Source organism: Rattus norvegicus, chromosome 8 (genome assembly GCF_036323735.1).
Source record: "Rattus norvegicus strain BN/NHsdMcwi chromosome 8, GRCr8, whole genome shotgun sequence".
Lineage (NCBI taxonomy): Eukaryota > Metazoa > Chordata > Mammalia > Rodentia > Muridae > Rattus > Rattus norvegicus.
This window is the reverse complement of record NC_086026.1, coordinates 99,139,211-99,211,299: the sequence shown is the minus strand read 5'-3', so window position 1 is coordinate 99,211,299 and position 72,089 is coordinate 99,139,211. Positions and strand designations below refer to the sequence as shown.

The 72,089-nt window shown below is 41.5% G+C and overlaps 1 protein-coding gene across 1 annotated transcript; it reads left to right on the top strand.

Moving 5' to 3' along the window:
* The first annotated feature begins 49,692 nt into the window (after positions 1-49,692).
* On the top strand, positions 49,693-60,188 carry Ankrd34c (ankyrin repeat domain 34C). Its single transcript, NM_001106845.1, has 2 exons — positions 49,693-50,094; positions 58,111-60,188. The coding sequence occupies exon 2, from the start codon at positions 58,153-58,155 to the stop codon at positions 59,755-59,757; it is 1,605 nt and encodes a 534-aa protein (NP_001100315.1). The 5' UTR covers positions 49,693-50,094; positions 58,111-58,152; the 3' UTR covers positions 59,758-60,188.
* Positions 60,189-72,089: the final 11,901 nt, after the last annotated feature.

The window sequence follows — 72,089 nt, the reverse complement described above, 5'->3', positions numbered from 1 at the left end:
ATGGATTCTTCTGAACTAAGGGCAAGTTACCTTTGCAGGTTCTCCTTGCTCATCCCTTCTAATGAAGAGTCTGCCCTTTTATTATGAGATGTTCATTGTCATGGTGATGGAGGAAAGGTCCTGAATTGGAAACATGGTGATGATGATTAACGCCGAAATATTTGGAAGTCTCCTGCTTCTGAGCTGTGTACAAAAATCCTGCTTTGTCTCTGTCCACATGCTGGGGACTTCTTGAGCTCATGGAACTCTGTGGACCCAGACTGTTCTAATTGCTAATATTTCTTGTGGACGTCAAGAAGAGGGCTGTCTTGGTTGTAGTAAGACTCTCTGCCATGCCTGGCCTTTGCTATGAGCCCCTTGTTCCCCATCCCGTCGCTCCTCTGTCATGACAGACAATAGACAGTGTATGCATTTTTAAGAGACAGTGTCTCATGCAGCCCTGGCTAGCCTCAAACTCCCCATGGAACCAAGTATGGGGAGTGGAGAAAGTCCTGGTGAATGTGTGTTGTTGATGTAAGCATAGGCATGTCAAGAACCCAGTACCTCAGACTCATGGGAGTAGCAACGACATCCCTATGACAGGCTTGGGGAATTGGCAAAGCCTTCCTCTGGATGAATGTCTGAAAACACTATCAACCGCCTCTTGCTCTTTCTGGATGACTGCAGCCTGACTGCTGCTTTACAAAGACCTCCTATAGAATTTAGCGAAACCTGCCTCATTGTTCACCTATATACCATAAGGCACATCTTCTCCTCAGGCATAAAAAGTAAACACACTGGACCTTCAGGGTCCTGGCACAGTTGCCACTCTGTCAGAGTGAACACATGCCAGCAATCCCCACTTTCCTATACATGCGTTTGTCTTTTGTTCATTCACCCATCACTTCAATTAGGTAATCCGTGAAGCTTCCCATAGTGCACTAGCTAAGGATGACCTTGAACTTCTGATCCTCTAGAGTCCTGGGATTGCAGGCATGCACCATTATCCATTTTATGGGGTGCTGGAGAGAGACACCAGGGCTGTTCCATGCGTGCCAGGCAATCTCTCTATTGATGGAGCTGCGTCCCCAGTACCTGGAAGCACGTCTTCTAGTTTTCTGTTCTTGTTCTTTGTTTACTGTTTCAGGCATTCTGCAGTGGACAGGTATCATGGCCTGGTTTGAGTCCACCCACAGAAGAGTGCTCCTCATGACTTCTCCTGTGTACATTACTGAGCTCGAGGGCTTGGTTATTTTCTGTGCACATGCTGCATTCATTAATCATTTCTCCTTTGCATCTTGGTCCTTTCTCTCCCTGCTTCATGGCCCCTGGTTCCTACCAGTCCTAACTACCTTTGTTTTAATGTCGTGCAGGGTTGCCATGGCGATGAGATACTGTTTTAACATTACAATTGGTGTCTTCTCTAATTCTTTTTGGCAACTGCTGGAGCTGAAGTCTGCACACTGCTTCTTCAGGCCAGTCCTATAATATTAATGAGTCTCTCTGGGTGAAATATGAAATTAAAAACCACCAGACGCAGCATCTAAAGAAAACCATCTTGTCAGAGAGCCTTTTCTTTTGAGGAGAGAAACCTAAGAACATTTCTGTTTCCCTAGCAGCTTTTGTTGGCTTCATTTTAGACATACGGCAGGTGCCCTGTTGATATTGGCTGACTGGAGTGGGCTGGTCTTAAACCTTAGCCTGACTCCTTGGGTTTCTGGTAAACGATTAGGCTGCCACCATCCATGCCATTCAGCCAGTGAGGTACCAGTGACCATGCTGGGAACTGGAAAGGGGACTTCGTACATCAGGTAGGATCCCACTCTCAAGGGGCCTAGTGTGGTAAGAAAGCAAAGGCAAGTTCTGCTCCTGCCCATAAGGTCAGGTTCTTCCAGAAGGTTTCAGAGAAAGGACAGCCACTTCTGGAAGCCAGTCCTGACTAGCATGTTCGAAATGATTTTGCTTGTCAACCAGGAACTCTCAGATTTAATCTTCTGTTGGTCTTTTAATTTGCATTTTTCTTTTTTCAAAAATAGTTTTTTTATACAGTGTATTTTGATTATGATTCCCATCATACTCTCCCCAGTTTCTCCCACTTCCCTTCTGGTCTGGATCCATACCTTCTCTGACTCTTCTAAGAAAACAGTTAGCTGAGGAATAACAGTAAAATAAGAGAAAGAGAAAACAAACATCAGAATATGACAAGACAGCCAAACAAGAAAAAGTCAAAGAAAAGACACGATAAACATAGATGCAGAGACTCACACTATTGGACAGTGGGGAACACCAGGAACATACAAGTACAGCATTCATATCTAAGCACTTTGATCTTGTTTTAGCTTCATGGCTTTTTACATCTGTATAAACCTAGATTTTTACACACCGGTGTGTCCCTGCAGAGGTGCCCAGGTCAAGGCAAATTTTGGGCATGTCCTGGGCTATCTACTCACTCTTCCCATCCTTGTCCTATACTTAGGTTAAAAAACTAATGCTTACAGCTGACTGAATTAAGTTCACAGTTTTACTTTAGAAAAAGCCAGTGGGAAACATATCATGAACTCTCTCCAGTTCTGTTCAAGGTGTACACCCTAGTTAATGTAAGCACCTGGTTCTACAGCAGATCTCCGAGACTTCTTTTTTCCACAACAGTTCTTTATTCCTTCAGCCCCAGCCCTTGCCCAGACCTTGGTAACTCCCATTCTGCTTTCTCTTGGACAGGACTGACTATTTAGATACCTCCTGTGTGGGTAGGATCACGCAGTTTTGATCCTGTGGCTGGCTGTTCTTCACTTGTCATGATGGACTCCTGGTACATCTCTGTTGTTGCACACAGCAGGTTTCCTTCTTCTAGGGTGGGATACCTTTCATTGTCTAGACCTGTCACATGCTGTTTATCCGTTCATCCGTTAACGGGCCTTTGGGTCATTTTTATCCTTTTGTTCTTATAAATGAAGCTGTGAGGAACAGGAGAGTAAGAAATCCCTTTGAGGTTTCGCCTTGGAATTTTTTTTTTCAATGAGTGCTTGGACACAGAATTGCTGGATTATGTGCAGTTCTGTGTTTTGGTTTCCCACAAGACCTCAGCATTGTTTTCTATAGTTGCTGTGGGATTTTACATTCCCACGACCAGCACAGAGGGTTCACATCAATGACTATTATTTTTATAGTGGCCATCTTAACAGACGTGAGGTGCCGCCTCCTTGTGGTTTTGATTTGCATTACCCTGAGGCAAGCAACCTTCATATGGCCTGTGTATGACTTCTCCAGAGGAGTATGTCTTCAAGTCCTTTGTCCAATTTTAAAATCAGGTTTTTACACATTTTTACAAAATCATATGACCATTTTATATCTGTGTCTGCCTTATTGCTATTTACTGAAGCATCCTTCCACCCTGGAGGGATGTGAAAGAGGAGGTGCTGTCAGTTGGTTAACAGTAGTAGCCCAGATTCCAGCTTCTTTAAATGAGCACATTAATTATGCATAATGGTTCAATATGACATTTTCAAATATGTATATAAAGTAATTTGGTCATATGCATTCCCTGTCACCCCTTTGGTCTCTCACTCACCGCTGCTGGGGGGTTTCTTTCTCTTCCCCAGGAGTCTCCCCTTTTCACGTCTTTTTATTTTAAAGACCCGATACGTTTCATTAAGGACAGTTACAAGATCATAGGTAAGGGGCATGGGTATAGTACCAGTTGAGAGGCCACATCACTAAAAAAAAAATGTGTGTCTTTCTCTCAGGGAAACATTGACTGAGTATAAATCCTTACAGGCCAGTGGAAGCTCATGAGATCTCCCCCCACCCCATAAAAGAATGTTGGCATGAAGTTTTGGTTTTGAAAATTATAAGCCTACATCGGCAGGCCCAGTCTTGTGCAGATCTTGTGTAGGTAATTGCCGTGTCTGTGAGCTCAACAGTGCAGCAGGTCAGTGCTGTGCCTGGGAGTCCACTTTCCACACCACTACCCTTATTCCTATGACCCAGTCCTCCCCTGCCCCCCAGCCTTCTTCTGAGATGTTTCCTGGGCAGGTGAACTGGTGACTGCACTTACAACAGGTTCTAACTTATTGCCCAGGCTGAGGTGAGTGAACCTGTCCTAGTGGTAGGGAAACAGAGGAACCCAGAGGCAGCAAGCGAGGCATGTTGACAAAGTTTCTGATTCTGGGACTTCACTTGCTCCTGCCTGTGGTCAGACGCGGCTGGGTCTCGCATGTCTGGGGCCGGTGCACTTTGACTGGTGTTGATGTAATGGCGCTCTGCACTAAGCAGGCAGCAGCTGTGGAGGAGGGATGACAGAGAAGCTGTGATGGCACCTTTGGATCCTTGAAAATAAATGCCTATGGAAAAGAGATCTGTGAAATTCCCCCCAAGAGCGCATGGCTAGAGGCTGGGCAGTGGCTAGAGGTGTGAAGAAAATGCAGCTATTGATGGAGGATGTTTTCAGGGATGCTGGTAGGGCATAGGCAGCTGTAAAAGATATGAGATGTTCTTGACGAAGACATGCTAGTTCCTAGTAGTCTTCTGAAAGTGGCTGATAGATATTGATCTCATCGATAACTCTGGGATCTTGCAAAGATTGATACCACCTTTTGGGAACTGTAATTATGGTACCCCCCCCTCTCTCTCTACCTCTCTCTCTCCTTTTGAAAAAATGCCCCCCATTATGTGTGTGCAACTGTGTGTAATACGTGTATACAAGCATGTGTACATTATGTTCAAGTGTGCAGAAGACATTGGATATCCTGTTCTATCACAGTCTGTCTTATTCTCTGGAGACCGGGTCTTACCACTTTTGGCTAGACTGGTGGGACAGCAAGTTCCAGAGATCCTTCTTTCTCTACTTCACAGTTAGGGTTATAACATAGGCATGTACGCAGCCATACCCGACATTTTATAGGTGTTCTAGGACCCAAACTCAGGTCCTAGTGTTCGTGTAGCAAGTGTTCTTACCCACCGATTTGTTTATTCAGTCTCCATTCATACTTCTTGAGAAACCAATTTAACTCTTTGAGTTGAAATTTCTCCCTGGGCAGAATGAGGACTGTAATAATACCTTCTTCATAGCGGTTCATGGAGAACTAACTAGGTCCATGTATGTAAATCCCTTAATAGTGTGCCTAGCCCTAAAGATTATTCCAATCAATGTTACCTGTCATCATTAGTATTGCTGTTATGGTTGGTCACAGATACACAGCTTTGGAATCTCACTTGTAAGAGTTTTCAATACCAATCAACATTTAATGAGTTTATTGTTTGGGTCAGGAGCTCTTCCAGGCACTGTCACAGGTAACAAAAGAGTCTAGGACAAGCTTTCTGTTCCATGAGATCTGACACTAGAGCTGGTGACAGTAGACATGTAAATACCGTGAATGCCTAGCAGATGCGATAAGGATTCTGGCACAGAGGGATAAGCAGGGCTCAGGGCCTGGGGTGAGAACTGGCTGGGCTGATGCAGAGATGTCTGTGCCAATCAAGCTGATGTGTGGCTTAGCTACAGCTCACCGGGTTCACTCAGTTATTTTTGGAATGGTCCTGTAATAGTTTTGCTTCTGTGAGTGCAGGGAAAGCTTAACAACTGTCTTTCCTAACCTATACTGTGCCTCCTGATGTACCCAGGGACACTAATTGGATGCCAAGTGCTTGCTTTCCTGCTAAAGGAAATGTCAGGTTCTAATAATACCCCATTATTAGATCCACATAATTTCCTGCCTGGACAATCTAACAGCCTCTATATTACTCTTCTTATTTAAAATACTTTCTTATGATATATCCTCACCTTTGCTGCATTGGGATTTCTATTTTGCTGCTTGAAAGACTTCAATGGTGCCCTATTAGATGGGTCTGGGAGCCAAAGATAGAGAAGAGCTCCAGTCGGTTAAGATTGCTGCCAGTGATCCTTCTGGGGGAGGCTGTGGCTTTAGATGTCTTGGTCTTAGGCTGTGAGGAGTGATTCTGCCAAAAGATGTAACAAGTAACTCATTACATTTCAACTCATGGCTATTACTTGGTAACTCCAAGTGTCTGTTACGGTGATTGACTATGATTAGGTTAGAATGGAGGGCTGCATCCAAACAGAGACAGAGGAAAAAAAAAACGTATGTGGCACCATGGTGACACTGATGCAGCTTTGATACTCCCCTGTCAATTTTGATGAACAAAGGTTGCAGCCACAGTTTGAGAAGTGCACCATGACTAGGTACTCAGACCGCAAGGTAAACTGTAAAAGGCAGCTTGCCTGGATGAGCGTAGATGTTGAGAGCAAAGGTTCTCATATGGGGGGCACTGGGAGCGATGGAAGGACCAGCCATGGCCTTGAGACCAGCAGCAATAGCAAAACTAATCCACTCACTTCTTATTATTCATTTGTATGTGGATGGTGGTATATGCATGGGTTTATGAATGTGTGCACTTGTGTGGTGGGCAGAGATTGATGTCAGGTGTCTTTCCTATGTCCATCACCGAGTTTTTCTTTTGAGATGTTACTCACTGAATCTGAAGCCCATCAGTTTGACCAGGCTGGTCAGCCACTGAGCTTCAGGGATCTGCCTGGCTTGCTGGCCTTCTGTCCAAGGCTGGAGTACAGGCCTGTGCCTGACTTTTCATGTGGGATCTGGGGACTCAAACTCAGGTCTCAGAGCTTTCATAGTAGGCACTTTGCCAACTGAGCCATCTCTCCAGCCCCCAATTGTTTTGTTTTGTTTTTGTTTCTTAAAGGGAAAAAGAAGCCTGCTCGAATCTTCAAGGAACTGTTTCTAGATGCACAGTCAAGGACATGGAGCTATGGCACAAGAAGTGGACTGTCCTGGATTCTGCCCTTCAACACACAGACTTCCCTCAGCTTCAGGACCGAAGCACTTCATTGTGTTGGCTACAGGGAGTGTTGAAGGTGGACACTTGCATAGCTGTGTCTCTCTTTGTAGACATTATGCTTGGCTGGAGAGCCAACTCAAAGTTATGTCCTTTGGTGGTACAATATACCTCTCATGACAGGCTAATATGAAGATAAAAGGTCTGGTCTCCTTGCCCCACCATGGTACACCCTTGAGGTCTATCTAGCTGTCATATTTTTCTTCATATGATTGGCTGAGGTCTTTCTTCAATGTATCATAATCAACTTCTATCCAGTCATCCCAATTCCTTCATTCGGTGGCTGATGCTGAACTCAATGACATATTCTAATTATCTCCTTTCATGCAAATATTTATCTCCAAGTCTGTTCTTGAGAAATGTAATTTATAACAGCCCCATTCATCATCCTTCTGTAGGGGAGGGAGCCCCTCAGAGTTGGCACAGCAAGACATCAAATTCTCAGCACAAAGGAGATTAATTACCCTGGAGGGCAAGTGGGGAACATGGAAGGCTGTAGGGAGGACTTTGTCGCTTGATCCCACAAAGGCAGATAGCAGGTAGCAGGTGTTTTTTTTTTTTTTTTTTTTCACAGAAGTGGGTTTTTAAACCAGGAAAGAGGAAGTCTGTGTTAGGGTGAATCGGTAAGTCCTAATTAGACAGGTTAGCCAGTGTAGCTAGATAATGAATTTTGGTTGCCGGACCTTGGTGATCAGTCTCAGGAATAAATTAATGGCCAAATAAGGGAATGGACCTTGAGAGTTTTAGGAATGTATTCTAACAGTTTAGCAAGGGAGAGGGAAGGGTAAAGGGAAAAACCTGTCTGCAATGTTTGGGCATGCTAGACAGACCTTCAGCCTCCTTTACTAACTGCTAAGAACACGGTTATGGGCAATATGAGGGGTTCTCTCTTGGGTCATGAGGATGGGATCACATTGTATAAATCTATTAAAAGCTAACAGGACAATCTGAATTTCAGATGCTTCAGATAGTTTTGAGCCTTTCATATCAGCCATAGGTGTGTTATATATGAGCTTCTGTTCTTTAAAAGTTTTTGCTGTTTTAGATCTTCGTCACATTAATTGGGCAATTCAGATACAGATATCAAAGTAGATGTGGAGCGTGTGGATTGAACGAATGTACAAATGAATACATAGACTTGTGAAATAGACGTGTGAAGCAAACAGATGGCATTGGAAACCCTGGGAAGGAATAGAGAGAAGGAAGAGGAAGAGGTTAACCACTGAACCTGGGTATAATATTCAGAAAGAAATGAATGATCAAGATATAGACGCTGAGTCAGGAACAACCATGGAGGATGACCAGGACAGTGTTGCCACTTTTGGAAGCCACATGGAAAAGAAAAGAAAAAAGATGCTGCAAACAAGGTTTAGCCAGTGGGTTCTGATCCCTAATATGATGAAATACCAAGATTTGACAAAGCGCAACAGTGGTCCTTCCTGATCTGTCGTAGACTTGATCCTTTAATAATAAGCCACTGTGTCTTCATCACCAGGGCACCCATCAAGCTGTTGCAAGCATCATCCCCTTTTCTCATGTGGACTCCTTTCCCCTTTCCCCTTTCCCCTTTCCCCTTTCCCCTTTCCCCAGGCTAGCTTCCACTCATCCACTTTGACTTGGCTCACCCCCAGTTCTTCCAAGAAGCCTTCTTTGACTTCTTCAACTTTAACTTCTTTTCTTCTTCTTCTTCTTCTTCTTCTTCTTCTTCTTCTTCTTCTTCTTCTTCTTCTTCTTCTTCTTCTTCTTCTTCTTCTTCTTCTTCTTCTTCTTCTCCTCCTCCTCCTCCTCCTCCTCCTCCTCCTCCTCCTCTTCTTCTTCTTCTTCTTCTTCCTCTTCTTCCTCTTCTTCCTCTTCTTCCTCTTCTTCCTCTTCTTCCTCTTCTTCCTCTTCCTCCTCTTCCTCCTCTTCCTCTTCCTCTTCCTCTTCCTCTTCCTCTTCCTCTTCTTCTTCTTCTTCTTCTTCTTCTTCTTCTTCTTCTTCTTCTTCTTCTTCTTCTTCTTCTTCTTCTTCTTCTTTTCTTCTTCTTCTCTTCCTCCTCCTCCTCCTCTTCCTCCTCCTCCTCCTCCTTCTCTGCTTCATTACCTCCCAGGCCTAGCTATCTGCCTTGGGACAGCAATCTGTTTTCTATCATGGCTCTTTTGCTTTGCCACTGTGGCTGACACTAACTTTTCATGGTCTGCAGTGGTTTGTCACCCTCTATGACACAGTGTGGGACATCTTTTTATATCATAGGCTATATTTGAAAGCCAACAGGCATTCTACAGCTATCTGTGGAGTGAAATAAGACTCCACTGCAAGTTATTCAGTTTGTTGAAATCCTCCATCCACATAGGAATCCCATCACAATTTTTAAAATTCAGATCATATCCACATTTTGCGTGAAGTGTTAACTTTGTGAAACCCATGTGCTAGCTGTTGGCTATCAGACACATTGAAGGGATGCTCACAAGGTCACAAGATGAGGGCTCAGAACCATGCACTGCTGGTTCACCTTCTATTTGAACTCATGCCTTGGTCATCAGGGTACCTGCTCACTCTCCCACAATTCCCGTTACAAGAACATTTAGGTTGAGCATTATCGTTCTTCCCAGCTACCTTTAAACCCTCTTCTGTGAGCAAGAGACATTACCTCCCACTCTTGAGAGGTTTCTGTGCTAATCCTAATTTGGAAATAATCACTACAAATTGGATTTCTATTCAACACCTCCCACACCTCCCTATGAACTCTAGCACATTAACAAATACCAAAATATTCATGCAAAAATATTTCTCTCTTTAGAGAACACTGTTCTCTGTCTCGGGTACCTCTGTTTAATGTCATCTGATCAGAGTTGACTCTGCATTTAATTATAATCTTACTGTAGCCTGACATCATTGTGTCAGACATGCAGGGAAGAGAACTGGGTCTGAGGGAGCAGACAATATGGAAAGATGATGGTCCCTAAGGTAGAGAAAACCCCTCTCCCAGAATGTGAAAGAAATTGAAGCAGAAGACATAGCAAGTAATAAATTGGTAGTATTCAAATAAACGAAGTGCTACAACCTCCCACACCAAATTTGAAAAGTGTCATGGGAAGATATTAGTTTCTAGAAGAAGCAGATTTCTTTACTGCTTCGAGGCAGCCCATCTGCTACACATCTCACTCTGAAACCTTTATTTGGCAGGAACCAATGGGAATGGGTGTGTGGGGAGCTCAGGAAGAAGGCATAGAATCCCAAGTCTAGAACAGTGTTCTCAATGGAAGAGATTTTATCACCCAGGCAATGTTTGACACTGTCACAAACAAAGGTCTGGGTAAGGGTTTCTCTGGCTTCTGGGTGATCAGTAATGCTAAGATTGTGTCCTTGCAGATACATTGTATCTACAGAGGGGAGGAATAACCTTCGCTTTTCTAAGATCATAATTTTCATGTTTAATTGGTCATTTAAACAGTGTTTGTTTAAATATATATGTATATGTATATATATATATTTCCACCACAAATTGGAGTTGATGGGTTATTAAAAAATGAGGACAAGAAGTTGGGAGTGGGTAGGAAGTGAGCCTGCATCTAGGAGGAGTCTGTCAGAAGTAGTGGGTGTGGATATGATCCAAATAGATGTATGAAAATTTCAGAGGATTAATAAAAATATGTTTAAAAGCCTCTGCATTCATATCAAAAAACTAAACAAAATCAGAAAATATGATTCGAATACAAATACGAATAATACAATACTACAAAAGCTTAATTCAGGGTTCCTTAACAAGGAAGATAAAAGCAGAACTTTGTGGAAAGTGTACAGTGGCCAAGTACATAGTTCTAACCTGTCATTAAAATATCAGCACAAAGAAGAGCTGTAAAATCCACCAACGAGCTAAAAAGGGAAGGAATGGAGACAACCCAGCAAGAGAACACGCTAGCTTAGCTTTCCTACCGTGTATCAGAAACCCTCCTTTCCCAAATGACACAAACAAATGGATGAGAATGTGAACACTGTACCTAAAAGCCAGAAAATCCCACCCTTTTCAGGAACCTCTAAAACTTTCACTAAAAACCATAAAGCTGACTGTCAAGAGAAATATTAAGCGATCAAAGATCAAAACCCAAAGAGAAGTTGTTCAAGTGATAATAGAGCAGCCGGGCACTGGTATCATGTTTGTGATAGAGATTGGAGGCTCACCTGCTTAAGACTTGGTCCATATAAGCAAATCCTGAATTCTAGGCTGGTCAGGGCTACCAAGTAAGGCACCGAATCTGCCCACCACTACCCTGCTAAACAATATAGTGTTGTGTAAGCTTTACAGACGCTTAACTATGCTGTAATTTTAGGGCAGTATGAAATGAAGAGATCAATGTGAGAGACTAGAGAATCTAAAACTGAGTTTAAGGGCGTTTGGGAGTTAAATATTTAATTAAGATGGCGTGATAAAGCTTTCCCAGCAAGAATAGGTTCTTCAAACTGTGGTGCTCGGAAAATGGCTAGTTATTTAAAGAGACCGCATTCACACAGGCAGACAAAAGGCCTTCTGTTAGGTGGACACGGAAGGCTGAGTACAGGTCAGGCAGGTGGTCAGATGGCAGACTATTCCGGAAAAATCCTGCCCCCTAAAATGTCCTTTATTCTACCAGGCTTTGTCAAAGGTCATATTTCAAGTTATTTTCTGAAGCAGAAATAAGTGCACATAATGAATGTGAGGCTAGAAAGTCAGCAGCACTTAGAGTACACCTTTAAGAAGGTACAAATAATCTACAAAGACAGGAAATCAGGTGGCTAGAAAAGTGACTGCTCTGGGTGCTTGATGACTGCCAGGCAGAACTAATCGAGACACTACCATGGTGAAGACCCCATTCACTATGGCAAGAAAGGAATAGCTACTTCAGAATGACTCCAAGCCAGGATGTTTGAGAATCAATCTCAGAAAGGCATAGTATGTTTTTTCTTTAATTATGTGCATGTATGCATACAAGTGTGCGTGCATGCATGCTCTTCTGTTTCAGCATGAATGAAGTCAGAAGCTAAGTCAAGATGTCTTTTCATCATTGCCTCTCCATCTTCCTTTATGAGTCAGGGTCTCTCATCAAACCTGAAACTTACCATTTTGGCTCTACTGCATGGCCAGCCAGCTCCAAGGGTCCATCAGCTTTTGTTCCTCAATGCTACTACCCCTGGCTTTTCCGCAAGTTCTGGGTATCTGAATGCTGGTCCTCACACTTGTAGATGGACCCATCCCCCAAACCCATCCTGCCTTTGATTCTCTGAAGAGATCAAAGTAAATGGAGATTGAAATGTGTCTGGCACATGGGAACAGAAGAATAGAGAAAGCCTGGTTTCGCCTATTACTTTATAAGGTTTGAGTGGTACAGGGACAGTGCCCTTGACTTTGTGGTTACTGCATATTTGTTGTGCCCTTTGACTTGATGCTTGGGTTGACTAGGTGGTCAGCAAACCTGAAAGAACAAAAAGAGGTAGACTTGGAGTAAATCTATGCTCATTTGGTGGCAAATCTAAAGCTTGTTAAAACATAGGTCAGCATGCCCCAGGCCCTGGGTTTCTGATTCAGTCAGCTGGAAAGGGGTCTAAGAATATTGTCAGTGAGATCCCAGGACAGCTGGTACTCTTGGCCAGGGATTTCACTTTGACAGTTGCTAGATTATCCAAGTGACTCAGAGGTCAGCGGAATGGAAGACTGGAGACTCTGTGTGGGTTGCAAGGTTCTTGGGCTTCTCCTTGAATTTGTCAACCACTGACACAAGTTTTAATACCAGTGTAGGTGAGCTTGATGGGGACATCAGTCAGTTTTTATTGTCTTCCTCTGCTTTATTGGTGAGGGAGTATTAAAGGATAGGTGACAATAATCTCATTTCTCTTTCCTCCCCTCCTCCTTCTCTCAATCCTGTCCCTCCTTTCCTCCTCCTGGTACTTACACACAAGTACCACAAAAGTGCCAGATTTTCCTCTTCTGTTCACCCAGCCATTCCTAAGCTAAAGTGTTCAAACTTATCATAAAACTTCATGAACGGTATAGCAGCTGGAAGATTAATGGCCAAGGATAAGAACCAATTTTGGTGGGGTATACAGAAGGCAGAGAAAGGAGGATTTGAGGATTTACCTGTTTGTTATAAAAGTGAATAAAAATCAGCTGGAGAGCAGATGTAAGAAGAGTAGGCCAAGAATTAGATCAAAATGCATGGAAGACTTGGATGTGTATATCACTAAACAACATGGAAGGGAAGTTTAATAAATCATATTAGAGTACTGAGGGTTGAATTTGAAAGAGAAATCATGTCTTATAAATCTCAACAAATTTGAAGCTAAATATTTCAAGATATCGGAGACTAGAGAGATGGCTCAATGGGTATGAATGCTTGCTATGTTAGCATGAGGGCCTGAGTTTGGATTTCAGCACCCATGCACAAATACGGGCACAGTCATTCATACCTGTGCCATGATCAGAAGACACGGAAGACTCTGGGGCTTCCCAGCCTCCAACCAGCTCCAGGCTTAGTGAGAGACCCTGTCTAAAGGAATAAGGTAGAGAGTAATAGAGCAGGAAGCTGATGCTTTCCTCTGGACACCCCATACACATTTTCATATACATGCGCATACACAAACACACATATACACACAATTTAAATACAGCACTTGGAAAAGCCAATGCACTTCAACTGTTACCATTTGCTATATTTCTGTGGAGGTGTGTGTTAAATAAAGGAAATTGCATTGTGGAATGATTACCATGTGCTGTGCATTTTATCGCATTCAGTTCTTAAAGCAACCCCACAAGACAGTTACTGATCTTAAACTTTCAGATAGAAAAACTGGGGAGGGGGAGGGAACCCAGTTACTTTCTAAATACTTGCCAGATTCCATGTTTCATGTTCCCCACCACTCCAGGTGCAACAGAGACTGCTCAGTTGAGAAAATGGAGCTGGTTATGCTGGTCCTTGACTGTAATCCAAGCATGTGAGAGGTTGCAGGAGGATCAAGAATGTTTGGGAAGGGTTGGGGATTTAGCTCAGTGGTAGAGCGCTTGCCTAGCAAACGCAAGGCCCTGGGTTCAGTCCTCAGCTCCGGGGGTTGGGGGGAGAATGTTTGGGAAGCTGTGGCAGGAGGTTCATGAGTTTCCAGTCAGTCTGGGATATGTGGCAAGACCATATATCAATAATAAAGATAAAAGAGATGGAAACCAGTTCTCTACAGGCTTGGGATGGGATAGCAGGAAAGGAGTAATTGAGAAGAGGCTAGGAATGAGGCAACATTCCAGAACTACAGAATGAATTGGTTTGCCCATGAAGATCAGGGCAAGAAATGCATCCCAGAGTCCTAATTGGAGGAGAAGCGTGAGTCACTTGGTCCCTGGGAAGGCTGGGTCAAGTGGTACAGAGACTGAAAACCTAAGAGTTACCCTTTGTCATTTATCCTTAGGAATCATATCCTGTCTACTCATAAATAACCCTGTCCCTCTACCCTTATGAAGGACCTAGAGAAGGAAAGTGGTATCCCCCAAAAGCATATATATTGAAGAAAGGAACTCATTTTTGAGGGTTATGACTAGGTTGATGACTTAATACCTAACCTAGCCCCTCAGAGCCTTAGTTTTCTTATTTGAACATCAAATAACCATGTTTGCTCATTAGAATTCATGTAGTACTCGGTGAGAAAAGTCATGTAAAACATTAAACATCGTAAAAGGAATTGAGCATGATTTAATCAACATGTGCAACATAATAAGTATTTATACTTACATATACATATATATGTATATACAGACACCACATATATTTGCTTACGACATGTATTTACTCATTATCTCTGAAGAAGTCTTGAAGTCCAGGGAAAGGAGGCCTGTTAACTACCTCTGCTGGAAGATGAGAGTTACACATTTTTCGTCAGTTGTAGTTGAAACATTCCAATTTGGGAATCTGGGTCAAGCCATATCAACTGTGCATTAATTAATTAATTTTAAGTTGTGATTCCAGAAACCTGTGAGAAGATGAGAAAATAATCCAGAGGCTGCAGCTTCCCTCAGCAACAAACGTGCCTCTGATGATTTCCAAATGCACGGATCTTCACAGATCACACAGAGGAGACGTGTAACCTACCTTCAAGTCGGCCATTATGATGGTTTTCTTATTGGTGGACTCGATGGGATCCAGAGTCATATGGGTGTCGTGCCTCTGGGTGTACCTGTTGGGGATTATCTGTATTAGGTTAAGTGAGATAGAAAGATCTGTACACTGTGGGTAGCACCATTCCTAGGCCTAGGATCCTGTATTATATTGAAAAGGGGAGCGTGAGCTAAGAAGAAGCATTTGTTCATTTGTTGCTCTCACATTTTTGAGTGTGCAATGTGACCGATGCTTCAAGCTACTGCTGCTGTGACTTACTTACCAATACTGTAACCTCTACTGTTAGCCAAAATAAACTTTCTTCCTTCCCTCAGCCATGTCAGAGTGTTTTATCAGAGTAACAGGAAAAAAAACCTGAAATTGTGGCTATGTTCTACCTATCTTTCTACTCTCCATGCCTTGCTGGAGAAGGTACCAAGGAAATGTACTCAATGATCTCAATCCAGCATCTGATTCATATACTAACAGCTTTAATAGAAATGAAGGCTGGGATGTGGAAATGGCTGTCCTCATTCATGACCCACTGGCTATCTATCTCTTGGTCAGTTTGAAATTCAAGGCACTCGGCACTGAAAAGAATGAACTTACTTGCCCTGCTAGAGAGGAAGGGAATGCAGAATAGAAGGGAGTTGCCAATCATACTGTTGGGAGAATGATACATGTATAGTCCAAGCCAAGCAGAGTTCGAGGTTACTAAACTATTCCCTATGTTTACCTGCTTTATTGCATTTTTGAAACTGTATTTTTTTTTATTTGAACTGTATTGAATCTCCATTAAGGATCATATGCAGATGGAAATATGGAAAATGCAAAGCTGAGAGGAAGCATGGTGTACTTGAGGCTGCAAAGAAAGAATTTTTAGGGCCCACAAGCCAAGGATTGCGGACCAAGGATTCTATCTCATGGGAGGACAATTTTGGTTACTGCTGTGAGTGTGCAGGTAAAGTTCCTCCTGCATAGATGTGGAGAAGGCACTCATTTAGTAGGAGAAATAGACAGGACTCTATGATTGGCTGATGAGGGTAGAGGTGACTCTCTTGGGCTGTGGTTATGTAGTTGCATCAATCATCAAGCCAGGGTTCAAGGAGGAAAGCAGTTTTGTGTGGAATCTGCACTTAGTTTTGGATGTGCTGTTTGTGTCTTGGGACTGCTAAGTGGAGGCATTCTCTCACAGAAGGAAAAAAAATGTCTGAAACTTAAGAAAGAAATATGGATAGTGTCATTCCCCTTCCAAGTCCAAGGCCAGGGACTGAGACAATGTAGTTAATAACAGCAGATGTGAGTGTCAGAGTTGGAGGCTGCCGTCCAGGGGTAACAAGAGGGCTGCTTCTGATGGTTGAACCTTCTGGACTGGTTCAGCTGGCTGCCAGTATGCGCACACAGAGTCTGCCCCTTGGGGATCATCTGGAAAGTCTATCTTTTGTTTCATGACCCAGTTCTAGACAAATGACAGTAATAGTATCCATTTACTTCTCAGGAGTGTAAAGTCAGGAACTAATGTATGCACTGGGCTCATTATGCAAATATCCTCTGGCACATGCATGGCAGGGTCCCTCAAGTTAATTCCTTTCCTTTCCCTTCCCTTTCCAGGATTCTGAAGTTGTCAGTAGCAAGGCATAGCTCCTGTATTCTGCAGTTACCCCAAAGCTTGCACGTAATACCTCTTTAAAGCAGTCATCTTAGTGGTTAGACATATCTTTAAACTATTCAGGGTATAAGAACACCCAGCTTAGGCAATTTTCTATATTAAGATAAGAAAAGGAAACACTAAATGCACACAGCACTGGGGCTTGGGCGACAGACACCATGTGACTTAGGGTGAGTGTCTGTGTCTGACTTTCTGTCCAATGTGGATATGAACTTACCCAAGCCAGCAAGACCTGGCAGGGAAGACTGAATCTATGAGTCTAATCAGCAAAGACATCATAGCATGCTAGGCATGAATCAGCAGTACTCAAATATATTTGGAAGCAAGGAGTTAAATTCCTAATTTTTACCATCTTGTTTATTCAGTCAGTGAACAAATACAGAATAGCCACTAAAGGCTAGACTCTGTGGTAGCAGTGAGTGGAGCTGTGGTATGGAAACACACACTGGCAGGCCTCCTTCAGGGTTCAGTGGGAGGTGTTGTATTTAGACCCTCGCTCCAAATGTAAGAGGTTCATGGAGGGAAAGAGAGGCTGGTCCTCCTATGCCACACACTTGCCTATGCCTGTCTACCTTTGTTTTATAGAAAACCCTGCTGCTAGGCCCTGAGCATATGAAATACTTCACACAGAGCGGCCTCTGTGTGAAATAGGCCCTGCCCCTCAGCTCTTCAGAGCTTTCCCAGTGTCACTGTGCACTGACTCCTCAACTTGTGACTAAACTATTTTTAACTGACTGTCACCATGGCAGCGTAAGAACCAGGGGGAAAGATGTGGCCTTTCTGGCAGGATTTGGGATGCTGGCTGCCCTCTCTTCCCTTAATCCCCTACGCACTGGGGCTAAAACAACCCACCTTCTACTAACAGAGATACAGAGAAGACTTCTCAGTGTGCATCCTTGTCTGCAAAGTATGGATTTTAATTAAAAAGAAAAACCTCCCTTTAGAAGTCTGTCGTGGGGTCCAATTAGATTACTTAAAGAAAGGAATATGTCTCTCAATAGTAATTTCTGTTACAGCCTTAAATGAAACCAGACCTCCCCACAACTACCCTTCCCCTTTCTTGTTTGTAGGCCTCCCATGAGTGTTTTACAGGTGCTTGTAAATTCTAGAAACATAGACAATATCATTTACTTTCCTACACATTTCTGGTGCCTGTTTTGACACTACTCATACCTTCCCACGTCTCCAGACGATGTCGATCAGTTCTTTGAGAATTCTGTGTTTTTATTCATCATATTAAATCCCCCTTAACCTTTCAGATCCCTTCCCCATCCTATGCCCCTCCATCTTGATGTCCACTTTTTCTTTTTAGCCATCAAATTGTGCTGCCTGTATATTCTTGGATGTGTGCTCAGCCACTGGACTTGTATGGTTAACTAGCCAGAAGCCACATGCTTAAAGAAAACCGATTCTCTCTACCCCAGTGGCTCTCTCACACCTTTTCATATAAAAGGTGCTGTGTATGCAGGAACACGAGCTCTCTAACTTCTTCAGTTCCACCAGTACACCCTTGCCTTGACATCCTGTGGAGCAGGGAATGTGTGGTTCCTCATGTTCATACCCTGGGACTCAGCCTACAGCTAAAGACAGATAGACATTTTGTTGATGGTTTATTTTATTTTATTATTTGTTTTAGAAATGACTGCAAGGCCAGTGTAGAGTGAACAGTATCTGGGTTATTGCTAATGGTGGGAACAAATGAGGCTCCATCCAGGACTTGGGACAGGGCATGGAGGATGGACATAGAAAGGTAGAAAGAGGCGATGTTTCTGAATCAATTACCTCACAACACCCTGGTTTACTACAGGGAAGAGGATCCTTGGGCTCAAGGGATGAGTGAGGGGTCCAGGCCACATGATCAGAAAATGACTGAGATGTGCACTCAGGCTTGGCTCTCTTTCCTCCCTGGAAACAGGAAAAGATTCAGAGGTCAGGGTAGAAGACATTTCTAGGGGTCACAGCCTTCATGTCAGGAACACTTTCCGCCTAGGTTCTCCCACGCCTAGGAAGTGACAGCGCTATTCTGAGGATGTAGATATATGAGGAAAGGCATGAATCAGGATGTGAGAGATGAGCTTTAGGAAGTACCTCTTCTGGACCACAGAAGCCACCCAGCCCTCAGATTGTAGTGAAGGGTGGGAGGGAGGGAATGTCCTAGCTCTCTGCCTCTCATGCATATCACTACAGCTCATCCTGTGACAAGAATTTTCCTGGGATGACCAGTGTTTGTTTCTCTTTCCTCCTCCCCTCCACAGTGAACTCTATTTCTCTTAGGTCAGGCTGCACAGCTGTGTATGTGTCACTGGTTCTACTCTCAGGACATGACCAGGCATTTTGTGTTTTCAGATTTGTTTTTAGTTTTGCCAAAGAAATTATATGATGTGTTAATTAAAATAAACCTGTAGAACATTAACATCTTATAGAGTTTGGTAGCTACAAGCAGCTCATCGGGAACTCTTTAGCTAAACAAATACCATGGCCACTGAGACTATAGGTGGTTGTGGCAAACAGCTGAACGTGGCCTCTTCTTGAGGACAGCGGGCTGTCAGCTGCCAGGGTGACGGCATACCTACCTTCATAAACATGATGTCTTCTCAAGGAGGACATGTCAAGATGGAGAGGGAATGATTCCAAGAAGCAGGGACTAGGGATGCACAATGGAGAGCCACCTTAGGATGTTATGGAAAATTGATGCCCAGAGGACATGTCCCAGCAGGGCTTGAGACCTCTGATTTAGTCTGAGCTCCATAGAGAGCAGGAAACCCACACCTCTAAGTCCAATCTACACGTCTCCAGGGTACGCAGCTTCATGATTTCTCCTCAGGAAGATGATAGGAAACAATAAGGTAGCCTTCTAATCTGAGAGGCTAAGGTCATTGGCATCACAGCTTTGATAAAACTTAAAAGACATCACTCGCTAGGGAAAACGTGGGTGATAAGCTGTAAGTCCAATCTTCAAGAGAGTCAAGAGGACTCGCTGTGGGTTGTGTCTGAGTGGGATAAAGGGGGAGCACTGTGGGTTCTGAGTGGGAAGACGTTGAAGCATCCATTCCTGCCTTTCCCCTTCCCCCTCCCCTCTCAAGCTTCCGTGGGCAGCAAAACTTGAGTGATGAGGCTTTGCTCTACAACCCTATCCTAGTCTCCTCCCAGGCTTGTTTTGGAAAATACTGTTTTCTCTCTTTATAACACAGTAATTTACCCTTCCTAGGGAGTCTAGAAACACGAAAAAGCAGCGAGAATATACAAAGCCAGCTGTGAGCCAGCTGTAGCCCAATTAACCAGAGGTGATTTCTCCTCTAGCATTTTCTTTGTGAATATGTGCTACATGTGTACATATGTGCCTACACATACAGAAATGTATATTTACTCAATGAGCATACGGTTTTAGAAAACAAAGCGTTACACTGTGCCTGAGAACTCAGACTGTGTAAACCCCAGTCTTGGTGCTATTTGTGGCTTTCCCATCGATGTCTGTGCCTCGGTTTCAGGATCTTTAGAAAGCAGACTGGGCTTGTGAACATGGTATCTCCCTGTTCCCAAAACTCTCTCTGCGTGGTTTTGTTTCTTGCAGTCTGCGTTTACATTTTCCCCTCCTATTATTCTCTGTTACTGATGTCTCTTTAACATCCATCTTGATTTCTTTCCATCAGCCCCGCCCCCGAAATGAATTAAAATGTTCACTAAGGCTGACAAGTTGTTTAGAGAACAGCAGAGCAGCAGACCTCCACCAGTTTACCTCGAGACATCACCGCCGTGTACTCTCACTGTGGCAATGGTTTACTTGTGTTGCCCTCAGGAATTTGAACATGTCCTTGGCTGGCTCAATAACTAGCTCTTGGGTCTTATAAGCCACCTCTGCACATCAGAGGGACCCCAGGCACACCCACCATGCCAACACATCATGCAGCCTTCTGAACCTGCAGCCCATGAGGAATAATCGAGTCTGGTTACGAATGTGCAGACCATCAATCATTTCGCTTTCCCGCACACCTCGAACTACTCTGTTTCTTTATCCCATAAAGATTCCTAAGTGTCCTCTTGGGGAGACAGATTTGAGGCTCTGGATTTCTGTCTCCTTACAAGTAAATAAGCTTTCTATCTGCCAAGTTTAAGTTTTATGAGTGGCATACAGTGTTTAAAACAAACGAAGAAACAAATAAACCCAAATGAAACAAAAGACTGTTGGGGTAACACTGTCACTGTATGACTTAAATACTACTGATGTATTTTATATACTCTTTATATTAAAATCCTTTGTCCTGTATGTACTATGAGCATATCTCCACCCACATGTGCTTTTTGATTTCATTTATCACTTGCCTTTTGGACAGCTCTGGATGACTAAGTTGTATCTTAAAAGTACTTATGCCTTTTCTGATACAGGATTCAGACACACATCTGTTCACATAAACCTCATTAGAACATCTCTACATTCTGGCAAGCTGGGAATACACATTTCCGTAAATTCGAATTTTTTTTGAAAGATGGGATTTTTACCACTGGCTTACTTAAAGTGACACTTGACTTTGCGGATTTATTTATTTATTTATTTATTTATTTATTTATTTATTTATTTTTCCACTCCAGATTTTATTCCCCTCTTAGTCCAACTTCCAACTGTTCCACATTCCATACCTTCTCCCCACAACCAACCTCCCTCCCCCCACAGGAATGTCCCCACCCCACCCACCCCACTAGACCTCTGAACACCTGGGGCCTCCAGTCTCTGAGGGTTAGGTGCATCTTCTCTGAACACAGACCCGGGAGACCTCTGCTGTATATGTGCCGGGGTCCTCATCTCAGCTGGTGTATGCTGCCTGGTTGGTGGTCCAGTGTCAGAAAGATCTCGGGGATCCAGGTTAATTGAGACTGCTGGTCCTCTTACAAGGTTGCCCTCCTACTCAGCTTCCTCCAGCTTTTCCCTAATTCAACCACAGGGGTCAGTAGCTTCTGTTCATTGGTTGGTATAAATATCTGCATCTGACTCAGATGCTTATTGCATCTTTTGGAGGGCAGTCATGATAGGTCCCTTTTTATGAGTACTCCATAGCCTTAGTGATGGTGTCAGGCCTTGGGGCCTCCCCTTGAGCTGGATCTCACTTTCCCTTCTTTTCCTCAGGCTCTTCTCCATTTTCATCCCTGAAATTCCTTCAGACAGGAACAATATGGGTCAGAGTTTTGACTGTGGGATAGCAACCCCATCCCTCACTTGATGCCCTGTCTTTCTGCTGGAAGTGGGCTCTACAAGTTCCCTCTCCCTACTATAGGGCATTTCATCTAGGGTCCCTTTGAGTTCTGAGAGTCTCTCACCTCTCTGGTCTCTGGTACATTCTGGAGGGTCCTTCCAACCTCCTACCGTATCCTGAGGTCACCTGTTTCCATTCTTTCTGCCGGCCCTCAGAATTTCAGTCCTTTTCCTGATCCAATACCAGATCATCACACACAACCCCCTACCGCCCCGTCCCCTTTCCCTTCTAGGTCCCTCCCTCCCTCCTTGTTGCTTTCTTCTCCCTCCCAAGTAGGACTGAGGTGTCCTCACTTGGGTCCTTCAGTTTGTTGACTTTTTTGAGTTTTGTGGACTGTATCATGGGTATTCTGTACTTTTTAAAATTTTTTTGACTAATATCTACTTATTAGTGAGTACATACTGTGTCTGACTTGACAATCATTTATCTGCCAATTTTTTCAAGTACACAATTGTGTTGTGTGGAGGAAGTGCCCTGCTCAACTTGAAACTGAAAGAATGCCACGAGTTCTCTTCTAGGAGACAGTGAGCATTTCTTGGCATGCGATGTGATTGCTTCCTGTTCCCCGCATGAAATATTGAGAGGATATATTGCAAAAAGGTCAAGTTTGCATGGAATTTAAGATCTTTATTGCTTTGTGGAGTACATTAAAATTGGCCACTTGTCTTACTCTGAGCAGGTGGCTCTGAAGAACCCATGGCAACCAGATTATCTGCATCACATCCCTTCATTGCTTTTGGGTCGTCAGCACAAATGCTAAAGCAGTCCCAAAGGTAAAGAATACCTGAGTTGTTATAAAAATAGTTTTAACTCTGAAAACCACTGGGAAAAAATTTCAAAGATCTCCCAGGGTCTATGAAATGTGCTTTGAAAATTCACTTTTTTAAAGCAAAAACCAACTAATGAACATCTCCAATGAAAGCTTGAAATACCCTAGACATTACCAATCACATCTGACACAACTTAAAAACATGCTTTTAATGTCATTATGAGTTAGATTTTTAAATGCTTTTTTTGAATCAGGGTCCAAACAGCCACACATGACATTCAGTTGTGTGTGTGTGTGTGTGTGTGTGTGTGTGTGTGTGTGTGTGTCTCTTCATTTTCATCCTATTTGTTGAAGGAAATGAACCATTTGTGCTATAAAATTTCCAGTGTTCTGAATTTGGCTGATAGCATACTCTTGGTGTCATTGAACATGTTGCTCCTGTCTCCTTGTGAGCAGTCAGTTGGATCTAAAGCAGGGTTTCTCAGCTGTATACCATTAAGATCTTGGGCAAGGCAACTCTTTGTTGGTGGGGAACTATACTGTGTACTGTGTTTCCCTGCCCTTTTTATACTGAATGTCAGCATTACATCTTCTCTATTGTGACAGTCAAAACTGACTTTAGACATTGCTAAGTATTCCCTGCTTGCCAAAGACTTTACTGTTACTGGATTCTAGAAACTTGGATAGACTCAAGATTAGCTTTTTGCTTTTGGCAAGAGTAGGTCATTGGACTGGAGGTGTGGCTCACGGGTAGAGTGCTTGCCTAGTGTGCACAAAGCCCTGTGTTCTGTCTCAAGCACTGTGCAAAACAAACACAAACAAACAATACTAGTTATGGGTAAGGTAGAATATTTTTCAATGTGTCTTTGTGATGTCTTATTGCCATGTTTACAATAATGCTGAGATTGATCTCTGAGTTCCAGTGTTGTCAAACAGCTCTATCAACTTTAGAGGCACTGAATAAACATAAATATACTAACACACATTGTATTAGTCAGGCTTCTCTATAAGAACAGAATGTGTAGATTGAATATGTATTTATCATCTATCTGTCTATCTATCTATCTATCTATCTATCTATCTATCTATCTATCTATCTACCTACCTACCTACCTACCTATCTACCATTTATCATCATCTTCTATCTATATGGAAGACTGTGGTCCAGCTAATCCAAAAATGGCTGGCTGTCAGTGGAAGGTCAGCTGTTCAATCGATGAGGCTGAATGTCTCAGCTAGTCTTCAGTATATTCTAGAATCTCAAAGAACTAGACTCAAATACTTGTAAAGAAATGGACTTACAAGTGAGAGTGAGAACAACCAAGCGAAGAGAGCAAGCTCCCTTTTCCATGCCCTTCATACAGGAAGGTGTGGCCAGATTAAAGGTGGCGCTTTCCATCTTAAAAGAACCAGATTAAAGGTTGGCCTTCCCACTTAAAATGATGTTAATAAGAAAACAGTCCATCATAGATGTACTGAGCACTTAGGTTTTAGTTAATTCCCAATGTGGTCAGGTTACAACCAAGAATAGCCATCACGTACACTGATGAACGTGGTCTAGATTTACTATCTCATTGAGGACTGAAGGGAGGGGGGTTACATTCTTCAATGATAGCCACCAAAATCCAAGCAAAACAAAACCCCAAAATGTTCCCTGACCACTTATTTTGTTATTCTGAAATCAGGACCATTAGGTTTTCATCTCTATGACAGTCTTTATGATTCATTAAGAAGAAAAGTTTAATGAAATAAGAATGAAGGACCCTGAGGGCTTTAGCCAGCCTGACACCTACCGCTTCAGGTCAAGATTAGGCCAAGTACCAGCTTCCCACCTCGGGTCAAGGCTAGGCCAAGCTCTATCCACAGTTCTTGGTAGGAGTAGGGACATTCTAAATAAAAACCACAGAATGTACTGACTGATAGTCACCTGACCCAGAGAGAGTTTGTATGCATGTCATATGCTTGCTAGCCAATAGGTTCAAAGTCAATATGCTTAGCCAATAAGTTTAAACTGTAACCTTGCTGATGAAACCTGTATCCCTAAAAAGTATTAAAACTGCTTGTTATAGCCATTTGGGGCTGCCATGAGGGGCTGATTGAGGGGTCAGAAAAATAAACTTGCATTTGCATCGAAAAAAAAAAAGAAGAAAAGTTTATTTCAGGTTATAGTTTTATACCTTTCAGACCATGATCAGTGGCCTCATTGCTTTGGACCTGTGCAAGGCATCATAGCAGGAACATGTGAAAGATCAAAACCGTTCACTTTCTGATGGGAAGCAAAAAATGAGAATGAAAAAGAGGCTAGGGACTTACTAGCCCATTTGATGGAATGACATAAGCAACCCAAGGACCCCATACAAACTTCCTTCCATCACCTTCCAGTAGCATATCCTGGAGACCAAGACTGACCCACACAGCAGCCTCTAGGGGACATTCAAGATTCAAACTACAGCAAGCTCTGAGTAGGACGGGTATCCTCTTTTCCCCTTCATTTACTAATTTGCAGCAAGATAAGTCAATACCCTTCTTGTGTTTTTTTTTTGTTGTTGTTGTTGTTGTCTTTTCTTTCTACTTCATTTGAAGTGCTTTAAAACTTATAGAAAAAGCTACAAGAGTCTTTCAAAGGGCCTTTTTTCTTTTCCTGAACCATTTGACAATGACTTGCTGACACGAGGTCCCTTGATTTCTACAGCACACAAGAACCACGTAGTGCAGCCATTGACTGAAAGTCTGTGCATGACAGCCACCATTATTACCTTCCTGTGCCAACCCCAGAATACAAATGTCCTCCTCTTCCCATTTCACACCAGGCTTCACTGACTGCTGAATGTGGGCTCTTTCCGCATCTCTGTGTTAAAATATGCAAAGAGATGCTCAGCGCAAGCAATGTGTTGAAAGTCATAGCTGTGTAACAGACCTGTTAAGTAGTTTGTTTCAGGTTGTTTTCAGTCAGGGAAAGTGGAAATTTTATTTACTTTATATTTTCAGTTATAAGAGACCATGTTAGGGTTTCAGACTCAAAACTGAAGTACAAGATAAATACAGCTTCTAGGATTCAGAGGAGATTCACTTCCTCCCAAGTGTCCCCTCTTTTGGCAGTTTCCTCTCTTAAGAGCTTTATGCTGTGTTAATTTTTGCTTTTAAAGACCATGGCTTCCATTGTATATATATGCTCCTTTTCAAATAAAAAAAATAAACCTTCCTGAAAATATTCTACTCTGTTTTTAACTTGGTGTTATAGCCTAGAGATGGCATGTGGTAAGTTACAAAGAAAAGAAAATTATTTCGGCTCATCGTTCCAGAGATTTGAAGTTGAGGGACCATATATAGTGATGAACATCTTGTCAGAACCCCAAGACAGTGCAGAACAGCAGGTAGTAAGAAGAAGATTGTGTGTGTGTGTGTGTGTGTGTGTGTGTGTGTGTGTGTGTGTGTGCATGCATGTATGTCTTCAGGTTTCCTTCCCTCTGGTAAAACCTCCAGTGGTTAAACCATAAAGTAGTATCCTAATGGCCTGTGTATTACTATCTCATTTATTTGAGATAGGCTGGCCTTGAACACATGATCCTCTTGTTTTAGCTTCCTGAGTGCTAGGATTTCAAGCCTATACCATTATACCAGCAGGCTCCACTCATAAATACCATATTTGTTTCCTCCTTCTTAATAACTCACAGCGATGATTAAACCTCATCAAACGATGCCTTAGGGAACCACTCAAGCCATAGCATTACCATAGTGTCACTCTGGGTAGAATTCTGGAGATGTCCTTAGTAATTTTTTCTTTATAGTTTTATTGAAGAATACTTTATATACTATAAAACTCAATTGTAAATGTATAATTTAGTGATTCAATATATTTCAATCATTGTTCAAACATCAACTTGATTTCAGAACATTTTCATCTTTCAAAAACCTCTGCTTATCTGTTAATGCTAGCCACATTTTTAAAACCTATTTTTTATTTGGGCATTTATTTGGGGAATTTCTTACATGAATCCTGTATTTATCAGTTCTACCCCACATTCTCCCTCAAAATACTCATGTCAATCCTATTTCCCTGTTATCCTCATTACTACTTCTTATACTATTATCGTTACACACATACATATGCCTACATGAATAAACGGACCCTACTGAGTTCTTTTGTGTTTGTCTATGTGTTGAGGGCTAACTACATGGTGTTGGATAGCCTATAAGGGCTCTCATTCCTGGAGGAGATCAGTCCTTCCTCTTTCAGCAGCCATCAGTTCTTATAGCTCTTCTTCTAATCTCAGGCAGCCACTGGACTACGTTCGCACTGCGACTTTGTTTTCTTTGAGTGTTTCATGTTGTCACATGGTATTTTGTACTTTGCTTTTTTTCACTTCCCATGATGTTCTGTAATATTCACATGTGCGGCATGAATCAGTACTTTCTGAATTTTAAACTTTCTGAGTTTATTCTACTGTATGTGACATCTATTGATTGATGGGCATTTTAGTTACTCCCAGGCAACTGTGTGTGTGTGTATGTATATGTAAATACACGCATATACACACATATATGCATATTGTGTATACATATATAAACACACATACATACACATACATATATATATGTGTGTGTATAAATATATATACATGCATACAAATTTATACATGTGTATCCACATACATGCATATATATACACACACATACATGTATATGTATATGTATATATGTGTGTCTGTGTGTGTGTGTGTGTGTGTGTGTGTGTGTGTGTGTGTGTGTGTGGTTTTAGGGGTTGATTTTGCTAGTTGGCCTCACTTGTTTTTACAGGAATGTGGACTGTCACATTATATATATTAAATATATAATAGGTCATTAGCATTTTATCATTACCCTCTGTTGAGAGTTGGTTCTAATGCTTTGTCTTAATTCAGTTCCCAAAGCTGCCAGACGCTGAGGGTTCCCTGCTTCCAGCTGGCTTTGATTGGTAATGAAGAGGATATAAGGTTATTTTCTTCTAGTTTCAACTGTCACAATTTTTTAAATTTTCTATGATGGACTAAAGAAATGAAAATGTAAATGTTACCAACAGTGTAAAATCGTAAGAATCACTGATTTAGAATGGCTTTTCTAGCTGGCGAGGGGGAGGTCACGGAAATGTTTAGAGCATGGGACTAGGTAAGTGTGGGTTTTTTGTTTATTTATTTGTTTTGTTTTGTTTTCAGTAGCACTTTAATGGAGTAATATTTTTGTTTTTGTTTTTGTAGCATTTTTTAAAAAGACTGGATTTTATTTTTATTTGTGGGTGGAGGCAAGGGAAGGTAGAGAATACATGTATGTGCTTGGGAGGCCAGTAGAGGGGATGTCAAATGCTCTGGAACCAGAGTTAGAGGGCTGTAACATATTGGACTTGGTATGAGGAACCATACCCACTTCCTCTACAGAACTCATTTATTTCTTGGTAGCAAGTGTGTGAGATGTGTGTGAGATATGTGTGTGTGTGTGTGTGTGTGTGTGTGTGTGTGTGTGTGTACATGCAAGCATCTGCAGAAGTCAGAGGACATGTGGAGTTGGTTATCCCCTGCCCTCCTGCCTTTACTTGGGACTCAGGGAGCAAACTTATATAATCAGGTTTGTCAGCAAGTCTTTTTACTTGTGGAACCATTTCCTTACTCGTGAAATGGAGTTTTTATTTATTTTTTATTCGTTATTTTATTTATTTGCATTTCAAATGTTACCCCCCCATCCCAGTTTCCCCTCCATAAGCCTCCTATCCCCCATCCCTCCTGCCTCTATGAAGGTGCTCCCCTACCTACCCACCTACTCCTGCCTCAGTGGATAGTGTTTCCCTATCGTGGGTGATCAAGCCTCCACAGGACCAAGAGGCTCCCCTCCCGGCAATGTCAGATAAGGCAATCCTCTGCTACATATCCAGCTGGAGTCATGAGTACTCCCTGTGTACTCTTTGGTTGATGGTTTAGTGCCTGGAAACTTTGTGAGGTCTGGTTGGTTGATATTGTCGTTTTTCCTCAGCTCCTACAGTCCTTGCCCTGACTTCCCCATTGGGGTTCCCACACTCAGTCCAATGTTTGGCGTGTACATCCACATCTGTATTGGTCTGGCTCTGGCAGAGCCTCTCAGTGGACAGCTAAACCAGGCTCCTGTCAGTAAGCACTTCTTGGCATCAGCAATAGTGTCTGGGTTTGTTGTCTGCAGATGGGATGGATCCCTAGGTGGGGCAGTTTCTGGATGGTCTTTCCTTCAGTCTCTGCTCTACTCTTTGTCCCTGAATTTCCTTTTGACAGGAGGAATTCTGGATTAATATTTTTGAGGTGGGTAAATGATCCCATCCCTCAACTGGGGGCTGTGCCTATCCACTGGTTATGGTCTCTGCATGTTCTGTCTCTCCTTTGTTGGGTATTTTGGCTAAAGTCCTCCCTGTTTAGTCCTGAGAACCTCTTGGGTCCCTGGCATCTAGTAAAAGATGTCATTTACTGTAGTGTGAGTGGAAAAATAAGTTGCCACTTCTTCCTTTCTGGTTACAGTGTTGTTGCTGTCCCAATAGTCTTATAATTCTTTGAAGAAATAATTTATATGATATATACTATATACATATATGATATCATATAATTTGTAAGATAAATAATATAAAATATATATGACATAGGATATGTGAAATAATAATGTATATTATAGCCTGTCATCAACAGACAATTTTAAATGAAATTGTCTTGGTTCATGATCATTTTTTAAAGAAAAATGTTAACAACATCCAAAAATATTTCCAGGAGTGGTTCATTAATTATGTTGGAACAATAGAATCAAGGAAGTAAACTGAGGGAGCCTTGGGGAGTGAATAGGTAAGCATATTCCTTTGTGGTATCTGCTTTAGTTCCTGTTTTAAATCTCTGCCCTGACTTTTCATACAATTGTAAGCTGTAAGATGAAAGAAATCCTTCCTTCCCTAAGTTGCTTTTGCTCATAGTGTTTATCACAACAATAGGAAACAAACTAGAATAGAAAGGTATTTCAGAATGACAGTCTTATCTGAGTGGACGTGCCCTTAAAAGCTACAAAAGCACAGACCTCCTCTTCCTACTGCCTTGATCCGTCACTTCGACTGCCCCATACTATTTATTCAAAAGAACATCAGTAGTGCTTTTTCAACCAATAAAGATCTGTTTCACAGTTAAGTGGAGACCTGGTCTTTGAGACTCATCTCTCTACAATGTTCTCTTTGGTCCCACAGATCTTCTGTCCACCTTGTATGGCCTTGCTTACATGGCCGCATCCAACTTCTTTACAGTGGCAAATACACTCTCTGGAGCTGCTGGTGTTTGGATCTTTCTTTATTGTATGGTTGGTGTGTGTTCCCCCTGCTCATAATGACTCCTCAGACTCACCAGGGTTGTTGCAGTTGCTGTCCATTGAAGAGCTTCCAAAGTTGTCCTGGCTCCTTAGGAGATTGACTTAGACAGTTAGACTGAGATCAGTCAGACAGAGGACTTCGACGATGCCGTCCAACAGAAGAGAGACTTCAAGGATGCTGTGGTAGTTTAAGTGAGTCCTCATATTCTTAGGCATTTGAATGCTTGGTTCCCTGTTGGTGGCCCTGTTTGGGTAGGTTTAGGAAGTATGGCCTTGCTGGAGGAAGAATGCCACTGCAGGTGGTTTCATAGCCATGTGCTATTCCGATTTTCTTTCTCTGCTTCCTGTGTGTGGTTTAAGTGAGACCCTCAGCTCTCAGCTTCCAGCTACATCCTCCAAGAATGCCTGTTGCATACTTTCCTAACATGATGGCAATAGAACTCTCACCCTCTGGAATTGTGAGCTCCCAAACAATCCTTCTATAAGTTGCCTTGGTCATGGTGTTTTATCGTAGCAATAGAAAACAGCTAAGACAGATGCTTCCTTGGCCATGTCCACGGGCATAAAGGTTGTTTATTTGTTTGAAATACAGGGTCTCATGGTGGAAGACCAGGCTAGTTTTGAACTCATGACAATCCTCCTGCCTCAGCTTTCTGAGTACTGGAATTGCAGACATGTGCCATCGTGCCTGAATGCCTTACTTCTTTAGTCACTGTGTAGAAATCAGTACTACTTGACTCATCCACACATAACAAGCTGGGCCAGGATAAGCCTGCCTTGCTGCGAGCACCATCAGTTCATGAATATGGCACAGGCTAAGTCAGAAATTGAATCAAAATGCAAGATCTACCCTTTATGCCTGTGCAAAAAAGAAAAAAGGAGTGGTTAAAATGTAAGGGCCACGATAAGGGGTCTCTGGAGAACCTTGATATGACAGGCTCTATCTTGCTAATATTACTTGCAAGGGCATGGTGCTTGAAGGAATTAACTTAGAGGGGCTCTCAGGTCGGGATCTTCTGGGTAGCTCTATCACTGGTCCCCATTCACAGTGTTCTTGGGGACTGCAAGCTAGGGCTGCATCTTGTACAGCTCAGTGCTTGGCTCCCAGTTCCTGGAAATTTGCATATGCTAAACCTCCTTTGGGGAAATCAAGGTTTTAAACAAGATTATTTTTAAAAGAAACACAAGGCTTTTACAGGACCCAAAAGCACAAGCTCACAGCTTCTAACTAGGCTAGCTAAACAAGGATGCTCCTTGAAGGGAGCTGCGAGTGTGGACTCTATTTTAGGCTTTTGAGAAGAACACGGGTGATCATGATTTCTACTGTGTAGAGCAGCTATTTAGGGACATTTATTTTTTGCTGAAATATTTGCTGAGTATTTTTATAAAGTACTTTCAATCTGAAAAGACTAAATTGCTTCTGTAGGAGCTTTGAGAATGGGGTGGGAAGGAAGAGGGCAGCCATAATATTGTTGCTTTTACGTGGTGGTGACACCTTGGATTCAGTCTCTCTAGTACAAAGGGAGAACGGGATGAAGCAGAGGCGGCGGCATAAATATCACAGAAGACAGCTCTCTGCCTCTGCAGGCTTTCCCAGAGCTGTCATGTCTTGATGGACAGGATAATAGAGAAGTTTCCAGTGGCTATGTATCTGAGAACTGTGGCTTCATTCAGATCTCGGGCTTCTGTTTTTTAGGGAGTCTCTGGGCCACCACCTGGTATGGTCCCTTACATTCTACTTCTGGGAAAGTTGACCTCAGCATTTCAGGCATCAAGGAAGGCATGTGGCACAGCTAAGATCTAGTCTGTAGGGAAACCATATTTGCTTCTTTGAAAAGGACACCCATGGTTGGCTCTAGCCCATTCAGTTATGCAATTTTTGAGGATGGGACATAGATATGGGGACTTAAATACTCCACTTAGTCAAATGGACAGTTTTCATTAGAACTACTGCTTTGCAAGTCAAGCTTTGATATGAGGAAGGTTGACTTGAAGCGTTTGCTATCTGGACCCAACACAGGATTGGTGCAAGGACTGAGAATCTACATTGTTCTCTAACTTCTATGTGTTAGCAGGAGCAGTAGCAGAAGGAGGAGGAGGAGGAGCAGCAGCAAGAGCAGGAGCAGCAGGAGCAGGTCATGCCATTGCTAAGAGTCTATCAACCTCAGCTTTTCTATGATTTGGGGAATGCTGGTCAGGAGTGTATTAGACCTTGCTTATTATAGCTCATGAGAACAGGATGTAAAATTTCTTGGAATTTTGCCAGCCTGATGTCAAAACATAGCCACGACTAAAACCTTTATAGCAACGTAACAGTTGTGTCAACCAAAAAGGGAGATGAGTCCTCAAAATGCGGCTCTTACCAATCGTTCAGTAATTTTACCATTGTATATACTCCTGGGGCTATAGGCTTGTTGTGGCTGTATGGTGACAACACATATGTCGGAATCTCCACAGTTGTCCTGGAATACAGTGAGCCAAAACTATCCATGACAGAAGAACATACAACATGGGATCAGCAGGCACACGGAGACTGGACTTACTGGCCTACCAATTTGTCTGTATTTTAGTAACTAAGCAATGAAGGAAATACTAATAATGTAGATGAAACTTAAAATAAAGACTGGAGTGGAAGCAAGTCTTACTGTAATCTCTCTCTCTCTCTCTCTCTCTCTCTCTCTCTCTCTCATACACACACACACACACACACACATTTCTCACAACAGTGAGAAATAGTCTCACACTAGATCACAAATCAGATATAATGACAACAAACTTGTTAGGAAATGAGTTAGTGATTGGATTGCTTCATAGATTGATGAAGAAATAAAATTGATAGTCAAAATTAATAAAAACCATTCAGTGAGAATTAATTAATTGGATGAGGTTATCAAAAAGGATTTGCCCTTGACTTTAGGAAAGTCTGAGCTGGGGGTTGGAGATTTAGCTCAGAGGTAGAGCACTTGCCTAGCAAGCGCAAGGCCCTGGGTTCGGTCCCCAGCTCTGAAAAAAAAAAAAAGAAAAAAAAAAGGAAAGACTGAGCTGTTATATATGTAGACATACGCATATATACAGATGCACATACATATAACAAATACATTCATTTTTGCCAACCAGAGAGCTCGTGCCATACACCATCATACCACCAGATGCAAAGATCATTGCAGTGCTTGTAGATTAATCCACTCTAATCTCCCTGCCAGTGTTTTCCCCACTGCCTGCCCAAATGCTCTGAATTCTTAAATGAAAGATACACACAAAAGATACACACATGTAGCCTTATATTTAATATGCCAAAATCAGCTCAGTGGCTGGGTGAGTCCCAAACTTCCACATTGCTAACACCCTCCGATACCCCTGAATGATCACTTACTCAGTTCTGTGTTCCATCTCTGCTACCCCAGACACAACTGGGGGAGGACTGGGGCCACTCTTCCCCTGCTCTCACATGGCTGGTACTTTGTCTTCCATAGTTCTCAAGTCTCAAGTCTACATCTCATTCCTTCCTGTCATGGCAATGACAGTGGTCTCCTTGCGCACGAACCTAAAGTCCGGCCTCTGCCTCCCTGTCCAGCCATTGTCAACCGGCAACTTCATTTATCAGACAAAGCCAACTGGGGGCAGGAACCCACAGCATCTCACACATAGACGTGTGGGTTCCTGTGTGATTTTTGGGAGCTGAGTTAACACAAGTGGCTTGGAACCAATCTGCATCAGCTCATAATTTTACAAAAGGTGTTCTCAACTTGCTTCCCTGGTAAATATGTGTTTGGAATAGGGAGCAGAAATCTGAATGTATGCAGGGTTTTCCAAATCTACATTGTGATGTCTAAAGTTGATGTTATGTTTGTAATGAGCAGGGCCATAGAGAGTGAGAGTGACCGACTCTGAGGACTTAGAGCCCTAAGTCTGGAAAGCCAAAGATCTTTCTAGAGAGAACCACTGGGGAGTTTGGGCATGCGTCACACTTGTCCCAAAGGCAAGATGACTGGGGTTTGTATTAAATTATTTTTCCCACTGAGAAGAAATTTAAGACAGCTCCCTTCCCAGTGTTATTGATCATTGGTTGCATAGTGGGCTTCAAGGTTTCTGATGCTACATTTTCCGTTTCTCTCCCTGGTGGCATCTGCGCATCCATACGTCATTCGACACACACTTTTGGTGTAGCAACTCCTAGTGCTAAGCCTTTAGGGGAGTTGTAGTCATAATGAGTGATGGCTTGCTTCCAAGAATCTCGGTAGAGAGGATTACAAACACAAAGGTATTTCAGGTTCCATCCACTCGATTCTGGTCTGTCAAAACCATGATTAAATTGGTTTCTTGTTGGCAAAATCATACTCTCAATATTTGTGGATATTCAGAATAAACATTTATAAGCCCTCTCTGGGCATCATCTTACAGAGCGTTATTTACTTAGGGTAGTGCCAAAGATTCTGAATGGTTCAAGAAACCCATGCTTTACGATGGTAATCATGTTACCACTTTCAAAATATTATGTCTCTGGTGGTTCATTTTAATTCCTGGCTGATTGAGCAGGAAAAGGTATTCCAGGAAGTCTTTGCAAATATTTCCATTCTTTTAGCACAGATATGAAGAGCTAAAAGGAATGTAGGAATAGTTGTCAGGGAACACTGCTTGTTCTCGTAGGATTCTCAATCAAATAAACAAAGAGCAACCTTGTACAAAACCGAATTCAAAATGGATCAGAGATCTTAATTCGAATCCCAACGCACTGAAAATTCCAGAAGACATAGGAAATGCACTTCAAGATATTAGGGTAGGCAAGGACTTTTTAAAAAGAATATCAACCAATAGCAAAAGAGTACGAACAGATATCAAGCATCAACAGTATCAACAGATGGGGCTATATGAAAATAAAATACTTTGATGCAGAAAAGGAAACAATCAGCAGAGTTAACAGACAGTCCACAAAATGGGAGAAAACCATTGCAAGCTATATTTCATACAAGGGGCTAATCTTAAGAATTCACAAAGAATTACAAAAATTAAATAACAAAGAAATGAAACTTTGAATTAACAACTGGGGGAATGAACTGAATAAATAGGAAAAAGAAAGAAAGAAAGAAAAAAGAAAAAGAAAGGAAGGAAGGAAGAAAACAAAGAAAGAAGAAAGACAGACAGACAGACAAATGATCAAGAACTACTTTAAAAGTATTTAGTATCCTTAGACACCAGGGAAATGTAAGTTAAAACTTTGAGATATGATCTCACCACAGTTATCGTCAAGTAATTTGACAACTAATGTTGGAGATGATGGAGAGGGAGGGAGAGAGAGAGAGAGAGAGAGAGAGAGAGAGAGAGAGAGAGAGAGAGAGAGAATGTCTATGGGATGGGGATACAAATTAATATAGCCAGGAGGAATCAGTTTAGTTTCTCGAAAATTAAAAGTAGAACTATTGGTCCTGGAGAGGTGGCTCAGAGGTCAAGAGCACTGGCTGCTGGGGTTGGGGATTTAGCTCAGTGGTAGAGCGCTTGCCTAGCAAGCGCAAGGCCCTGGGTTTGGTCCCCAGCTCCAAAAAAAAGAAAAAAAAAAAAAAGAAAAGAAAAGAAACGCACCAAGAGCACTGGCTGCTCTTCTAGAGGTCCTGAGTTCAATTCCCAGCAACCACATGGTGACTCACAACCATCTGTAATGAGATCTGATGTCTTCTTCTAGAGTATCTGAGGACAGCAACAATGTACTCACATACATTAAATAAATAAATAAATAAATCTTAAAAAATAGAACTATCATATGACTGTGATATTTACATCTTATCATAAAGATAGTTGTACCCCATGTTATTGCTGTTTTATTAACTATAGAAAGCAATAGGAATCAACCTAGTTGTCTGTCAACAGATAAATGAATAATTAAAATCATACACACATGCACATGCACACGCACGCACACACACACGCATATGCACATTCACAAATATTACTCAGTTCTAAACGTAAATGAAGTTAAAATTTTACAGAAAAATAGGGGAACTCAGATATATATTAAGGGAAGTCACACCATCTCAGAGAAAACAAGATGCATGTTTTTGCTCATATGTGAAATATAGCTAGATTATATGTATATGTAATTTAGTGTATATCTATCTATCTATCTATCTATCTATCTATCTATCTATCTATCTATCTATCTATCTATCTTTTGTGAGTACAGTATAAAGTGAGCAAAAGGGAGCAAGGAAAGCTAAATATGAGGCACTAAGGGAGAACTGAATGCACGGATATATTTTTCTAGTCCTAATTCTGTCATAGATTTTTTTGTTTTGCTTTGGTGTGGACAAATACATAAGTATAACGTAAGCTTCACAGATTCCATTATGAATGCCAATTGTAATTGTTTGTAAGTTCATTATACTGCACAGTCTTTGGGGCTGGTCAATTTTTGTGCATGATGTGTTTTATTTATTTACAAGCTTTTAAAATAACAAAGTAAAAAAAAGAACAATCCAATTAAAATTATGATAGAACTAAATGAAGTGTTCTCAAAGGATGAAATACAAATGATTGAGAAATATGTTTACCATGTCCAATACCACTAGCCATCAGAGAAATGATAATTAAAACAACTTTAAGATTTCATCTTATCCCATCCAGAATGACCAAGGTTATTAACACAAATGGTTACTAATGCTGGAATGGCTGTGGGGAAAAGCAACTTACTCTCTGTTGGTGGGAGTGCAAAGTGATGCAGCCACTAGGGAAGTCAATGTGGAGGTTCATCAAAAAATCTAAAAGTCGATCTAGCACATGATCCAGCCATAGCATTCTTGTGAAGATACTCAAAGGACTCTGCCTGCTCATCCATGTTCTTTGCTATCATATACACTGATTAATGGATAATGAAAATGTGGTATATTACCACAATGGAAAATAACTCAGATATTAAGAAAAATGAAATTATGAAATGCATAGGTAAAGGATAGAGCTAGAAATAATCATCCTGAGTGAGGTAACCCAGACTCAGATGAAGTCGTTTGTTTTCTCTTATTTGTAGATGTTAGCTTTGAATACATATTCATATATAGTCAAATATGCATTAATATATATATATATTGTTTGAAATACACATGGAGCTCAGAAAATTAGTAAGAGTCATAGCAGGTATTCATGAGAAGGGAGATAGAATGTAGTGGTATACAATAGTAAAGAGGAATAATGGAACAGGAAGGGTTAAAAGGGATGTGTGTGGAATGGCTAGATGAAGAAGGGACTAAGAAGAGGATGAACTAACATTAAAGACCTTTTGAAAAAGTTATATGAAAACCATATGACATGTAGTTATATGTAGTAACCATAGACATATCATATATATATATATATTCCTATATCCATACATGTGTGTGTGTGCGTGTGTGTGTTACACACATATTTCAAAGTAGTTAAAATGGTGTTAATGGTAACAGCAGCCGTACTGGACCCAGCCCAGTGCCTGGAATGGGATACTTCTTTTGGAGCTGTTTCTTAGTTAAGCCACAAAAACTTCCAAATATTACAGGCTTTTTAATGTTAATGCTCTTGGTTACTCTCTAGAACTCGACTCTAAGACACAACTGTAAAGGCATCATATACTTGAGTTATAGGACACGGAGAAATTACACTGATACTAATTGCAAAGTTTCATCCATACTGGAGAACTTTCATGGTACCGAGAGGTGCTGTGTGGGTTACCAGAGGAGGAAGTAAACATTAGCATCCCCGTTTTCTACTTTATAACTTATTCCAACTTTCTTCAACAATAACAATCTTCTTATGATCCTATAGAGTAGTCTCCCGATGGTTACAAAAATCCTAGCTGACTAAAATAGTTATCTTGGGAGAGGGAGTGGAGGGTTGGTCATTGGTTAAGAACATTTCTTTCTCCTCCAGAGGACCTGAGTTCAGCCTCCAGCACCCACATCAGTTAGTTCCTGAGCACCTGCAACTCCAGCTCCAGGTGGTCTAGCATCTTTTTTCTGGCCTTTGTGAATAAACCACAGAAATGGTACACACTCACACATACATGTTAGTGAAAACATAATCTTAAGGTTGTATTATGGGTCTGGAGAGATGACTTAGAAGTTAAGTCAGGCGCTGCTCTTTCAACAGTCCCAGGCTCTATACCTAGCACCCACATGATGTCCCACAACTGCTGTAACTGCTGTTCTCAGTTCCAGGGTATCCAATGTCCTCTTCTGGCCTCCAAAGGCATCAGCCACACATGTGATGCACAGACATAACATGTAGTCCATACACATAAAATAAAAATTTAAAAATCATGAAATTTTATTAGTGTTTCTGAGAAATTTATACAGTGTGCTTTGATCATGTTTATACCCCTTTCTGTTCCTCCCAGAGCCACACTTTCTCCCTTTCTACCCAACTTTGTGTCCTTTCTCTCCCATCAAGTTTAATTTGTGTTCTTCTCTGTTGGCCATCTTTTACTTTGGTATTCTTTCCATTGCTGTGTAAGAGCTTTCTGATTTCATGCAACCTTATTTCTCAGTTCTTGTCATCATTTCCTTAAGTGGAAATTTATGGTTTCTTTGGAGGCTTAGTTGTGTCATGTGATTTTTTTTTCTGGAAACTGTCTTATGAGAGGATGTTTTTGCTGAAGTAGACATGTGGGAGGATGTCTTGCTAAGAATAGACATGTGGTGGTTTTCTGGAGGCAGACTGGAAAAGGAGCATGTGGTGTTTCGCTAGAGCAGATTCTTGAAAGAATATATGATGTTTGGAAAGGGTATAAATATAGTCCACAGTCAGTGGATGATGATGGGTGGTATTAGTACACCTTGCCATTCTTTGCTGGTCATCTGTGGGCTTGGCTGGTGCTGGTCTTTGTTGATGATGCTGGGCGGTACTGGTATGTCTTACCATCTTACCATTCTTTGTTGTTTATCATTTGTTGTGACTTCATAAAGAGAAATTCACCAAAAACTTTCTGGTGGTGTTCCAGCAGCTTCTTGCCACTGCCTTGGGCTCTGGCCGATTGGCAGAGCCTTGCTGTTTCTTCTGGATTGACCCGCTGTTGCTGATTCATGAATGATGCTTGCGAGTCCTGCTGTTACTGATTTGTGAATGGTGTTTGCGAGTGGGTCCAGCTGCTGGTGCTTCACGTGAACTGAACTGCTGTTATCCTGGCAACGCAGATTGGATTTGCTCCAAAGAAATTTCTAAACAGGTCCACATCCTCCTTTAACCTTTCCTTTCCACTACCTCTGGCGGGAGGTGGGCTAGAAGGGAGGTTAAAACATTTAAGAACCCTTATTAAAAGTAGATTTTGAAAAATCTAAGCTCATAATTTCCTGAGGGATTAGGGTCTTCCTCAGAAAATTCTTGAGTACACCTGTACCTTGAAGTGTTTTACTTGTTTTCCTTTAGGGTTTCAGATTTTATATTAAAGTCTTCAATTGTTCTTCATAGAGTAAGAAATAGGAGCTAGATCACTTATCTACACGAGAACATCTTTCTTCCCTAGTATGGTCTATCGAAGAAGCCATTTTTTTTCCTCAAATATATATTATTGACATAGTTTTCAAAAAATCAGGTGGGTATGATTGTGGAGTTTGTTTCTGAGTTCTCTATACCATTCTATTGATCTACATGTCTATTTTTCTGTCAATTCCATGATGTTTTCGTTACTAATGTTCTATGGTATGACTTGAAGTCAGGTATGGTGACCTCTCTAGCATTGTTCTCTTTGTTTTGGATTGCTTTCATTATATGTCTTTTGTGCTTTTACATGAGCTTGAGGGATTTTATAGTTCTGTGAAGAATACCATTGGAATTTTGATAGGAGTTACAATGAATCTGCAGGTGACTTTGGCAATATACCATTTTTATGATATTAATTCTGTCAGTTGGGCTGGAGAGATGGTTCAACAGTTAAAAGCACTGACTGCTCTTCCAGAGGTCCTAAGTTCAAATCCCAGCAGCCACCTGGTGGCTCACAACCATCTGTAATGAGATCTAATGCCTTCTTCTGGTGTGTCTGAAGACAGCTACAGTGTACTTATATATAATAAATTAATAAATCTTTAAAAAATAAAAATAAAATAAATAAACAAATCTTTTTTTTCGCTTTTCCCCTATTTTTTTTTTTATTAACTTGAGTATTTCTTATATACATTTCGAGTGTTATTCCCTTTCCCGGTTTCCGGGCAAACATCCCCCTCCCCCCTCCCCTTCCTTATGGGTGTTCCCCTCCCAACCCTCCCCCCATTGCCGCCCTCCCCCCATAGACTAGTTCACTGGGGGTTCAGTCTTAGCAGGACCCAGGGCTTCCCCTTCCACTGGTGCTCTTACTAGGATATTCATTGCTACCTATGGGGTCAGAGTCCAGGGTCAGTCCATGTATAGTCTTTAGGTAGTGGCTTAGTCCCTGGAAGCTCTGGTTGCTTGGCATTGTTGTACTTTTGGGGTCTCGAGCCCCTTCAAGCTCTTCCAGTTCTTTCTCTGATTCCTTCAATGGGGGTCCTATTCTCAGTTCAGTGGTTTCCTGCTGGCATTCGCCTCTGTATTTGCTGTATTCTGGCTGTGTCTCTCAGGAGCGATCTACATCCGGCTCCTGTCAGCCTGCACTTCTTTGGTTCATCCATCTTGTCTAATTGGGTGGCTGTATATGTATGGGCCACATGTGGGGCAGGCTCTGAAGGTGTTCCTTCAGTCGATTTGGAGCTTCTCTTAATAATCATATTCTCTCTTTGTTTTGTATGTGTAACGATTCAACTGTGATATGATGTGACAGAGAAATTCCTTTCTGGTCTTGTCTGTTTAGTGCTCTAAATATCTTCTATATCTGGATGATCATCGCTTTCCTTAGATTTTGGAAAATGTCTGCCATAATTTTGTGGTGTATGTTGCCACAGTTTTGTTGAATATGTTTCTTATGGTTTTTATCTTGAAATTCTTCTTCTTATATGTGTAGGGTTCATACTTTTAAACTTTTTATGATGCCTCATAGATCTCTTAGGTTTCTTTTGTGCTTTCTTATTATTTTATCTTTGTTATAGAATGCTTTACTTAACATCTTAAATTAAGCATCTATGTTATGCTAAGAATGTTTTAATTTATCTTGTCTTCAAGTCCTACTATTTTACCTTCCATTTGATTAATTGTACTGACGAGGATTTCCATTTTATTTTATTTTATTTTTGAGATAATTTCTGATATTTTAGTTTGGCTCCTTTTATTATCTCTGTCTCTTGAAGTTTACTTTCATATCTTATTTTGGCATTCTTAGTCAGGTCCGCTGTTTGTATTCTCTTTGCATTCATTGAGAACTTCATTTGTGCTTTCTTATTCCCTTGAACATTCCCATTGCCATTCATTTCAGTTGTTTAGGATTTCACCTAATTCAATTCAGCCATTTTCAGTGCAGTCACGTCGCTTTGGGCTTTCATGTTTCTCGTGTTTGAGATTTATGTATCTGGGATCAGATTCTCAGTTGAGTATTTTTTTTAATAACCCATGTTCTTTTGGTGAACATAACCACAAAGCTCAACTCGAACTAGGCTTTGGGAGGGTTGAAGTGTTAGTGTCTCCCCATGTAAAGATGTAACTCAGAAGGTAGATTCCCATACTGGTCCAGGGCACCAGGCTCAATCTCCAATAATACACTGAGAGTAAAATACTATCTGAAGAAAAGACACAGCAGTAGTCAACTACACACAAGTGCCATTTCAGCTCCAATACTCGTTTTGATAGTAAAGAAAAAAAACTCAGATATACTGTATATGTTACAATATGAGTTACTGGACTTACATAAACCAATGCCTATGTTTGGGAGGGTGAGGGAAGAAAACCTTTAACTTTAGGCCAGTCTGAGTTCATTGTAAAAGCCTACGTAGAAAAATACAAAGGAAAATAATGGTCTAAGAGACAAAGCTGTTCCAGTAAATTGGCACTGGGCCTTATATATTGGAAGCATAAAAGAAAAGGAAAGAGTTGGATGGAGGTGCTGAGTCTGCATATAGTTTCTGGGGTGGTTTTGTGGATAATGATTTCCAACCACCTCTCTGGTTTGTGGATGCTTATCAATCATCTGGGCGGTCCTTTGTAGGGTCAGCACATGTGTGTCATGACCTGTGTATCACATGTGTATCAGCCTGTGTTTATGACTCATCTCATTGAATACTGTGTGGTTGCAACTTAGCATTACCATACCCCACCCTGTCTAGAGGGGTCTGCAGGCAGGTTTTACAAGAATTGTTGCATGACACTCCTTCTTGGTTCCCAGAGTATGCTGTTCAGTACGAGGCCTTTGTGTCTGCAGTCACCAAGCTACCAATTCAGCATGAGTTTTAAAAATGACTTCTTGTGCTGAGAAGAGAGTGAATAGTTTTTCTTGCTGTATTATTTAAAATGGAAACCCTGTGAAACCTTAACATTAAACAGAGAGTTGGTTAAAGGAAGTCTGGTTTGTGCATACATTAAAATATAGTGTAGCCTTTAACAATGACAGAGAAGATAGCATGTAATGATATAGAACTACTATATAAAGGGATATAAAATTAATTTAAATTAATAGCTTTGCAGCTAATGTTTTAAGGAAGATAAGAGGATGGGGTAAGATGAATATTCTGTGTCCTGTGGCTTAATTTCTTTTGAGTAAATTGTATTGTGCCATTTATATAAATGCACAATTTTTCTCTCTTGAAACATTTTCATAACAAACATGATAATCACACTATCCATTTTTATTTTTGATAAGGACATGCTGAAATCAGCAGCAAATCAGACCAAGGAGCCAAATCATTTCTTGGTCTCAGCCAATCACAGCTTTCCTGCTTTCCATATTACCAATATCACTTCTATATGACCTATTTGAAGCAGAATGTAATTAAAAGTGAAGATGGGAGATGTGATGTTGGGGAAGTTCTGGCAATAGAAGTGGCCACGCCCCTTGAATTCTTTCTGGAAAGCCAGAAAGCACTGCTGCCAGCCCTGCAAGTTGCAAGCCCCCCAAACCACCGACCCAGGGCCATGCTCAGACCTGTCGCTTGGTAAGAAAACAAACCCTTCTCTGGTGTTGTATTGAACAGCACTATGCGTATTAGCAATGCTATGTTGTACACTTAATATATTTTTGGTGAAGCAACCCTACCAGAACTTGAAATTAGAAATGAAAACAATCTTTATGGTGTTTAAACTGGGGGTTTCTGCTAATTGTGGTAACGGTGGGCATATTTAATAGAAACATTTGAAAGTCAACAATCATCTTTTAAAGGGAAAGCTGGACTAGAAGGAATAGAAGCATTCCAGGTAAGATAGTGGACCAGATGCTGATGCTTTGGAACCTGGTGAGAAAGAATGAGAATAAGAAAGAATGGTCATTTCAAGGTGAAAGAGAGAAAGAAATTCCCAAAAGACAACTAAAAGGGCTGGAGAAAAGGATGAGTGAAGCCCAGAAAGTTGTTAACTAAGTAACCAGACTTCTAGTTGCATGGATCCCCAGAGGCAGTGAGGGGAGGCAGCAGCCTCATCCAAAGGAAAGCCAGGCAGCCTGAGTACAAAGAGACTGGCATCCCTGCTCTCTAGGTAAGCCCATGCTTAAACCATAAACCATAAATCCACTTGCAAGTTTTGATGAGAAAGTGATTCCTCTGCTGGACAAGTCACCAAGAGTGGAAAGTGATCCCATTTGTCACTCTATCCAATTTAGAGTGGGGTTGCTGGGTGCCACCTTGAAAGAAAAATCTGTTGCTTAAAACTGCCACTCTGGAGGCCAGAGAACATAGAATAACCGTTAAGTCAGTAAGCCTAAATTTAACCTGCCACAAACTGAAGGTGAGAGACAGTCCTGGGATGTAGGTACAAAGAGTGAGGGGCCCTGGTGTTGGCAAGCCATTAAATGCAAACAGCAGGCTTGGTGTAGACAGTGGCATGTATGGGGAAGGTGGCTTGATCCTCAGTCACCAGATGTTTCCTACCAAACAAATCTCATCAACTGGAGCTATCCTGGGGTTTAACAGGTTGAGCCTAATATCAGGGGTGGACACTGTTCTGTATATGCCCATTTTTATTATGCAGTTTTTATACTGTGGAAATTGTATGGCATTGAGAGCTTACCTTAAAAATTCAGTGACTGCAGGGATGTATAACTCAGCTGCTATGAGCAAAAGTGCTTGCTGCATAAACCTGATAACCTGAGTTTGAACCTTGAATCCTATGGTGGAAGGAGAATACTTGATCTAAAAAGTTGTCTTCTGACATCCACAATGCATGTGGCATGCTTACACACACATACACACACACACACACACACACACACACACAGAGTGAGAAAGAGATGCATGTGCATCTCTAAAGTATGTAAGTATGTAAGTAAATACATAAATAATTTATTTAATTTATATATATATTTATATCTCAAATAGCTTAATGATGTATCTAAATGTCTTAGAAGAATAAGACCAGTCCAAAGCCATGGAAAACAATAAATGATAAATAGTAAATAATACATATTTATACTTTATATTCATACTATATATGATAAGATAAGTTAATGAAATGGAGACACAAACAACAATATCTATTGTCAATCAAACAAAGAGTTGATTCTTTGAAGAAAAAGAAAAAAACACCTAGCCAAAGTAGTGAAAAGGAAGGATGACAAGACTCAAATTAATAAAATTAGAGATGAGAAAAGGGAGGTTAAGTACAGTGCATTGGGATCCAGATGATCATTGAGCAATGTTTTAGGAATTTGTATTCCCCTAAACTAGAAAATCTAGCATGCATCGATTCCTAGATGCATATGATCTATCAAAACTAAACAAACACAATCTAAACAACCTAAATAGATTCATGACAGGCAATTTTGTTGATAGCAACAAAAAGTCTCCCAACAAATAAAAACCTAGGACCAGCTAGATTCACTGAAAAATTCTACCAACCCTCTAAAGAAGAGCCAATGCCAACATTCCCCCAACTGTTTCATGGTCTACAAGAGAAGAGACTTTCCAAGACTCACTGTATCACACTTCAATACGGTGATGCTCAAACTGACTAAGAACATGACAAAAACTACAATTACAAATTAAAATTACAATTCAACTTCCCAGTAAACAAAATTACAAACATTTGAAACAAAACTCTTGGAAACACTAAATATAATATAAATATAAATAAGAGGATCATGTACCAAAACAAAATTTCTTCCTTCTGAGGATGGAAGAATACAGAATATATACAAATCAATATATACATATCAATCAATATAATATAACACATAAACAGAATCAAAGACAGAAATCACATGACAGCCTCAAAATACAGAAAAGGTTTCTGGCAAAGTTCTCTATTCTTTCACATTGAAAGTCCAGAGGAAACAAAGACTAAAAGAAACATAGTTTGACATAATAAAATTTTATAATAAATATAATAATAAAAATTAGGCACAAGAAACTTATAGGCAAGATTGTGGTAGCTGGGAGAAAAACTGAAATCGTTTTCTCTAAAATCTGGACAAGGCAAGGCTGGCTCTCTCCACTCTTGCTTAGTTTGCTCAACATCTTAGTAGAACAAGAAGAGAAATAATCAGGGAGGATACAAATAGGAAATGACGAAGTAAAATCACCTCTGTAGATGACGTTATTCTACATTTAAACTATTCTAACAATTCCACCAGAAAACCTATAGGTTTAATAAACAATTTGAGCAAAATATCAGGATTCGAAATCAACATACTAAAAGCATACTGGAGAGATGGCTCAGTGCTTGAAAGCACTGAATTCCCAGCAGCCTCATGGGTGCTCATAACCCTTTGTGAACTCCAGTCCCCAAATGGCCCTCAAAGGCACTTCACATGCAAAACATTAAAATCCAGAAGAAGGGGAGGGGAAGGAGAAGGGGAAGAAGGGGAAAAGGAAGGGAAAAATAGAAAGGGAAGGGGAGGAAGGGGAGAGGGAAGGGGAAGAAAGGGAAAAAGGAAGGGGAGGAAAGAGAAAGGGAAAGGGAGGAAACGGAGAGGAAAGGAGAAGAAAAGGAAGGGGAGGAGGAATAAGGGGAAGGAGAAGGAAGGGGAAGGGGAAGGGGAAGAAAGGGGAAGGGGATGGAAAGAGAAGCAGCAGCAGCAGCTAAGTCATCAGCGTTTCTGAATTCCAGTAATGAACATACTAAGAAAGACATCAAGAAAATGATACCATCCATAGCACCCTTAAATTTTTCTAGGAATTGGGCCAGTGAGATAGCTCAGGGAGTAGGACACTTACAAAGTCTGACAACCTGAGTTCATCACCGGATCCTCATGGTAGAATGAGAGAACACATTTCTCTGACACCTACACATGCTGTACAAACATACATGCAGAATAAATAAATGTTTAAAACGTTATGTAAGAATGATATCTATAATAAAAACTTTAAGACACTGAAGAAATTGAAGAAGACCTTAGAAGACAGAAAGACCTTCCTTGCTCTTGGGTTGGCAGAATTCATATCGTGAAATGGCTGTATCACTTAAAGAAGTCTGTAGATTCACTGAAACTCTAACAGCATCTGAAACAGCAGTCTGAAAGTTTATAGTGAAACACCTCAAATAGTCAAAACAATCCTGAGCAGAAAGAGTAGTGGTAGCTGCATCACAAGACATACTCATTAGTTATATTACAGAGCCACAGTAAGCATCGTGGCACAAAACTAGACGCATATAACAGTGGAATAGAATGGATGACCAGAAATCAACTTAGACAGCCACGGGCACCAAATCCTTGAGAAAGGAGTTGAAACAGCATAGGAAAAAAAAAGATGCAACAAATTGTGCTGGAGAAAGATGAACATCGTGTAGAAAAGAGTGAGATGCGATCTAGATCATTCATCCTGTAGAAAAGTCAATTCAAAGTGTCTTCTAAAACCTAAAATTATAAAACTTCTAGAGGAGAGCAGGCATGACATGTCAAGAGATAGGCACAGTCCATAGGGCTCAAATAGCACATGGGAAAAAAATAAAAATTGACAGACCTGGTGGTCTAATGCTTTTGGTTGGATGAGACCAGCAATATAGATTATTGGAATTTTATTGCTTTTATTAGTAATTAATTTTGAGGCATTGTTATTGTTGTTGTAATTAATCAAGAGGGTCCGGTACGAAGGGTTCTTGTGTAAGGAAGTGGCTGCCTTATTTTCTGACAAGCAGACTTAGAGTCATTTGCAAAGAGCCTTTGCTTCATACTGACACATATGACATTGACAGCATAGAAAAGAACACACATATATACACATGGGAGGGAGGGAGGGAAGGAGAGGGAGAGGGAGAGAGAGGGAGAGGGAGAGAGAGAGGGGGGGGGGACTCTTAGCAAAGTGGGAAATGTAGGAGTGACTACACAAACTTTTATGGGGGGTGAGGGGATTCCATAAACAGAACTCAAGTATTTTCAGCAGGTCCCATCTGTAAAAGCAGACACTATGTTTGTCTTGTTCATAGCTGAATCTGGGCATGCCAAAGAGGGCAAATGAGGTTATTACATCCCAGATTCAATGATTTTTTTTGCAAGAAAAATCTTTCAAATATCCTTGGGTACTATTTTTAAAAAAATTGTTGAAAAATATTAATAGATTAAATACTAACAGAAATACTGTCACGTACATAGACACAGTAATTTACCCTATTTTGCACAACAGGAAACTGGGGCATGAAAAAATTCAGTGTTTTTTTTTTTTTCACCAGAGATCTCATTGTTAGTAAGAATAGGACTGGGATTCAGATGCAGGCAGTTTGTCTCCACGATATTTGTTCTTATCAATATGCTACTGACTTATGGTGCTTAACAAAAAAATAAAGGATACATTTATATACATAACATAAAATGCCACTTTTTCATTGAAACTTAGGGAAAATACTTATTGAATATTTTTGAAATGGTCATGTAAGTAGACTGTAAAATAGAAACTATGTAAACCATACAATTCAATGACAGCAAAATAACATTAGTTACAAGTAGCAAAGACAATGTGTGAGTACATGACATTAGTGACAATGAAAGGGGACAAAAGATCCAGTTCAAAGATGAGTAATTATGAAAGAACAATTTGTAACTAAAACTACAATTTGAAAACATGAAGGACATGGTCTATTTTTCCTAAGCAAATACACACTACTCAAAATTGACTCAACCAAGGTAAAAATAAGGATCATCTGTCCTTTTAAAATCCATGAAGCACAGATGGTTTTTGAGGGTCACCTAAGGAGCTCTCAATGAATAGATAACCATGTTAATAATCGAAATATCCCTGAGGGGAAAACTGGAATGTTGACAAAATCATCTTTTTAGGTTGGTATCACTCAATGAACTATCAACTATCTCTAACCAACACAATTTTATTAATAGGAGTGGAATAAACCACCCTTACATAAAGAAACAGTCTGAATGCAGCTTGCACAAAAAGAACAGACTACACAAGGAGAGTCTGCAGACCCCAGTGCAACCTCTAACCCTACAGCAGCCCTGTCAGGGGCAGGATATTAAATCAGGGGAGAGAGGAATGGGTTTTTTAGAAGTGGTGTGGCACAGTTGGCTCCTAACCTCTGGCAGATCCTCCTTGCCTTACTCCTTTGCACAAATAGCCACAAACCATGGAAACACTTAGGGAAAGAAACATTGTTGAAACTCTGGGGTAGAAAGCAAGATGGGACATGTAGCGGTGACTATACAAACCTTTGCTGTGCGGAAGGGACTCCATAAACAGAACCCAAGTCATTAAAAATCATGGGGACTGGATGGAAACTTCCATGTGTAGTACTGTGGGACCGCCGACTAATAAAGGCACAGTAGGAAAAATATTGACACATTTAAAAGATCAGTAAAACTGATATCCATCTAGCAAGTTTGGTTTTAAAATAAGTTGCCAACAGAAAGTAGTAGGAAAGCAAAGAGGATTTTCTTGGAACAGTGTCAGAGACATACATACATACATACATACATACATACATACATACATACATACATACTAAAATGGCAAGGCAACACTTTGAAACTTTGTGCTGGAACACTGACCATATAAATGGGATAATTTTCAAGGAATATAGAAATTGCTAAAAATTGACTCAAGAAGTAGGACATTTTGGGGTAGGATAAATAAATGCTATGTGTGCGTGTATATTTAGAACAAATTTTAACTTACCTCTGGGAAGCTGACTAGTGGGAAAAGGATGCTACAGGGCTCAGAGGAAGGAGGCAACCACTTCCTGAAACGGCATTCTGCTTTGAATGATATGCAGTAGCCATGAATTAATTTAGTTAAAAGATAACACAAATCGTTAGTGATGACTCCATGGGAAGTCATAGGAGTGGGAGGTGGATTAAAGGTTGGAGTTGATGCAATCCAGAAGTAGCCAGGTGGGAGCCATCATAAAAAAATCAGATTCTCACATTGTGGACTGTCATCCTGAGATCTCGAGGAGTTAATCAAGGAAATCTGAAATAGGCAGAGCCAAAGGAAGAGCAAAGCAGACGGGAGTTTGTATTCCTAGCGGTGGCACTTTGGAAAGGTCCGTTCAAATCCCCAAGGTCTACACTCTCCACTTGCGCAAGTACACCAGGGGCTCTAAGGCTCCTGCCAAGTTGTTGAGCAAGTCTGATTCCAACTAGAACGGGGAACAAGGGGGCGAGGCAGCGGCTCCTTTCCGCACAGGGGCAGGTAGGCACCTCCCCCACCCCCACTGCCCCCCTCCTCCCAGCTTCCTCACTCACACCCACCCACACAGCCCTCTCTGTTCCCGGCTGGAGAGACTTTCTCGGGCGCCAGCGGGCAGCAGCGGAGCCAGCCAGCAGAAGCCAAGCTGCAGGACTGGGCTGCGCAGAACCTCTGCAGCTAGAAGCTGCAAGCCTGGGGATCATCTCTCGTTTCTTTAATACTTCTTTCTCTTATTAAACATTTCTCTCTCCTTGGCCGCCGCAAGTTGGAAGAGCAGGGTGATTCGAATAATTGGCACAGAGGTTTCATTTGTGGCCCTTGGAGAAATTCTGAGCAAGACATTCAACGGCATCCACGGCATCCACGAGGACAGGGTTAGTTCAGCTTCTGGCTCCGCTTGAGACAGGCAGAGCCCTCTTGGAGCCAACCTGAAGCCGCAGGAGGAGGTGCTGTGGAAGTGATGGCAGCATCCAAGTTCTGGACCAAGCCTCTGGATAAGCAGGTAAGCCTCCCCAATGGGTAAGTGCACCTCAAGGACTTTCTGCTGATCACCTAGATGAGACTAGAGTCTCTCCAGAAGTAAGTCTGCGTTTTTTTAGCCAGGGAAGGAGGCGGGGTTGGTAAGAGAGAGCCTGCTTTTATCACAGGAAATTGTGGGAGACTGGAATGGAAGGATTTAATGTAAAAATATATGTATTTGCATTAACGCGTGGGGATGACATGCGTAGGAGCCAGGGACTTTAGTAGGAAATGGTTGCGATTGGGGCTGGCTGTTAGGCGTCTGGATTTTTACAGGAACTAAAACCAGAGCAAAACCTTACGTTTTTGCATAAGCCTGTGAGGAGTGGGCAATGGCAAAGTGTGATTCTGAAAATGCGCACAAAATCGTAAAGTCTATGTGTCTGAGAATTTCTGAGAAGTGATGGGAGGAGCATTTATAGCTCTGACTTCAATTGACTCCCCCACCCCCACCCATATTCAGTCCTCAGAAAGGTGTCCAAAGACACTGATAGCAATGGACGCCCATACCTCAGGCACAGCCGCACCCCGGATTTCAGCACTTCGGACAGAGCCCTCTCCTCCCTCCCGTCCTGCAGCTTTGAGCCAGAGGCTCGGTTCAGCCCCTCCTCAGCTACCTCTCCGTGGTGGGCGGTGCCTCCGTGGGTTTGGCGAGACAGGACTCTTGAACCGCAAAGACAAATATTTGTGAAGTTCAGCTTTTTTTTTTTTTTTTAAATCGGCTTCTAACTGCTTCCTGTGACTACAGAAGGAAGGGGCGGAGTGCAAAGGTATCCTTCTAAGGTTCTGCAAACGATGCTGCAGCTAAACGAAGTGGCTTCCTCACTTTGGGAGGGTGTATCCAAACTTTCCCAAGTACTTATCTTTCATAAGTCGCTTGCCATGTGCCAACACCCGGTGCCATACGCTCTATATAGATTGCATAATTTTATATACCACAGTAGTTCTATTTGTATGCTATTTTTATTCCCATTTTTTTCAGACAAGAAAAAACTGAAGCAAGAGTGACTAAGAGGCTTGTCCAAGTTTATACAAAAGGGACTGTTACACCAGACTGAATCTTAAACTCCACCCCAGCCTGCACACGTGGGACCATGAACCTGAGCCTAATTCTCTTTGTGAAACGGCTCTGAACTGGGGGATTCGAGGGGACAGAGCCAGATCAGAGTTAAAGTACTGTCTATGCCTTTGGACAAAGTTACTGTGTGTGTTTGAATTAAGGATCAGTGTTTGGGGCTGCAGCTTAGTTGGTAGGATGTTTGCCCAGCATGCTGAAAGCCCTGGGTAAGACCCTCAGAATCTGTAAAACCAGGCATGGAGGCTGCATTACTGCAATCTAATATTCTGGAGGGGAAGGTGGAGGACCAGAAGTTCAAGGCCATCCTCCTTTACATGTGATGTTTGAGGACACATTGAGATATATAAGATCCTGTTTCAAAAATATGTAAATAATGAACTTAAAATGTTAACATTAGGATAGTGGTTCCCTGGCAGAAACTCTCTCCCTCTCCCTCCCCCTCCCTCCCTCCCTCTCCCTCTCCCTCTCCCTCCCCCTCCATCCCTCCCCCTCTCCCTCTCCCTCTCTCACTCTCCCTCTCACTCTCACTCTCCCTCTCCCTCCCTCCCCCTCTCCCTCTCCCTCCCCCTCTCACTCTACCTCTCCCCTCTCACTCTACCTCTCCCCTCTCCCCTCTCCCCTCTCCCCTCTCCCCTCTCCCCTCTCCCCTCTCCCCTCTCCCCTCTCCCCTCTCCCCTCTCCCCTCTCCCCTCTCCCCTCTCCCCTCTCCCCTCTCTGCCCCTCTCAACACGTTCATTGAACTTTAATTGTGGTTGGTGGAATTATTGAGAAAGGATCCGGTAGGCGTAAAAGCTACAAGGCAGTAACGCACAGTACTATTATACTTGGGTTCAGAGCAGGGCAGGGTCCCATGGAAGGGACGCTAGACAAGAGTAATTCAGTGTAACAACCATTTAGGATTTTTAAAGCAGAACTTCTTGCAGGACATTCACATATTACCTATCATTTGATCCTTAAAACAACACTGTGAAGTAGGCAGGGCTTGGGGTTGCTCTACTCATTTGGCAGAAGGACACTTGGTCTGAATTCCAATTCATTATGTCCCTACCTAGCAACAGAGCTGACATTTTAAACAGCTCTTTGCCATCTTTGTTTTGCAGCCCTCCTGTCTTGGAGTTTGGCAATTTCAGCACTGAACATATTTAGACAGATAGTGTTAACATGTGACTTCTAAAGTACCTTTGAATCAACTTAATAAATGCATATTAATTATATTCCCCTTTGGTTCAAATGATCTCAAAACAATCTTTAAAAAGTCACCAGATGCCAGGCTTATTATATTCAGTAGTAGTTGAAAAAGTAGAGGGGAAACAAAATGGAACTATCACCAGAAACAAATGACTATAAAATGTTTATTAGAAAGTCCTGGAAGCATGCTTTGGGTCAGTAAGAGCAAAATCTACTTAAGCCTTTTCAGTAAGGCATTCATAATTGTGAAGATATTCACAAATAGTCTATAGACCTTTCTCTTTTGCATGATGATGTCTCTCGGATTATTGAAGTCTCTGCTTATGTGACAAATGGGGGACGATAACTGAAAATGTGTTGAACCTGAGACTGAAGAGAGTAGCCACGAAGTGAATGATACTATAACATTAAATCTTTACCAAAGTAATTGCTAGTTACATAATTTATGATAGCTCATGTGACTATAGGCATGTTAAACTTTCTGGGGGGAGAAGCCTCTGCATTTATTGTTTTATTTGAGACTTCTAGCAACTTTGTAGAGGTCAGTGGTAGGAAGAGAAATGGCAAAGCAACAGCATGAAGGCCTTTTGCTTTTGTGCAGACCTCTGACCCTATATGACCCAGATAAGTAAAACAATGTATGAATGATAAGAGTTGTAAGAATATAGAGAACTATAGGGTTTTCTTATGCTGAGCAACAAGTAGTCCTCCTTAACATATTCAAATACAATAATTAAAATATACTGAAGAGATGGCTCAGCAGCTTAGAACACATGTTCTTGCAGAGGACCCAGGTTCTAATCTCAGACCCTACATGCCTCACATCCATTCCAGACCCTCTTCTGACCTTCTTAGGTACCTGGCATATGCATGGTATACAGACCCACATTCAAGCAAAACTTAAAAGGTCCTGCCAGTCAAACAGGGCATGGCTGTGGGCCACACCACTCTCAGGCCTTTAATTTGTGGACATGGTCTGAAATACTCAAACCAAAGACTTAGAAAGATGTGGTAATAAACGATTCTAGTTCAAAGAGAAAATGCCTCAAAACCTGTCATTTTTAGTTCCTACTTTTAAATCATGAAGATTGAACAAGATGATGCTTCTAAGCTTACAAGGGACATAAGACTTCTATAGTTTTAAGGACAACAAAATAGCAAAGAGACTTCAAGACAAAGATGGTGCACACTTTTCCGTTGTCATGCCAACCAAACAGTCCATGAGTTAACTTTTGGATGATGTGATATTTAGTTTTCAGCATTTCCTTTGCTGCCCCTGATGCCTTGAAAATCATGTTAGCCATCATAGTTACATTAAATAAGTTAAAGTCTAAAGGATCTTTGAGAGGTGTGTGTAGTGGGCAGGTCAGGAGACAAAATCTTTCTTTGGCCTGGGACTGCTAAAATGGTCTAGTCTGGATGTTCTGGGAACACCAGAGATCTTTCTGTCTCTGCCTGTCCAGCACTGGGTTGCTAAGTGAGTTCTACCACACCCTTCTTTTTCACAGGAGTTCTGGGTCTCAAATCCAGGTCCTCATGTTTGCAAGGCAAGTGCTCTACTGACCCAGCAAGGGGTGTTGTGTTAAAGATAAAATAACGGCTCATGGGGCAGCCAAGGCGATAGGATTTCACAATTCAAAGGATGTATCAGCTGTTTACAGTGAGACATGAAAGTTTAAAGACCACGGTAAGGTGTCCCATCTTCCCACCATTAGGTCTATGTGAGGCACAATAGAAGACAAATTTCAAATTAAAAAAAAATCCTAGGTTTTGGTTGGGTCTCCCATCAAATGCATCACTGGCCAGTTCTGCTTTCCTGGCTTATCCCCAGTTTCACTCAGCCTCAGCCTCTGTAACATGGTAACCCTGATTCTCTTTGCTCCACAGGCTCTTACAGGGCCTCCCAGGCTTCCAATCCATCCCTACCCTCTCACCAGTGATTATGACACCTTTCCCTTTCTCCACTCTGACACTTCCCCAAAACCAGCATTTACTTGGAGGACAACAGTCTAAAGGGTGTTGCTGGTCCCAGTAGTTAGCTCACCACCAATGCCTGTGCCCCTTTACTCCTGACCACTACCACAAGGCTCTCTAAGTTCCTGCTACCCTAGGTGTAATGTCTTCCACATTTTGTTTCAAGAAACTTCCATCCCCCCTTTCAAGGGCTGTCCCAATGGTGTATTCAATAACAGTCCTTTCCTAATGTCTGCCTTTATCTCCTCATGGTATTCTTCTCCCCTGCTGCAATTGGTCCTCTATTCTTGGAATCACTATTCCAAACTGCAATTATTTTACCTAGAGGCCAAGGACATGGACTTTGAGGTGAGACTGCTGGATTCGAATTCTAACGCTGCAACCTGCTACTTAAGTGATTTTAGATAAGTGGCTTTATCTCCGTGATGATGGCCAGTTTAAAATTCAACTTAAGAGAGGGATAATATTACTGTCCACCTCGTGTTTTTGCTGATTAAGTGGCGATGCCCAAAAATATTGTCACTATTCAGAACATTTCTTGGTATATGTCAAGCAGAGCATTAAAATTATTATTATCTTTCTTCTAAATTGTAAGTTCCTGTATCCCATGATCTCTTTATCTTCGTGTCTGATGTGAGTATACAGACTACGTTTGATGATGAGTAAAGGCACAAATAAGCAGATATCACTGATACTTTAGTCAAGACTTAATTATAAATATCAGAAATTTTAACTACATAGTCAGAGACAAAAATCATACCAACTGAAAGTCTTCTACAGTGCCTTTTCTTGTACTCTAAAGGCAAAAATGAAACAAAACAAAACAAAACCCCAAAACAAACAAAAAAAAAAAACAACCAAACAACAGAACAAAAAACCTCAGAAGAGAGAATTCTCTCTTTACAAGAGAATTTTGTAGCCATGGATTATTGTTTACCACAAGTATCACCCTAGGCATGGGATGACTGAGTCAGACTGGAGGTTTTAATTTAGTATAGTGGTAGCTATTTATAACCCAGCAGGTTCATGATGGGCTCTGACTTCCTGAGTCCTTTCGGTTACTATCCTGTGCAACATTGAGTGGTACCTTGTGATTTGATTTTCTTTGAGTAGTAAATGAGGTTGAGTACCTTTGGTGATCATGTAAAGCTCATGGGTCATTTGTGTATCCTCTTTCGGAGGAAGTGATTTGGAGGAGTTCTTTATATAGTCTAGATATGAGTCATTGTAATTTTACTCAACTTTCCCTCTTGAATCTTGATTGATTTTTCTCTTGATTACAAAGGAAGTAGCATTCAGGCTGATGTTTGGAGGATGATGAGCAATTAAAGAAGAGCAGGGAGTCCTTATAGTTAGAGACAAGAGCAGTGCCAGGAGGGGGGAAAGTGGGCATATTTAAGAAACAGTGACATTTTAAGAGAGGCAGAAAGCAAGAAGAGCAGGCATTGCGGGGGATGATTCTGGAAGGTGAGCTGGGGTCAGAGGATGAAGGGCTTCTGTGATGAAATGAGGAGATGTGTTTTCATTAGTTAATGCTTGGAAATTATGCTTTTGGTCTCCAGAGCATGGAGTCTAAGAAGTTTATTGAATGTTGAATAATTCAAGGCTTTAACATAGCCATCATAGGTTATCACCACTAAGGAGATCTTTATAATAGCAGGAGAGTGAGAGAGAAACACACACACACACACACACACACACACACACACACACACACACACACAGTGGGGGGGCTGAGGAAGGAGATAAAGATCAATAGGGTCTTAAAGGGAAGGGAGATGAGATTAGGAAGGAGATGAAGATATAGCCATGTTGATATATCAGTCTTTCATAGAAACATATAAGCACAATGGCAGGAGGTTAGACTGGCGTCTTCTGGATGATGCATCTGAAGCAGTGGGAATGCACTGGCACAGGGAGATACAGACACAGCTGTTGCTGCTGTTACTTTTAAAGGTGAGAGCTTTCAGGAGTTAGGATAGATGAATGAAATCTCTTCCTTTGAATGTAGTACCGTATGGTGGTGAGGGTGATGGTGTGTGTCCACATTGTGTGCATGACTGCAGAGAGGACATAGGTCAATCTCGGGTGTTATTCCTAAGGAGACATCCACTTTTCTTTGAGACAAGCTGTCTCACTAGGGCCTGAGGCTCACCAATTAGGCTGGGATGGCCGGCCACCAAGCCTTGGAGATCCTTCTGTTGTTAGCTCCCCATTTCTAGGATTACAAGTGTGCTTTACCATGTCCATCTTTTTAAATGGGTTATGGTGATTGAATTCAGGGCATCCTGCTTGTATGATTGACACTTATATGACTGATGAACTAAAGCTTTTTTTTTAAATGTGCATCTATATTTCAACTTCAGCCTAGAAAGTTCTACTTTCTAATTCCATAAACAAATGAACAAACAAACCAGAAGCTGAGAAGCCATTGCTTTGAGTGGTACCAGAAGAGAAAGAATGCTGTGGGTCAAAAAGGAGGAAACCACAGATCACCAGTTCAGTAGGAGCTGAATACCCAGAATGTCCATGTGGAGAGGCCATTCTCGCAGACATTAGTTAATGTAATTGGTACTCGTAGGCTGGCTAGGGCATAGATGCTGGCATGCCCATCCCTCCCTAGCTGTAAAATGCATCTCAAGCACCCAGTGTGGAAGTCCTGAGTCCATGGACTAGTTAATTCATGTGAAGGGAAAAGGACAGAAAACTTGGTTGTGACAAACTTTAGTGGAGGAAGCCTTTTCTGTGTGAACAAAATTCAGCACTGGTATCCATTCTCTGCCTATAGCATTTCAACAAGAAGGATGGCATGGTGGGAGCCACTGTAAATTAGGCAAATGAGAATTCTGATGTCTGCTGGGAAAGTGACAGTTATAGAGACTTTATATATTTGTTGCAGCTTCCTTTCGATGATCATATTCGTTTTAGGAACACAACAAAAAGAAAGAGAATGAATCCCTTCCTAGGCTTATTATTACCTAAAACAATGATCAACATGTTGGTGTATTTTCTGTGAACTTTCCCGATGCACATCAGTAACAATGCCTTTAATAATTATTTGTGAAGCAGACTACTCATTATATGTGAATCACTGCTAAATGCCAAGGATCCAACAGTGAAAAATAAAACAGATATGAATGTTTATTTCCTAAGGGAACTTAGATTTTTAGATTTGTGTTAACAGAGAGCGTAGTCAACACAACCATCTCTTGCATTTTAAAAATAGTACTGTGTGCTCGACACTTTGCTAATTGATTTCCATATGGCCAGGTGGTTGTGTGTTTGTGTGTGTTTTACTAATACGTTTTAGACTTATTCATTTTATTTTATGTGTGTGAGTGTTTTGCCTTCGTGTGTGTATCTGTATCAGGCATGTGCCTGGTTCCCATGGAAGCCAGAGGGTATCAGGCTCCCTGGAACTGGATTTATGGATTACTATGAGCCACCAAATAGGTTCTGGGATTCAAACCAGGGTCCTCTAAAAGGTAACACATGCTCTTAACCACCGAGCCAATGCTCCAGCCCCTGGCTGGGTGTTTTGTATACACTATCTGAAGAACTCTTCAGAATAGGACGTAAGTCACTCTATCTACCACCCCCATTATTGATGAGGAAACTCACTCATAGGCATTAGATAACCTAGTTCAGACAACACAGGTAGGCATAGGGCTGGGACATGATGGTACCTAGACTTTGAAATAATCATGCTGCATAGAAATAGCAGTACATTAATGCTTTCCCTTCTTCTTCTCTTGCTAGGTCTGACTACCCCTGTGGCTCAGAGATCCTGTGATAGCCACCATGATGGATGATGACACTGAGTTGAGGACTGATGGAAACTCTCTCTTAAAAGCTGTGTGGCTAGGGAGGCTTCGGTTGACCAGACTCCTCTTAGAAGGAGGAGCTTACATCAATGAAAGCAATGACAAAGGAGAAACAGCTCTCATGGTGGCATGCATTACCAAACACGTGGACCAGCAAAGCATTAGCAAGTCTAAGATGGTGAAATATCTGTTGGACAACAGGGCAGACCCCAATATCCAGGATAAGTCTGGTAAGACTGCGCTCATCCATGCTTGCATCAGAAGGGCTGGGGGAGAAGTGGTGTCCTTACTGCTGGAGAATGGAGCAGACCCCAGTCTTGAGGATCGAACTGGGGCCTCAGCTCTGGTTTATGCAATAAACGCAGATGACAAGGATGCACTGAAGCATCTTCTTGATGCCTGCAAAGCCAAAGGTAAGGAAGTAATTATTATAACAACAGACAAATCATCTTCAGGTACCAAAACCACCAAGCAGTATCTCAATGTCCCTCCATCACCAAAAGTGGAAGATAGACAGTCGCCACCACTGTGTGCAACTCCTTCTGACGTTGAACTAAAGGCTTCTGGCCTGAGTTCTCCACCCAGTGAGAAGGATGATGACTTCTTCATCCTACAAACAGGACACCAAAGTTGCTGTAGTACTTCTAAGGTCCTTAATGAGCCTGGATCACCCACCAGGAAAGTGTCTAGCCTCAAAAGGGCCCGTTTGCCTCAACTGAAGCGACTCCAGTCTGAACCCTGGGGCTTGATTGCTCCCTCTGTGCTGGCTGCCGCTGCACGCCAGGATGAAACCCATGGCACAAGCACAGACAATGAGGTCATCAGGAGTATCAATGACCTGTCCTTCCCCAAAAGGGGACCCCTCTCCAGAGCCAACAGCATTGACAGTAAAGACCCTACTATGTTCCCCACAGTCCAGGAACAAGTTCTGAAGGTTTCATCTTCAACACCAGCTTCCTGGAAAGCAGCTTATGAGAAAGGTCAGGCTCCCCACCCACGCCTGGCCAGGAGAGGAACGCTTCCTGTTGACCAAGAGAAGTGTGGGATGTGTCCACCAGGACCCTCAACTCTGAAAGATACAGCATCTCTCAAGATGTTGGAAAATGACCTCTATGACTTAGACATACAGCCAGGGGGTGACCCACCCAACTCTATGTCCCTTGAGTCAGGCAAAGGACCTTTAGATAGAAAGAAGCTCAACAGCTCTCACTTGTCCCTTTTCCATGGCTCCCGAGAGTCCCTGGATGCTGTACCAAGCACATCTCCCAGTTCAGTTCGACGCAGGCCACCTCATCTTCTAGAAAGAAGAGGTTCTGGAACTCTCTTACTAGACCGCATTGCTCACACGAGGCCTGGCTTTCTGCCCCCTTTAAATGTGAATTTGAACCCACCTATCCCAGATATTAGAGCCAGCAACAAACCAGCTTCCCCACTTGCTAGTGGCTTAAAATCTATGGTTCCTGTTGCTCCAAATTCACCAAAGAGAGTTGACTTGAGAAGTAAAAAGAAACTCCTTCGAAGGCATTCTATGCAGATTGAGCAGATGAAGCAGCTGTCTGACTTTGAAGAAATCATGGCCTAGAACCCTTTAAAAACAGCTCCCTGGAGCTTAATGTATAGAATAAGGAAGAAACCTAATCTAGAGCAACACATTCCCATACTCCCCCTTCACCCCAATCATGATGTGTGGCAACATCAGAAAACATGGTGACCGGGTGTAAGCTCACTTCTGAGTCAAACCCAACGGTCATTTCAGAGTGTCATTTCTGAGATGACCCCTGGGTGTTGCTGCTGTTGCTCTTGTTGTGCATATTAAAAAGAGCTCAGGTTAACTGGATTTTGGAGATGAAGTTACAGGAACAAAATATATTCCCCAAAGGAAATACACCTGTGTAGTTGGAAAGTAACCATGCAATTTTAATGGTTAGTATTTTCTGTCAGAAAAGCAGAGAGCATAGATTTAAAACATGAGGTTGTACTTGGAATATTCCATTTGTAGTCTATAAAGTGCCTAAAAAGAAAAGGAAGTTTTTATATTTTCTGGAATGTGGAAAAATTCAAAACACCCCAAACTACTATATCTAAACACCTGGGTTCTTTATGATGAAGGAGAAACAAAATGTTCCCTTGTAGAAGAGGTTTTAGCATGCAAGTCCCACCTCTTTCTGCATTGTGAGCATTGCCAAGAAATAGGGACCATTCAGATTCCTTACTAATGTGTTTTATTCATATACTAATCTGGATGTGCCATATCCAGATACCCCAAATACCACATTTATGGTATTATGGCTTTCCTCTGATGTGCCACAGCAGTTGGTAACTCAGAGATGAGCCTTCTTTGAGAAATAAAGCCAGAGACATCACAAAGACTCCATGATAAAACTGTGTAGAGCACGCCCTTAGGAAAAACCACCTATAATTAAGTTGAACTCAGACATGATATAATTGACCCAACCAACCTTTACAAATGTCTCCTGATTATATGGAAAACAGTTTGGGGAGATTTATGGAAAGCATAATGATAAACGACCATGAAATGTGTGCAGATTAAGCACTGCAGGGCGTGGTTCTCCAGCTGGATGCAGCACGAACCAGTTCTATTTTTTAAGCCTAAACATTTAGCGGAGGGGGTGCAAACCATCATTCGTCTTCAATGATCTGAGTCATTTTAGAGCAAGCTGGTTTCTTTACCTGCATCGTCTAGGTGACGGAGGACTTATATAAAGAAAGGACCTCTATAGTTCTTTCAAGGCATGAGCAAAACCCACAGAAGGGGAGGTCTTAGCACATTTGGCGCAATGTAGACATACTCTTAAGTGAGAAGATTCCTGGCCTTCCCCCATTTATTTTTCCTCTCATGCTGTGACGGTGCATTTTTTTCGGTGGTTGAGAAGCTGAGGTGTCTCCACAGATAGCATCATGCAGAGAAAGAATCAGGCTTCGGGTATCATGTTCTAGTATTTGATTGTAGGGAAGTAGCAATACTACCTCAAGTTTCCATTTCATCAGCTGTGGAAGGAGATTCACAACGTCCATGAAGTTGTGCTTAGGATTAAATAATGAAGCATGCAGAAGTGACAGATTATGTGTCTGGCATGGGTACAAATCATTAGATAATAAGTAGCTACTCTTTAAGGTATTTCTTGAGATCCTGGTAATATCAAAAATCTGAAGCAGTAACTGACACCCAATACAAAACACTCAAGCTTAGATAAAAGATTCCAGTGTCTCCATGAGACTTTCAGTGATTCTATAAATATCAATTCCTAAAAACCCATTTATTACATAAAACAATTGCCACAAAAGCTCTGGTTTTATCTCTTGCATATCTCTATAAGATAATATGATGGAAATTTATCTACACATTTCAAAATATTGTTAGTAATGTTTATAAACAAAATGAAATGCTTATTTTTTAAAATGGATTTCTTTAAAATGACTGCCTACTGGATATTAGAACTTTTGGCTCACTGGGCTGGTAACTGTTTGGGGTGTATGCGCTAGGCATTGTGGAGTGAATAACAGTATCCTGACACTACTCAATGCATGACAGTCTGACACACACACACCCAATGATGACAACCAGAAAAACTCTAGATGTGTCCAGATGTCTTCTGGTTGATGCCCACCAATGTTCTTAATAAATATAGTATATAATATAAATATGCCATGCCATTTGAGAATAACAAAGCAAATTGGTTCAGAATTCTTAGCAATGCACACCAACAGGAGTATTAGAGGTTTTGTACTTTGCAGGAAAGGAATCGTATTAGAAGCAAGGTATACTAAGTGGAGAAGGTCAGGGGCTGCATGAACTTGGTTTAGTGTGAAAACCCTTTAAGTTTTCCAGAACCGTATAGTAGTTCTCACCAAGTAGACATGATAACAGGCAAATAACAGCTCTGAATTCATTAAAGAGAAAAATCCTAGAAATAACCACTGATTTCATCAGTAACACACACACACACACACACACACACACACACACACACACACACACACAGCACACCACAGCACATTTCAAGTACACTTTAAGCTATTATTCATGCTAATTGGAATTAACCTCTGCTGGTTTTATCTAGCTTGGAGAATATGAAGACACTACATGAGAAATTTTCCGTAGTTTTAGCTAAGATTGGGAAGCCTCATTTGTCCTAAGTAGTAACTATGCTACATTCGTGTTAGTTAGCGTAGGTGAAATGCCAAATGAGAAATCGCTCATTCAGAGTAGTCAGCCCATTGCACAAAGACATAAGGTCAGATATGTTCATGCTGGTGTCGGCCAGCTGTGACCTTTCCATCAGCCTTTCTCTAGATAGTCACCAGGACAGCAGCTTATCTCATCACTTCCTGGCGATGTGTGAGTCAAGCGAGACTATCCTAAGCTAGCATGATATCCAAGTTACTGCATCACTGGTCACGCCTGAATAAGTAATCTTGTTCATGTCAATGAACTTCACACAAACGCTTTCAAAAAAATGTTTCAAATCCATACATGCTTTCTAGTCAGGTTAGCATTTCCCTTTGGAATCTAGTCACTCTAGACATCAGCTTCAAACTTTGGTTTTGACAATCTATCCACTTAAGTGTCTGGATTGTTCCTAAATATAACTTAGAAAGTGAGCCTGAAGTTTAAAGTCTAGAACTTTGGTTTAATTTCTAGACATTCCAAAGCCTTGGTTTCTGTTCTGCTTTGGTTTGTTTTTAAGACAAATTACTATCGATTCTATTAGAACTTTGTCAGTAGATGGTACCTTGTCTTTGCAGGTCGTGTGTGACCTTCGTGTTTTGTGTATGTTGGTGCTTCTGAGGTAGCCTACACTGCCTGACTAGTTCTCTGCAGTGCTATGTCCTAGTCTCAAGCAGATGATTGTGCAAACATATATCCAAGTCCGTGCCATGAAACCATTTAGATGTTTCTAAGATGTCAATAAAAGATATATTACCATCCTTCAATGCAATGACTTTTCACTTTCTTTTTCCTCAGAGACATTTCAAGAGTAAGTATTATCTCTGTACATTTTATTTCTTATCTTTTAAAGACAGAATCTCATTATGCTTTGACTGGTACATGGTCTTGAAGATGATATTGCCAGGATCTTCCAGCAATGTTAACTTCAGCAGATCCTCAATATTTTACAATCTCACAATCTGAAAAACAAACTTTAAGTTTTGTGAACATTATGGCTGGTTTCTCTCCTGTGAGAGAAGAATTCAATTGATGAGAATGTGCGTTGCTACTTTCGAAGATAAAGACTTGTCCTTGTTGCTTAGGACTCTCAGGATTGCTTGCATCCCCGCAGGGATGGTAGCACAGACTTATAGTCACTGTATACTCCTCCCTGGGTTCTGTAAGCCTTTTTTTCTGTTAGCATTCAAGATTAGGCAGAAGTATAAAATGAACTACTTGTGATATTTCCCTTGTCCTGTAAATATTAATGTTCGGCAACTCTCTAGACATTGCCAGACTTTGCCACGATTACCATCCATGACACAAAAATAAAGTAGTCAACAAATGGAGGGTGGGAAGAGGAAGCTCTGTATGTTACACCATTTCTATATGACATATGGTGGGAATTTATCTAAATCCTTAAAAGGGTTGTTAGTAATACTTATAAAGAAAACAAAATGCTTACTAAAATTTTATTCCTTTAAGGCAAGCAAATACTGGATCTCAGACTAGTTTTAACCTGTCTTTTCTCCAGTTCTGCACTAGGTAAAGGGAACCAGAAAGAGAAATTATGGGTGACAGGCCCGGAGGAGGAGAAAATCCTGGGGGATGTAGAAGCAGCACTGAGGATCAAGGCTACACTGGCTCACCATGGGGGCAGGGTGCGTTCCTGAGACTGATTAAAAGCTTGGGACCCAGATAGAAGCTTGGGTCCAATGAATGCAAACTGTTTCTTTCCAGAGTGAAACTGTAGAGAGAAATGGCTACATGGTTCAGCTTGATGGGAAGACATCTCTGATGGGTAATCTTGACTGTCAATTTGATGAGAATATGAAGAGATTAGTAAGGCTCATCTTTAGGTATGTCTGTGAGGACTTTTCCAGGAAGGGTCAAACAGAGACAAGCTGCCCTGAATGTGGGTGGTACCATTCCCATAGGCTTTGGCCAAGGAGACAAGATGAGGTAAAAGGCAATACCCTGATGTGACTGCTGGGCTCCACCCTGCCCTGCCCAGTGATGGAGTGCAATCTCAAAAACTATGGGTCAAAACAATTTCTTCTTCCCTTAACTGGTTTTCTCAGATATTTGGTCATCATGACCTAGGAAATCCCTCCAAAGAGACCTTCATCTCAGATGACTCTAAGCTGGGTCAAGTTGACAATTAAAGCTGATTAGGAGAGCATAGAAATATGGGATCTTTATTTATTGTTTAAATTGCCAGATAAAGATGTTTGCACAGTAAAGAATGGACCTGGGGAAATAAAAGTAAGTAAATGCTGCCGCAGAGTCTGTCTGAGAGCTTTCATGGAGCTTCTTAGCAGGATGTGAGAATGTGACAATGTCAGCGTGTGTGTGTGTGTGTGTGTGTGTGTGTGTGTGTGTGTGTGTGTGTGTGTGTGTGTTAGGGGCATGGCATGAGAAATATCTGAGAGAAGCGATTTAGAGGGGGGAAAATTAATTTCGGCTAGTGTTTTCACTGTATGGCTGGCTGGCTCCATTATTTTGAATGTGATGGGACACCGCAGCATGGTGGGGAGCAAGTGGTGGAGCACAGCTGCCTACTTTGTGGCAGCCAGGACACAGAGAGGAACGGGAGTGGACTATGCATAACATATTCCCTTCAAAGGCATGTCACCTAACAACCGACTTCCTCTAGATAGTCCTCACCCCCTAAACTTTCCACCACCTCTAAAGAGCTTCAGCAGCTGAGGATCAAGCTTCCAACACATGAAGCTTCTCAGGGGAGCACTTTACATCCAATCTGTGACAAGAATCCTATGGACCAAACCCAGAAGATTGGCTGTGGAAGCCATTTGTAAATCATAGAGATACATTTTAGTGGCAGCTACTTGGGAAAAAAAAGGGTAGTAAGTCTGGGTGAGGCTTGAAGGAAAGTGGGAAGAAAGAGAAAGGTGTGGGAATGTCAGAGAGCCAGGTAATGTCCAGATATACCAATTCCTAATGAAAGAAGCCCTGACATCCTCTCAGAGTCCTCTGACTTCTCTTGACTGAAGTGCTTGGAATCAGAGACACTTCTAGGGAAGAGGGTAATGCTCTCCTCATGTGGATAGAAGGACCTAAATTAACTCTTTAAAGTATTCCATTTCAACTGCACAGTCTCTAACCCTGTCTCACCGCATTGCCAGCTAGTTAGCTGCCCACTGAATTTGATTCCTCCTTTCTCCTCCTTCCTGTAAGATCCTAGTAAGTTTGTTCATGCAGCCAGCCTATTTCCTAAGAGCTACTTTGACTGAGAGAAGCTGAACCCATCTCCTAAGAGGAAAGTTCTGGTTGGGATGAATTCCTCGTGGTTGCTACAGGATCCAGCATAAACCACAGGTCACGTGACTTTCCCTTTGTCAGTGCTTTGGATCAGAGATGACGAATCCATAGCTTAAGCCAGACAGACCAGCTTCCCTGAAGAAGAGGACTTTTGTTCTGTGCATGAGGGATTGGTCTTTTAAATTCCTTTTAGCAGTCATAATTAATAAATTATATTGTCTTACACAGATTTTTTGGTTGGTTTGATAAATTTCATTTGACAATACATGAACAGAGTCCAAGGGTAAATCCAACAATACAGAGGAGGGTAATGCTAAGAGAAAAGGAAGGGAGAAGAGAGGAGCAGAAAGAGGAGGTGAGAGGAGAGAAAGGAGGAGGGTTGATAGGAGAGAAAAGAAATGGGTCCAAAGCCCAGATAATTCTATGCCTGGAGTCCATATCATTTCCAAGATTTATGCTATGTGAGAGAATGTATTCTTGAATTATATAATATAGAGTCACTATTCATGAAATATACAGTTCAAATATAGATGAGTTCATACATAGTCTCTTTTATTCAATTACATTTCATGGGTGTATTTATCTCCCAACACCTGTATCACAGCATACTATTCTAGGGTTTTGATTCACTTTTAAAAATCATGGGAAAAAGGGTTGGGGATTTAGCTCAGTGGTAGAGCGCTTGCCTAGCAACCGCAAGGCCCTGGGTTCGGTCCCCAGCTCCGAAAAAAAAAAAAAGAAAAAAAATAAAGACCTTCTTCCCTCTGTTTAAAAAAAAAATCATGGGAAAAGTCCACTCTTCCTGTTGGACAAATTGTTCCTTACACAGTTCATTCAAAGCTAAAGTTGTAACAGATTATGAATAAGAGTCTATTAGTTATGCTTTTTCTAATTAACATCTTTAAAGATTAAGTTTTGCAATCCAGAGACATGAATTGCTACTCTAAAACTTCAAACTTTCGCTGTCTTTATCCTATAGTGAAATATTTGACTTTCTTCATAGAGATCTTAACACATCTCTTTTTATCCCATTACTAGTTATTTAATACTTCTTTTGTGACTATGATCATGATACTGTTTCTTATACCAGCAGATATTATAAGCCTGTAGAAAAGTCTAGACTTCCCTTTTTAAAAAAAATTTAGGACATTAAAAAATGTGGGTTTTGTGAGTGGGTGTATGTGAGTGTGTATGTATGTGTGTGTATACATATGTGTGCATATGTGTATGTGCATATGTGTGTGATATACATGTGTGTGCATGTATGTATACATGTTGAGGACAGAGCTTAACTTTGCAGGAATTGGTTCTCTTTCTCTCACCATATGCATCCAAAGGGTAGAACTCAGGTCATCTGGCTGAACAGCAGATACTTTTTGCCACTAAGCCACTTCACCAGATCTTGGTTTTCTTCATTTACTGTGAGAAGGACAGCAGGATTTTTTTTCTCCTTAAAAATAACAAACGATCCCAGAATTCATATGGAGTAGCAATGAGCTAGAAATAGCTAAACTGGATCTGAAGATCAATAATAAGGAAGCCCATGGTACCAGATGAGGAGATTTAAAAAGCAGCAGTCATTAAAGCAGTGTAACAGGATTCAGTAATACATAAGTGACCCAGGAAACCATAAACTTTGTAGGTTAAAAAAAAATCAGGTATGATAGAGACAACTTTTCTGGCCAATAAATAAAGCTGGAATAATTTGTTTTCCATGTAAAATAAAATATAAAGATGAAATTGGATCTTTATTTAACAGTATAGCATTAAAATGAGAATAAAAATAGACAATTTTTCATTTTTGTATTTACAAATGAAATTGACGCATACTTTTCCTTTTTAACACTCTTTATCCGTGGATTTGAAGTCTCACAGAAGTTATATGCTGAAAACATGGTCCCTAGTCTGTGGTACTACTGGGGGGTGGGGCTTAGTAGAAGTTAGCTATCCACAGTATAAGGAATCAAGGAGTCTCTCTCTGTCTCCATGTCTCTGTCTCTTCCTTTCTGCTACCACAAGGTAAGCAGCTTAGCTTTAATGAGAGTGTGACAAAGTGTTTGCTCTTTCCTCGGTGTTTTGTCACAGCAGAAGCACTAGCACAGTTGGATTCTGATAATGGGAATAGTCTCTCACTTTTATATTCTCTGGGCAGGTTTATCTAACAGGACTGAAGTGATTCTTGATCATGTGCTCACTCAAAGGACCTTTAGGATGTGGACCTTGCTGGTAACTGCCTCAGCCAGGGGAGACAGCCTGTGCAAGCGTGGATGCACACGGGTGCAGAGAGATCCTACTCCTATTTTATAAAGAGAAAGAACCAAGGTATAGTAAGGTCAGGTGACTTCCCCAAGGCCTCCCCACTGGGAAAAGATAACCTAGGATTAGAACTCAGGCACTTCGGGCCTAGATCCTTCCTTCCTTCCTTCCTCCCTCCCTTCCTTCCTTCCTTCCTTCCTTCCTTCCTTCCTTCCTTCCTTCCTTCCTCCCTCCCTTCCTTCCTTCCTTCCTTCCTTCCTCCCTCCCTTCCTTCCTTCCTTCCTTCCTTCCTTCCTTCCTTCCATCCATCCTTCCTTCCTTTCTTCATTTATCAGGTAATTGGATACTAAACTTTTAAGTACCAGCCGTTTTACTTTTAATGATATGACATAAGAAAACACTGAGTCCAAACGATTTATAACAAAGTGAGACTGATTTGGACTACATTTCTGGGGCTGGGATAGTTTTACAGCATGGTGATGGGAAGAGCCCCGTGCTGCTTTACCTCACTGCAGAAATCAGGGGATAAAAAGGCACCTGTCAAAGGGACAAATGCACACAAGGGACCGGATGCCTTCTAGCAGCCAATCTCCTGGGCATGCACAAATCTTTTCAAGAGGGCAGAACCCTGCTATCCAAAGATCTTAAAGGTCCCATACCCTCTCTGTGAGTTACATTGACAGCTAGATTTTTACATGAGTTTACAAGGACAACGCACTTCAAAACTGTAGCATACTTAGTGGACATAGGGTTTCTTAGATTGGGCTCAAGAAATTCAGGGCAGCGATTTGGGCTATTCTGATTTACCAAGGAATGCCCTAAAGAAGATGGGGAAACAGGAATGAGAAAGGGAAAGGTCCCAGGAATTAAAGGTACCCTGCGTACTCAAGGATGCTTCCCTCTGGACCCCAGATTAGGCATAGGTCACTCCAATTTCCTAACACAAACCAAATACAAAGATCCTTTATTAAGCAAGGTGGCTGAATATGAATTGGACAGAAACAATAGCAAACAGTTTTGCAAGTTTTAATTTTAAGAGGTGCGGGGAGGAGGTTTGTGTCAGAATGAGCTAAGATGAGTTGGTGATGGGTTGGTTGGGTATTTTCATTAGGGTAGCAAATGGGAATTTTGATTGCTGAACTTTGATTTTTTGATAGCTGGACCTTGGTGACCAGCCTCAGGAATGAGTCATGTATAATACAGTGGCCAAATAAAGGAATAGGCTTTGATGACTAGCTTTAAGAATGTAATCTAATGGTTTAGCACGAGAAAGGGAAGGGGGAAGGGAGAAGGGAGAAGGGGAAAAGGGAAAAGGGGGAAGGGGAAAAAAGGAGAAGGGGGAAGGAGGAAAAGGGAAAGGGAGAAAAGGGAGAAGGGGGAAGGAGGAAAGGGAAGGGGGAAGGACAAAACCTGCCAATTCCATGGTTGGCATGCTTGACTTTCTTAGAGCCCTTTAGATATGACCTCACGGGAAATGTTGCTTGGCCAGGTCGTCAGAGAGAGGCTGTAGAAATAATAAAACTCACAATGATATTATTTCTCCGCAATGCAAGGGGCTCAGAGCTGTCATTCTAGCTTCTGACAATGATAGATGTAGACAAAGAGAACAGGCAATTTTTCTCCTATTAATCTGGGAGTAATTCTAGGACAAAATATAGACATGCACAAGCTGAGTGGTGAACGCAGCTGGATTAGACCTTAAAGAGCATCAGGTGCTCAGGGCTAATCTCCTCAGCCTCTTCCCAAGTCAGGGCTTAAAAGTTACATCCGTCTAAGAAATTACTCATTTCCCTTCTAAATTTATCATTTTGGGGCATATAATTATTCATAATCATGTTTTGAATAAGATTTCCAAAGCCAGTGTTTGGTTTTAGACTTTCTTTAATTCTCTTGAAAGAGTCTTGTTGTAGCATGAACAATTTCAGTCTGGTAAAGTCCAGTTCACTGATTTGATCTCTTGTTACAAGTTGTGATTTGGGTCTTCTAAGAATTCTCTAACAACTCCAAGTCATAAAAAAAATTGTCTTATGTTTTCTCCTGGAAACTTTGTGGTTTTGAACTTTACATTTAGAAGTGCAACCATCTTGAGTTGTCATGCATATGATATAAGATATGGATTTATGGTCATGGTTTTGGCATGTGGATATCCAGTTTTTCTGGCCTTGCTTGCTAAATAAATACTCATTTTGTATGTTGTCAAAACGCAGTTGTCCATATACTTGGTCAAGTTCAGTTATACATACATTTTTCTAGAAATTAATCAGATAATTTAAAATTTTCTTGGGAATGACACAAATGGCCTTCAAAAGCCAATGTTGAAAAAGAAGAACAGAGTTGAAAGGCTAACGTTATGGGCTTTCATATCTTACTAAAATTCTCTAGTAATTGTGAAAATGCAGGGTTGGTGAAGAGATAGACTAGGGGAGGATGAATGCATACACAAGACATGGAAATGGCAATGAATTATTTGCATATACTAGAACATGGATTATTTGCATATACTAGAACATGGATGAATTTTAAAATAATCATGTTGTTTAAGAAGGCATGCTAACAGTGTGTTATTACATGATTCCATTTGTTCAGTATTCTAGAAAATTCTCACACATTGGGTAGTGAAAAATCCGTTCTTCTGAGAGTGACGTGGAGGTGGAGAGGGCTTATGAAGCATGAGGTGGCTTTAGAGTTGAGGTACATGCTTATTTTATGATTGTGACAGTAGCCTTGCAGGTGCACATATCTGAAAGCTAACTTAATTAAACATTCTAAGCATATTTATGTTGCACATAGATTACGTATATGCATTATATGCATATGAATTTTTACCAAAGTCTCTTAATAAGTCGCCCTTTGTGGATGGTCCATTAAGGTTGATTTTCAACTTGACAGGATCTAGAATCACTCAAGAGGCAAACCTTCAGACACACCTTTTGGGATTATTTAGATTAGATTAGCCTCTGGAGATTATCTTGATTAGGTGTAACGAGGTTGGAAGACACACCATCAACAAGGGCGGCACCATTCCCTAGGCTTGAGTCCTGGACTGCAGATAAAGGAAGAAGTTAGTTCTGAAGAGTGCTTCATTGCGGTTTCTCCTGGCTGTGGATGTGATGTGGCCAGCTACTTTGACGTTCCTGCTGCCTTGACTTTACTACAATGTGTGTGTCAACAAACAGGAAGTCAAAAATAAATCTTTCTCAAGTTGCTGTTTCAGTGTGCTTTGTAACCATAAGTAGAAAATTAACCAAGACACTCTAGACACAGAAGGAAGAATCCAATAATGATTATATAAAAGGAATGATGAAGTTCATGTCAAGTGTAGATGAGAGGGGAGGAGTTAAGAGAGGCTGTGTGTAATGATGGGTCTCAAAATTGAGTTGACAGACCCTCTGGGCAAAGAAGCAACAGCCACAGACAGAGTCATAGAGTTTGACAAAAACCAAGACAATACAAAGCAAACAAACAAAACAAAACCCCCTAAACCGAAACCCAAAACCAAACAAAATTAAACTAAAAGAGGAGGACACCTTGACTGCTCCTAGGTGTGCAGAGGAGAAGTTTATTGTAGGTAAAAGGGAGATGTTAGCTAGAGGCAGACATCTGGGAGAGGCAGAATGACTATGACCCTGCACAGGACTATGTGAGGAGATGGGGAGGGGAGAGGGGAGAAGCAGGAGATCAGGAAATCAAGAGGCCAGGGAGGTAAAGCGTAAAAAAGAACCAGTGTAAGCAAAATGTCTGGATTATATAGGAAAGAACCATTGGAGAAAGAACAATTCAGTCCCTGGGTTGGAAAGTTAAGGGTGGGGGTGGGGGTGGGGGTGGAATATGCCAGCCATACCCTGTAACAAGTAGGGACTGAGGGATGCTGAGAGAACCTGGCAACCAGTGTCTGCTTTAATATGTTAATAAGCATCTTAGTTTTCCTTTTGTCTCCAGGAGTTGAGACCTAACAGTCACTCTCACAGCCTGTGAAGCCCAAAGGAGCCTTGTTAGGACAGAGGTGGTGGCAGGAGTGGGTTGGGACCAGGAGGAAGGTGATGTTCACTGGAGTTAGGAGTTGATGACCACGATGCAGGACTGTCATCACGAAGCAGGAGAGTGGCATGCTGAAGCTCTTCACTGTTTCTCCAACCCTGATTCCTGTTCATTGTCCCTGTGAAGCTGTCAGAGTAAATATCCCAGAATATCTGGGATTGGTAAAC

What these genes read in the sequence shown, in the direction of transcription:
- Ankrd34c (NM_001106845.1), top strand. Translation starts at nt 58,153, where the DNA reads ATGATGGATGATGACACTGAGTTGAGGACTGATGGAAACTCTCTCTTA.